Source organism: Lolium perenne, chromosome 7 (assembly GCF_019359855.2).
Source record: "Lolium perenne isolate Kyuss_39 chromosome 7, Kyuss_2.0, whole genome shotgun sequence".
In the NCBI taxonomy this organism is placed as follows: Eukaryota; Viridiplantae; Streptophyta; class Magnoliopsida; order Poales; family Poaceae; genus Lolium; species Lolium perenne.
Window position 1 is genome coordinate 133,486,518 of NC_067250.2, and position 70,705 is coordinate 133,557,222.

The window sequence follows — 70,705 nt, forward strand, 5'->3', positions numbered from 1 at the left end:
TTCCTACCAAAGATCAACTTGCCGATATATTCACGAAGCCTCTTGATGAAGCAAGGTTCACTTATTTGAGGAATGAGCTAAATATCATTGATTCAAGGAGTATAGCTTGACCATCTTGCAAACACACCTTCGTCTCAAAACTTTATTTGGTTTAGATGTGGGCATGGAAATAGGGGGAGTGCGGTTTAAATTATTGAGCTATCCCTCCCCCCATAATGCCAACATTAAAGATTTCATTCTCGTTATATCATATGTTGATATGTGAGCTTAAATGATGAGTAGTGGCTTGGACCCAAGATATATCTTCGCGGTGCCATGCCACAACACTCATATATGGTGGCCTAGGCCACCACACTCTTCCTTGTAAAGAGTTGGAGTTATTTGGATCTTATCGCCTTTTATTTGACATATCTTTTGTTCTTATGGGAAATCACTCATGTTTGGACTTCATTTGCACTTTTTTGCAAATATGAGTGATATCGTACCATCAACAGTGTGCTCCTTCTATCCTAAGCCTCACCTTTCCTAAAAGAAACCTTTTCTATCTCCACACGCTAAAACTTTGCAATCTTTCGAGGGTTTTTGGGCTGAGGAGTGCTTCGGCGGCACTGCCGGTGCCCCCACCCCGGCACTGCCGGTGGCACCGGCACTGCCGGCCTCGGCTGGGCGGCACTGCCGCTGGGGGCGTGGCTTAAGTTGAGGGCCCGCTGGGAAGTTAGGGCAACTGCTCCTTCTTCCCATCGTGCGCCCCTCTCCTCTCGTTCACGACCCTGACCCCAGCCGTCGCCGCTGTCGCCTCCCCCTCCGGCCGCTGTCCCGGGGTCTCCTTCCTCCTCTGGTCGGTTGATCCGGGCAGGGCCCCCTCCCCTCCATGGCTTCCTCCTCCGGTTAGTCTCCCTCCTCTCTCTCCCTCTCTAGATTGGGTAGACCTCTCTAGAAGAAAGATGGGTGGACGATTCTTTCCGTAATTTTTGCCATAGAGGTGGATAACCTTGTGCATGGTATTGTGAAAGTTTGAGGAACAATGTTTGAGTCTAGAGCAGATCTGGAGGTTTTTCCTGTTGACCGGCACTGCCGCCCCCTCCCCACCGGCACGCTGGGCTGGCTGCTGCACCGCCTCTGTCTCACCCGGCTTGCCGGTCGGGCCGCATCTTGCCGCCCGTACCACCCCGGCACTGCCGGTGAAGTTGAGCCCAGATCTTCTTTAGCCTTTTCCTGTTGTATCTTAAACATATCATTCATCATGCTTTGTTTATCAAGATTGCTCTGTTTTAGTGTACCTTATCCTATGCTTCTTCCATCCATTGCTATCACAGGTGCAGGTGGTGACCCTCATCGCTTCAACTCAGGAAAACGGACTTTACCGAGTGACTTTGAAGCTGAAATCCTACCTGTGAAGAAGTCGTCTTGTCGAGAGAAGAACATGGCTCCGGTTGAACCTCGAGCTAATCTCATCAGGAGGTTGAGAGGCATGCCTGTTGGGAAGTGGCCCGATCATGAGTATGCTCGACTGCGTCAGACCAACATCTACACCACTCCCAAGGCCACCAATTGCTCTGAGCTGTTCTGGACTAAGTATCAAGAGAAGATTTTTGATGATCTCTATGCTCATGCCACCTACAAAGTCGCTCCTATGCATCACATCAACTTTTCTCACATGGATAAACATGCCCAATACTTTGCAGAAGCTCGAGAGATTTGTGAGCAGTTTGGTCTCTTTCCTCTTATGAAGTTCCAGCAGCCTTACAGTGTGGATGTGATTGGGCAATTCTTTGCCACAGTTTATGTTGACAATGATGATGCCAAGACTATGACTTGGATGACAGAGGGTCGCTTGCTACATGGCACTTGGGACCAATTTGCAGCTTGCCTTGGTTATCCTGTGCTCCCTGTCAATGCAGATGGATATTTTAGAGCTCACAACACTCCCAAGCCCATTGAGAAGGCTCTCCTTGCTGATCTTTATCTTGAAGGAGAAGTGGTATATGGATCTCAGAAATTTCTTCGCCCGGTGTATGACATCCTCCTCCGCATTTATCGAGAGGTCCTTAATCCCAAGGTTGGTTGCGTTGATCAGATCTATGGATACCTTGGGAACTTGTTATATCTCTCTCATCAGCACCGTGACTCTGGGATTCAGCTTGATGTGATGGACTTTCTGTGGAATGAGTTTTGGGCATGCATTATTGCTCGCAAGGCTCCTGTTTTTGCCCCTTACTTCATGCGCTTCATATGCTCACGTTGGGACAATGCTGGATATGGCATACTCTCTGATGAGGTAGGTGTATTGGTACCTCACAAGGCTAAGGATCTCAAGGTCAAGACTCACGACAACCCTCCTCGTCTTCCCAATGATGAGGATTCTGCTGAAGAAGACTCTGATTTTGAGTTTGCACCTCCTGCTGACAATGGCTGGTTTGCTCGCATAGAGGCCAAGTTGGCCAAGATGTTCTGCCTCAAGTCTGACATCAGGGCGTCGATGTATCAGGCTCATAGGGAGCGGAAAATGGACAGGAGGAACACAAAGCTCATCATGCGCAAGTTGGATATTCCTGTTGAAAGTGGATCTGAGGAGGTCATCACTCCTGAAGAAGAATGGCTCTCCAAGCATGGCAATGTGACTGAGTTTGAACAGCTTGGGCTTCCCGGTCCTTCTCACCGTCGGCGCCCTCCTAGTGATGATGTTGAGCCCGCCGAGTCTGAAGACGATGAAGAGACGGAGGACGATGAAGAGACGGAGGATGAGTGAGCTCTCATGGGACGTTGTAGCATCGCTTCTTTTCTCCTTTTTGGTGTCTTGATGCCAAAGGGGGAGAAGAAGGTCTAGTAGGACTTGCACGGGATTTGCTAGGGTGGTTTGAGGGCACAAGCATTTGCTTTTTATCATTCCGTTAAAGCTTGTGTCCTCCTTTTATCTTCTATGTTATGTTGAACCTTATCTTGTGTTTTATGTGTCCTATGTGTGGTGAACTATTGCTATGGTTTCGGTATTCTCATATTGTCTATGGATCTATCTCAAATTGATACTTGATGTGATTATGGGATTCTTGTTCATGATTTTGAGGCTATTGTCTTGAAATGTTAAGGATGTCAGTATGAAAAGGTATGATCTTAACTTGTCATCTTTTATCTTTTCCCATACATTATATGCCTTATGTCTTATGAGCATTGTGCTTACTATCTTGTTAGTTGAAGTTGCTCTATACCTAATGTGTGCATATATATATTCTTGCACTAAATTTCTCGCATGCACACATCTAGGGGGAGTTTCTCTCTTCTGTCAAACATATAGATATTCTTGCTCTATTCTTTGCAAAATCCCGGTATTGTCATCAAACACCAAAAAGGGGGAGATTGAAAGAACATTTCATGATCTCTGAGTTTTGTGTGTTTGTTAACAACACCGGTGACAATTTAACCGTGTGCTAAGTGGTTTACAGTTTAGGAAAAGATATCACAGGAAAGTCTCGACTCACTCAAAAAGGAAGAAAAGAAGGAGGAACATGGAGTCTGGTCCAGGCCGGCACTGCCGGCAACACCAGGCCGGCACTGCCGGTGTGTGCACCCCGGCACTGCCGGCGTGACCAGGCCGGCACTGCCGGTGTGTGCACCCCGGCACTGCCGGCGTGACCAGGCCGGCACTGCCGGTGTGTGCACCCCGGCACTGCCGGCGTTTCTGGCCCGGCACTGCCGGCCAGCCTGTTAGCTGCTGTTTCGAAATTGTGGCCGGCACTGCCGGCGGCTCATGGCCGGCACTGCCGGCGATTCATCTCCAACGGGCAGAAAAGCTGGGGGGGTATAAATACCCCCCTTCACCTACCTTGGAAGGTTGCTCAAACCCTAAGAACTTCATCCTCCATTGCTGAGCCACCAAGAACACCAAAATCGCCAGATCTCCTCCCTCAACCACCCAAATCACTTGTGCTTTGGAGAATCGAAGGAGAAGACCCCGATCTACATCCTCACCGAAGCGTTCTTCATTTCCCCCTCTCTTGTTTGAGGGATCTCATGCTAGTGTTCCTATTTGGTTCCCTAGTTGATTTGTGTTGATGTATTGTTGTTGATTGTTGTGTTGTAACAGATTTGGGAGCCTCCAATTTGGTTGTGGATGTGTGCCCCAAGAACCTTGTAAAGGCCCGGTTTCCGCCTCGAGGAAATCCCTTAGTGGAAGTGGGCTAGGCCTTCGTGGCGTTGCTCACCGGAGATCTGAGTGAAGCCTTCGTGGCTGTTGGTTTGGCTTTCGTAGCAACCACACTCCTCCAAACGTAGACGTACCTTCTTGCAAAGGAAGGGAACTACGGGAATCATCTCCGTGTCATCGCGTGCTCCACTCTCGGTTACCTCTATCCCACTCTATCTCTTATATATTGCGTAGCTATATCTTGCCTAGTTGATAACATTGTCATATAGGTAAATTCACTTAGTTGCATATCTAGAGAATTTACCTTTTGTGTCAAGCCTAAATTGAAAAAGAACTAAAAATTGGTTAGCACCTATTCACCCCCCCCCCCCTCTAGGTGCGGCATACGATCCTTTCAGCTACCGTCGGGTCAGCAACGTCTACGACACCACTGAACCAGCTGAGGAAGAAGACGATGACACTCGCTGTCTGCTTGCAGCTGAGGAACCAGCCACTGTGGAAGAAGCGCTGGCTGATGATGCATGGCGATAGGCGATGAAGGATGAGTTGCAGTCCATCATCGAAACTCAGACTTGGCAACTCACTGCTCTGCCAGGTGGTCACCATGCCATAGGTTTGAAGTTGGTTTTCAAGGTTAAAAGGGACCCAGATGGAAATGTGATCAAGCACAAGGCCAGGTTGGTAGCAAAAGGATATGCTCAGCGACAGGGGTGGATTTTGATGAGGTGTTCGCCCCTGTCGCAAGGATGGACACGGTGCGCACTCTGCTCGCTCTGGCAGCTCATGAAGGGTGGAAAGTTCATCACATGGATGTGAAGTCAGCATTTCTGAATGGCGACATCACTGAGGAGGTTTATGTGCATCAACCTCCAGGCTTCATCGACAGCCAACACCCACTCCATGTCCTCAAGCTCAGCAAGGCGCTGTATGGCCTACATCAAGCGCCCAGAGCATGGTATGCAAAGCTTGACTCCTCACTGTCTGAACTTGGATTCTCTCGCAGTCCAGTGGAGCATGCAGTGTATCGTCGAGGAGACAGATCAGCTTTTCTGCTGGTAGGAGTGTATGTTGATGATCTGCTGATCACCGGCACTAGCATCAGTGAGATTCAAGAGTTCAAGAAGGAAATGCACAGGCTGTTCAAAATGAGTGACCTTGGCTTACTGTCATACTATCTTGGGATAGAGGTCATTCAGAAAAATGGCGAGATCACCTTGAACCAGAGAAGCTACACCATGAAAATCCTAGAGCGTGTTGGAATGACAGGCTGCAACAGTTGTCAAACACCCATGGAGAATTGGCTCAAGCTGAATAAGCTAGAAGGAGGCAAGCCAGTGGATCCTACTGAATACAGAGGGATCATCGGGTGCCTGCGCTATTTGGTGAACACACGACCCGATCTGGCACACTCTGTTGGCATTGTCAGCCGATTCATGGAAGCACCAAGTACACATCACTGGGCAGCTGTGAAGCAAATAATTCGGTATGTCGGTGGTACACTTGGACATGGATGCAGTTACAAGAGAGGAAACAGCGAGCTGAAACTGACAGGTTTCAGTGACAGCGATCACGCTGGTGATCTTGACGATCGCAAGAGCACCTCTGGGGTGACTTTCTTCCTTGGTGACAGCATCATCACTTGGACCTCACAGAAGCAGAAATCCACTGCAATCTCTTCGTGTGAGGCAGAATATATGGCTGCATCTGATGCAGCGTGTCAGGGACTATGGCTGAGCCGTCTGATCGGTGTCCTACTGGGAAAACCACCTGCCAAGTTCATGCTTTGGGTGGATAACAAATCAGCTATAGCACTCTGCAAGAATCCGGTCCATCATGATCGGAGCAAGCACATAGACACCAGGTTCCATCACATCCGAGAGTGCTACGAGAAGAACATGCTTGACATCGAGCACATCGGAACTAATGGGCAGCTGGCAGATATTCTAACCAAAGCGCTGGGCAAAGTCAGGTTCATTGAATTGAGACAGAAGCTCGGCGTGATGGAGATTCAGAAGGAAACCTCAAGCTTAAGGGGGTGAAATGTTGATGTCTGAAGATGTAAGCTTGTAGTTTCTTCAGTTAACGTTTCAGTTTGAAATAACCTCGTGTGTATCGCCTGTGATCACCGAGAGAACTAGATAGGGCTTAGACCTTTTCTTTCCTGGTTTTTAGGTCAACCAGAATGTTGAGCCGATCGTGGGATGGCAGGTTCAGTAAGTGCTCGACGTTCCAGGTTTGTCGGCTGTCAGTTAGCCGCACCTTTTGTAACTGTTGAATAAGTACAGTAATAACAATAGAAAAGGCTGCAGATTTTGCACGCAGCGCAAACACTTGTCCTTGTGTTGTGTTCATCTCACCATCTAGGGTTAGATCGCATCATCTACAACTACAGGCTGCCTCGTCCAGGCTGCGTCTGGCCGGCTCCATCGGCCCGGCCTCGTCTCGATCCGGTCCGCCCCGGCCTGGTTCGGCCTTCTCCGGCAGCCCTGCACATGCTCCGCCTTGATGTGGTCTCCTGCTCCTGCTACGCGAGGCTGATTGCTGCTCGTACGTGAGCAGTTTCGTACGTGAGCAGTTGTTCCCAGATTTGTTTCCCAGATTCAGATCTAAGTTGAATTTTTTTTTTGAAGAGATGGCTGTCTTCCGCGTCTGGATATGTTAGTATTCCTCGGTGCCTAGTGATCTTTGACGACACCAACTATGGGGAGTTTGCTGCCTTTATGCGTATCCACATGTGTGGTCTTTGGTTGTGGGGTGTTCTTACCGGCGAGGTCTCTTGTCCGCCGCACCCCACTGCTCCTGTCCCTCCTACTCCGCCGTCCTTGCCACAGGCCCTTGCTGAGGATGCTACTCAGGCTGATCGGGATGCAACCAAGTCTGCCGAGGCTACTGGTGATGAAGCATATGAGGAGCAGGTACTTGCTTATTCAGAGGCTCTTGCCTCTTACCGTGACAGTTTGACTACCTTTACTCAGTGGTGTGATGAGGATGCTAGGGTTGCCGCTGTTCTTTCGCAGAGTGTTCAGCCACAGTTTGCTTCTGAGTTTATGGGCCTCGCCACTGTTGCCAAGATGTGATCTCACCTTCGTCAGCGCTATCAGCCTTCTGGGGATTCTCTGTATTTGTCTGTGTTGCGTCAGGAGCATGATCTTCAGCAGAGTGACTCTACTGTTGATGAGTTCTACACCCAGAGTGCGGCGATCTGGCGCCAGCTTGACTCCCTGGGCAGTGTTGTCTGTGGTACTTGCCAGTGTTGTCGGGCGGTACGTTCAGATATGGACTTTCAGAGGATCCATGAGTTCCTGTCTCGACTTCGTCCAGAGTTTGAGCCCCGTCGTGCTCAGCTGTTTGCCCGAGGCCGTGTTCCTATCTCAGAGGTGTTGACTGAGCTTCGTGCTGAGGAGACTCGTCTGCGTGGTGCTGGACTGCTTGGGACACCTACTGTTCTTGCTGCTCGAGTTCCCACTGCACCTGCACCGCCGCTTCTACCCACACCAGCGCCGGCTGCCTCTGGAGGAGCCCGCCCGTCTCGTGTTGGGGGTCGCCCTCGCCCTCCTCGGTTCTGCACTCACTGTCGAAGGTCTGGTCACCTTGAGTCTGACTGCTATCAGAAGCAGCGGGGTGTGCCTCCTCGTGGTCCACCTTCAGCACCTATCACCGCCGGTTTCACTGAGCAGGACATAGCGAGACTTCAGCGCCTCCTTGCCTCCTCCGGCTCTACTTCGACGGGTACTGCTGCCTCTGCAGCTGTTTCCTCTCCACAGTCAGGTACATCTTCGTGGGTTCTGGATTCTGGAGCTTCTTTTCACATGTCTCCTGATTCTTCCTCTCTTTTTCTCTTCGTCCCATTCCTCTTCATGTTCATGTTCTTACTGCCGATGGTACTTCTCTTCCTGTTGCTGGTCGTGGCACTCTTTCTACTCCCTCCTTTTCAGTTCCTGATGTTTCTCATGTTCCCCGTCTTACCATGAACTTGTTTTCCGCTGCTCAACTTACTGATTCTGGTTGTCGGGTCATTCTTGATGTTGATTCTTGTTCTGTTCAGGACACTCACACTCGGGCACTGGTTGGGGCTGGCCCTCGGTGCTGTGACTCCCAGGGACTTTGGGAGCTTGACTGGCTTCATGTTCCTTCCTTCCCCACTTCACCGACTGCACCACATGTGCTTGCTTCTTCCACTACCGCCTCCTTTCAGCAGTGGCATCATCGTCTTGGTCATCTTCGTGGTTCTCGCTTGTCGTCTTTACTTCGCCGAGGTCTTCTGGGACCTGTCTCAGGACATGTCTCGCTTCAGGGGTGTCAGGGTTGTAGGCTTGGTAAACAGAACCAGTTACCTTATCCTACCAGTGAGTCTGTATCTCAGCGTCCGTTTGACTTGGTCCATTCTGATGTATGTGGTCCTGCTCCCTTTGCTTCCAAGGGGGGCCACCGCTACTTGATATGGGCACGGAGGCCTATGTGGAGCCCAATTTCAGGACTCCACCAACCTAGGTGGTACGCCATCGAGGATTCAGGAGTGACACGCTAGGACGACCTACGCCATGTAATAATTAAGTCTAAGGTTGTGTCATTCATTCTATGTTAGGAAATAATGTAGCCAGGTCATGTGGTGGGCCAATTAGAGTTAAATTAGTGTTGTGTTTGGCTTTGGGCTTGTCCAAGCCAAACTCGGTCAGCCCATCAAGTGGGGCGCCCCAGCCTAGCAAGGCTGGCCGGCCACCTCCCTCTCATATAAGGTGGAGGCACGGCTAGGGTTTAGGATAGAACAAGTTTAGTCTAAAAGTTTAGGGTTTCCCTATCACGTGTGTTCACGTGTATCATCCCTCCGGGGGTACGGCGCTGCCGTTATCTATATTATCCGCTGCGAAGGTTCTTGTGTTCATCAAGGATTGTCTAGCTCTTGGTTTGAGGCGTATCGTTCATCGATCCGTTGCTTGCTGGATTCGTTCCCTCTTCTCCAGGCTGCGTTCATCGCGTTGTTGGGAGGAATCTCTACCCCAGGTTCTCGCTGTGAAAGATCGGGCATCAACTAAGGAGGATCCAGTGGGTCGCTCCCTTATCACTACTATATTATTTTTATCGATGACTTCTCTCGCCACACTTGGATTTATTTTATGACCTCTCGCAGCAAGGTTCTCTCGATATATAAGCAGTTTGCTGCCATGGTCCATACTCAGTTTTCCACGCCTGTACGTGTCTTTCGGGCTGATTCTGCCGGTGAGTATATCTCCCAGCTGTTGCGTGGTTTTCTTGCTGAGCAGGGCACTCTTGCCCAATTCTCATGCCCTAGCGCCCATGCCCAAAATGTTGTGGCTGAGCGCAAGCATCGCCACCTACTTGAGACGGCTCGTGCGATAATGATCGCTGCCTCTCTTCCTCCTCACTTCTGGGCTGAGGGCTGTGTCTATTTCCACCTATCTCATCAACCTCCAGCCCTCCGCAGCCTTGCAGGGTGGTATTCCTCTTGAGCGTCTTACTGGCCACACTCCTGATTACTCGCCTCTTCGTCTTTTTGGTTGCGTTTGCTATATTCTTCTTGCTCCACGCGAACGCACCAAGCTGACTGCTCAATCTGTTGAGTGTGTCTTTCTTGGCTACAGCCCTGAGCACAAGGGATATAAGTGTTGGGATCCTATTGGTCGTCGGATGCGCATATCTCGCGATGCCACTTTTGATGAGTCCCGTCCTTTCTACCCGCGTCCCTCCTCCTCTTCCTTCTCGGCGGATGATATCTCCTTTCTCATGTTCCCTGACTCACCTCCTCCTATGCCTCAGGTCCCTACACCGCCGAGTCTCTCACCCCCTTCTCCTCCTTCGCCCACCAGACCCCCCTCTCCTCCCACACCATCTTCCCCACCCTCCACACCTTCCTCTCCCAGGTCACCTTCCTCACCTACAGTGGTTCCTCCCTACCCTTTTCACTACTCACGTCGTCCCCGTGAGGATGATGCTGCTCCTCCTGACATGCCCTCCACTTCTGGTGTGATGCCCTCTCCGTCTAAGCCGCCTCATCATCTTCGTGCTCGTCCTCGTCCTCCTCCTGATCGCTATTCTCCCACTCACTATGGTCTTTCTACTGTCCTTGAGCCGACCTCTTATCGGGATGCTCTTGCTCATCCCGAATGGCAGCTAGCGATGGCTGAGGAGATTGCTGCTCTCGAGCGTACTGGCACCTGGGATGTTGTCACTCCTCCTTCCTCTGTTCGTCCCATCACCTGCAAGTGGGTCTACAAGATTAAGACTCGCTCCGATGGTTCTCTTGAGCACTACAAGGCTCGACTTGTCGCTCGCGGCTTTCAGCAGGAGCATGACCGTGACTATGACGAGACCTTTGCTCCAGTGGCTCGCATGACCACTGTTCGTACTCTTCTTGCCGTTGCTTCTGTTCGTCACTGGTCTGTCTGTCAGCTTGATGTGCAGAATGCTTTTCTTAATGGTGAGTTGACTGAGGAGGTATACATGCAGCCACCTCCTGGGTACTCTGTTCCTGATGGCATGGTCTGTCGTCTCCGGCGCTCTCTCTATGGCCTTAAGCAAGCCCCTCGCGCCTGGTTTCAACGTTTTGCCTCTGTGGTCACCGCTGCTGGTTTCGTCCCTAGCGCACATGACCCGGCGCTCTTTGTCCACACATCCTCTCGTGGTCGGACTCTGCTTCTTCTTTATGTTGATGACATGATCATCACAGGCGACGACCCTGAGTACATTGCCTTTGTCAAGGCCCGTCTTCGCGATCAGTTTCTCATGACTGATCTAGGTCCTCTCCGCTACTTTCTTGGGCTTGAGGTTTCCTCTACCTCCGATGGCTTCTATATCTCCCAGGAGAAGTATATTCAGGACCTTCTCACTCGTACCGTTCTTGGTGATGAGCGCATTGTCGAGACTCCTATGGAGCTCAATGTCCGCCTCCGTTCCACTGATGGTGATCCTCTTCCGGACCCGACTCGCTATCGTCACTTGGTTGGGAGTCTTGTCTACCTTGCTGTCACATGTCCTGACATTACCTACCCAGTCCACATTCTGCGTCAGTTCATGGTTCCTCCCACTAGTGTCCACTATGGTCATCTTCTTCGTGTCATCCGCTACCTTCGGGGCACTATCTCCCGTCGCATTTTCTTTCCTCGCTCCAGCTCCTTACAGCTCCAGACCTACTCAGATGCTACTTGGGCTAGCGATCCGGAGGATCGCAAGTCTCTTTCTGCCTACTGTGTCTTTCTTGGTGGCTCCCTTATTGCTTGGAAGACCAAGAAGCAGGTTGCAGTCTCTCGTTCGAGTGTCGAGGCTGAGTTGCGAGCGATGACTCTCTTGACTGTTGAGGTGACTTGGTTACGCTGGTTACTTGCGGATTTTGGTGTTTCTGCTGATGCTCCGACTCCTCTTTTATCGGACAGCCATCAGCATTGCGCGTGACCCGGTGAAGCACGAGCTCACCAAGCACATAGGTGTTGATGCTTTCTACGTGCGTCATGATGTGCAGGAGGGGTTGTGGCCCCTCATTATGTGCCTTCCGAGCTACAGCTTGCTGAATTCTTCACGAAGGCCCAGACCAGAGCACAGCATGGGTTCTTTCTTTCCAAACTCAGTGTTGTTGATCCACTATGAGTTTAAGGGGGGTGTTAGTGATGTATAGTCCCCTTTTCTGTATATTCTCATAGTGTGAGGAATTTCCCTGCATATTGTACCCCTGTACATGTACTGGCTTTTGGCCCATTGTAAATTTTAGTTGTTATTCCAACACTGCTCACTAGCTAGTTGCTTCTGTGTGCTACACCTGACAGGGATAAATTCTGAAGTACCCCGTCCAAAATAATTGTTGTGCTACACCATTACGAAGTACTCACTAGCTAGTTGATGCGAGTTGGGCGGCGAATGTGCATCAGACAGGGGAGTTTCGAAGCTACTCCCGAGAGTTCGCCCACGACAACTCAGTGTCCGCTGTCGTTGCAGATGGTCGAAGGGCGACCACTCGCACCTAGCTTGTCGGCTTCGGTTCCGTCCGCTGACCACTGAGCTACTGAGGAAGAACGGACTTTCTTTGGACCAACCAACCGGTTCCTTCCAGCCAGCGGACGATGGTCTTGTTCAACCTCCAGGACCTTAGTGTAAAAAGTGTGGACTTTGTTGTAACTTTCTATTTCATGTTAGTCCGTGATGTATTGTGTAACTCCAGCTCTGAGTAATAAAATTTCTAGGTCCCTTGAAGTATGGATTTTTTTTTCGAAATGGGGAAGCCCATCCTCTGCATCAATTGATGCATACAACTTTTATTTAAAATTTATTTAAGAAAGATCTAACAAAAGCATACATCACAAGACCCAAATCCACCACTTCATGTCTATAAACCTCACAATGGCCGGAGAAAAATTCTTGTTAGAGCATCGTGCCTTAAAAACACAAACAAAGTCCCACCATCTAATTATCAGGGCATCACTGAGTCACTCCATGGCGAAATAGGAGCACACATCCGATCTAGCAGACCGTCGGCGAGCGCCTCATGCCCTCGCTTCAGAAGTCGTCAACGCTAAGAACGGTTGGGTCCATCTTCAGTATAAAGATCCACATAGCTCTTGCCGGACCTGCTGCCGATGCTGCCACCGCGCTAGCAAATGCATCCACCATACGCGCATCCATCAACATGTGACCATTGCCGAGACCCTATTGCACCACGCTGCCAAGACTCGTCATCATCGATGCGGAAGAAGAACACCACTCAACCTCGAACGAAATCATCCACTGCCCCTCTAACCAATGCACAACACCAAGAATGATGCCCCCAAGAGGAAAACAATGTAGGATCATCCGATTTACGGATCTAGGGTTTACCCGGAGTTAGCAGGAAGCGTGGAACGTCGCCTTGACGATGCCTTTATGAAGGGGACGGCGCACAGGCGCGCCATCGCCGGATCTGGCCCAGCCAAAAGCAGGGATTTCTCTCGGATCTGCCTTTGCGATTCTCCATTGTTGCATCAGGCCAACCTCGCCATAGGCTCAACGTACGAGCAGATCAGGAGAGATGCAAGCACCCCCCCCCCCCCCTCCCCGCCCATGAACAGTAGTTGGTGTCGCCGCCACCACCCGCTAGGTCGCGACGCTTTCGCACAGGACCCCGAGGAGACGCCCGCGCCACCACCGTCGGCCGCACGGGCGACAGTGCGAGGGAGGGGATTGGGGTGCGGCGCTAGGGTTGGAGGGGGTGGGGAAGGGGCTCTAAAGATCGTGAATTGTACTCAATGATGTCTAATTTAGGTACCAAGGCTTGGTAATAATCTTTAGAGGACTCGGATTATGAAGCATGGTGTCTGATAAAAGAAAGTGAACCGAACTGTTTTTCAGGTTCTTGTCTATTGCATAGGTTGCACTGCACGTAGTAAAAATCTTGCACTCAGAGAGTTCAGCTTTGGTGGTCTAGGGCATCTCCAGTGTGCCGACTCAAACGGTCCGTTTTTTTCCGTTTGGGCGTCTCACGGTCCGGCCGGCTTGGACAGCGCCTCCAGCGGATCGACCCATTCGGTTCGCTAGCAATTTCGAAGATCTGATCAGTTGGCCACTCCATTTCAAATTGGTATCTTCATGATATTAACATAATATTAATATATTTTCTTTATCCAAAAAAAGAAAACTCAAAGAGCTTCTTTTTTTGATAAAGGAAATATAATAATATCAAGAAGATACTACACACACAGCCTCTTCAACTACGCAATATCCTAATGGTAGTACGGATGCATCCAGCCAAAAAATAAAAAATAAAACTAAGAAACAAAAAGTCCCGCTACGGTGTTTCAGTGTTTCAGCCGTAGCAGCAATAATACATCCACCGCCATGACAACCACCTGAACTCCAGACTCTCCAAAAAGCGACGCCTCCAAGAAGGAAACAGTGCAGAAGCGCCATCGTCGCCCAATCAAAAGATCTTAAGTTTCACCCTGAAGATAGTCCCCGTTCTTAAAACAATGCCTTCAACAAGACCATTACCAGGCACAGCCAGTTAAGGTTAGACCTTGGATTTTCATCTTGAAAGGTAAGACTCTGAATTTCACATGTGCTGCCGCCCCCACTTGCATATTGTTGCTGCAGAACTCAGAACATCAAGCAAGCCCCACAACAATACAAAGACTCGAACCTCTATTGTTGGTCCTCCAATCCGGCCTTCATGATATTCCCCGCCTCTGATTTCACCATGTACCAGAATGTTATCTGATGGCAACACAGAACAGAGCTTCGCGTCGTTCCCTCCAAAACCAAATGGTCGGAATAAAATCATGGGTGCGCACGATCGAATACCACCCGATCCAGCAAACTCCGGGCAAAAGATGCACTGTTCCATTCACCGACGGAGCTTTCCAAAACTCATCACTCCAGCCAGATCAAGACGGATAGGCCTCAGGTAGGTCTTCATCTTCGCATAAGAGAGACCCGAGGACCGCCACCATTATTCAGGTCGTGCCTAGCGCCGCTGACCATCCCAAGCAGAGAGACCCAAGGACCGCCACCATTATTCAGGTCGTGCCTAGCGCCGCTGACCATCCCAAGCGGGCCAAGGCAACGCGGCGGCGAGACGCTTTGCAACTAGCCAACCCTCCACCGGTGACAACCAAGATCACGGAGAGGGAAAGGAGAAGACCGACCTAGGGCTTACACCCATCTGGTCCGTCCCACCTCGCACCTCCACTGCTGGCATGGCCCACTACCAGCGGCCACCACCACCATCACCAGGACGCCGTCCAGACCGGTGCCCAGGTCGCCGTCCGTCGAGCCGCTCACGGCGCCGCGCATCGAGCAGCCAGCACGCCGTGGTGCCCGGCGAGCGCACCACACCCAACTGGGGAGGATCCTTCCTGCGCCGATCCACCAAGCCAGGGGACGAGCAGGCTCCACCGCCGTCGGCAACAGCTAGGCAGAGCCCAGCCGCGCCACATGGCGGCGGGAGGAGGAAGGAGGGGTGGGGGGGCTGGCGGCGGCTATCTAGGGTTTCCCCCAGTCGCCACCCGGGGGCGAGAGGAGGAAACAGGTCGGGCCTCAAAGAGCTCCTTTGGCTCCCATGATTTCATTTCATTTGGTACAAATCTCCAGCACATTTTGTTGAATCTAAACACCAACTCCAAATTTCATGTTTGGCTGCCACATGGATTTATTGATGTTGTTATTGTTGTTGTTGTAAATGTTTTGTAAAGTCAAGATACAACAAAAACCATCTCAATTTTTGCGTGCTCTTAGGGATAACAAAGTGCCAACACCAAGGTTTAAAATAGCGTGCCAAATAAAATAGTTGCAGCCTCCTTCAAACGCTATGGACCCTATATCGCGCTAATATCATGGTATATTTCAAATAGCGTTTTTAAAATAATACTAAATATAGTCTAAAAATAAATAAATTTACTAGAACAAATGGATATATAGTCCAAAAGTGACTGAATCATACATACATAACCACATATAAAAGTAGATCTCAAATATTTTAGAAGGCTAACATCAGCATTTCACAAGGCAACATAAATTATTTATTAAAAATCATTAACATTAGCGAATTTTTTTATTTAGAAGTGGAACCAACAGATTGCAATTCATCACCACGAAAGAATGAAAGCAACTTCCCTAAAAAAAATAGTGTTAACGCTATGAACTTTTAGCGCGATATAGCATGCTATTTCGCAAATGCACAGCGAGCAAAATTACTAAAATTTAGCGTAGACGATATGCTATAGAGCGCTATTAGCGGAGAAATAAACGTGCTATTTTAAACCTTGGCCAACACTAATTTGAGCTATATCTACTATCGCAAAACATGCTCAGGTGCAAAAGAGACTAAGACCAACAAGTGGATTTATATGCTACTACAATAGTTGTGCCCTGAACAAAAGCAGCAACCGAGAAAGCTGGTAATACAATGCAATGTAGACAAATTAAGTAACGTCAGAGGCCAGAGAGTGACCTTGTGGAGAAAGAACGGAGAGCGGGAGCGGGCTGGACTGGATGCCAGGGTCAATCCCAAATGTTCATGAGCACTTGCCTCACCGCACCGATACTTCGATCATCACTGCCTTTTTTTTTTTGCAGGTACTTCGATCATCACTGCCTTTCTTACTTCGATCATCACTGTCTTTCTTTCTCTGTTTGCTTCTTTTTCGATTTTACAAATTTACTCAACTGGATACACGTATGCACCAAATACAATTCTGCACAGCACATGGCTTCTCTCGAGATCTTGTCATGCATCAGAATATAAAATTCAGCTGAGATACCAAATGTTTCAGAAACCTACCAGCCCAGCCAGTAATGCTGCACGAACGGAATTAAATTTTTCCGCCAATACTTGAGACACCTGCAGAAAGAAAATGGCATCAACTTGTCTTGTGCCGATTCACAAGATTCTTATTGTCGCAGATTCTTTATTTGTCATAAGTAAAGAGGAACCTGCATGGAAGTTTCTCTGGTTCTCTCACCAGTCACCACATCTTCTCTTCAAACTCCATCCAGAGAAAAGATAGCAGTTGCAAGTACCGACTAGTTTCCATTCCTAAGCATGGCTAGCTTATGGCCGACAAAATCAGGGTCGAAGAACAGACGCAGAGCTAAACATGACTGCCTCTTCACTTTCGGCGACCATCAATGCAATCTAAGATGGCCTGATTACATCTGCATTGATGAGACCATGGGATTGTTCAGCAACTAGGCTAGCCTCCCGCGGTCTCCACATAGGTAGGTGCTACTGCTCTGCATTGTTGCTTTGATCACTGAAGTAGCATGCAAGAGAGCAGTGAGTTGAATGATGAATGGTGAACAGCTGCACTTGGTTCAAACAAACATGCATTATGCAAGAGCATCTGAAGCAAGTTGAGAAGATAGATAATTGATGACAAGGTACAGACTGGCCAAAATACTTACCGGAGTGAGGGAGATAACCGTGTCAATGCTTCAAACAAAACTGTATGCACCTTGTGTCCAAGCAAATTGTGATGACTGGTGTAGGGAACAGGTATCCAATCACCATGAAATTATAGAAGAGAACAGCTGTATCTACAGTACAGTGTAGAAACTGCACACATTGAGAGCATAGGATCTGTTAAGTAGTTCTTCCAGAAAATATGATTTTTTCCAAGTAAACTTAGCCTATAGATTCACATCTCTGGAATTTTAGATTGGAATCCACCTTTAAAAGAAGTCCCTCAGTGTACAGAGAAGTGCAAATGTACAAGGAAAACATGAAAATTGGTACTTCCCGTGATGCTGACTCGATTAATTGTTTATAGGCGAATGCATCATCATAGTTTTCCTAATTACTTTTGACGGAAAGATGTCCTAATTATTCATTTATTATTTCCCCCAATCTGGAGATGATATTGTTCTGCACCTTTTTATCATATAGTTCAGTGGATTAGCAACAGAAGCAATAGCCTGAATTTTTTTAAGCAGCATAGCAGGATTAAATTGAGGATGAGCAGTAGCCAGAATAACACATATGTCAATAGCTAAATGTTGGGTTAGCAATTCATTAAATACTGGAATGAGCGTGCATCCATGCAATTATGCCAAGATCCCCCATCCGACTACACTGCACTGCTGGTTCTTGCTGACAATAGCGGAACATGATAATATGCTGGCTCAACTCGAGGACAGCGGACACACTAAAAAATGTACTAAACATGAGACGACTTTGATGTTGGAATCATCTATGCTTCTGCCAGATCTCAAGAACAGCAGACAGCATCTGGGAGATATAATGACCATATTCTTTCTGTCTACCAATCAAATGCTACCGCTTATACACATCTTCTGTATATACAGACCTCAGCAGAATGGTAGACACATCAAACCAGAAGTCCCTCCTTCTCCACCTCCTCTCTTCAAGTACAATACAGAGAAAACCTTCAAGATCAGAAATGGCTTTCCACCTAAGATCGATAAGTTTGCCTTCAAGGCCTCAGGCCAACGAGGCCGAAGTCAAGCAAGAGCTGCTGAGCCTAGAGGCAAGCATCTCTTCCTCCGCCACCATCGGCACTATGTGTGATGGTCTCAGGAGGCTTGGAGACATCTACAACGGTGTTGAAGAGATTATTGGCCTGCCAAGCAACCAAGTTGGGAAGATGTTGAATGGAGAGATGGATAGCTCTCTTGAGCTGTTGGATCTCTGCAGCATCATGCAAGAGATCTTCGTAGAGATGAAGGCCATCATCCAAGAGCTGCAAGCGGCTCTAAGAAAAGGAGATGATGCAGCTGTTCAAGCCAACATCCAATCTTATACTCGTTTGGCGAAGAAGGCCAAGAAACTTTTCAAGAAGACCACGAAGAAGGCTACTTCTGCGGGTTGCAGGATGCTCATGCTATTTACCAAGGCTAGGGAGATATCAGTATCTCTGCTGGAGTCCTCAGTCCATCTCTTGTCGAAGGAAATCGATACGCCTAAACAGTCTATTGTCTCCAAAGTATTTCACAAGAAGAAGGCAGTTGTTTGCGAGGAGGATCAATTGCAGGAGTTAGAGTGCAGTATTGGAGATCTTGAGAATGCTGCAGGACATTTGTTCAGGAAATTAGTCCACATCAGGGTTTCTCTCCTGAACATTCTTAGCTCATAGATACTTCGACACCACTCTTGACAGCCTGTGATTGGCATCCGCCTTTTTGAGGACTAGCTGATCTTGGTACAGTTTTCCCAATATGTAATTATGTATAGAATACAGATGAGAAATTATAGAGAGAAAAAACAAAGTTTTGATCCATTTGCCCATTTCATGCTTCAAGATGTGATTTCTGATCTAAGTATATGTACTTATTGCAGTATCCTTGGTTCATGGATCATGTTGGGTGTACATTAAACATGACAGGTCGAAGTCAAAAGTGCTAAGCCTGTTCATAGCAGAATAAATCAAATTAATTACCAAGATTCCCCACCACCACCACCGCCTCCAGCACATGGATGTGCAGTCTGGCACTGCAGTTGAATATTTCTAGTTTCAAAATGCATGGCCAACTTGTTTAAATAAAATGAGTTTCTACAATCTTCATAAGTAACATTCAAGCATGTCGAGGCTCAAAAAAGCCTCAACCATGCACCTCTAAAAAAAATCCCTTTCTTTAGAGTATCAGAAAAAAATTATCAAGATGGAGTCGCACAAAATTTCGCTTGTATAAATGTCGTTCTCGATACACTAACGCCAAGGGATGTTTTATTTGCTAAACAAAAAGAAGAGCTGTGCGCGGAACATATAACAGAAGTGGAGAAATGTCTAGTATAGAGATCACAATTGCTAATTGAGGATGGGCAGTAGCCAGAATAACACATATCTCAATAGCTAAATGTAGGGTTAGCAATTCATTAAATACATGAATGAGTGTGCATCCATGCAATTATACCAAGATCCCCCATCCGACTACACTGCACTGCTGGTTCTTGCTGACAATTGCGGAACATGATAATGTGCAGGCTCAACTCGAGGACAGCGGACACACTAAAAATGTACTAAACATGAGACGACTTTGATGTTGGAATTATCTATGCTTCTGCCAGATCTCAAGAACAGCAGACAGCATCTGGGAGATATAATGGCCATATTCTTTCTGTCTACCAATCAAATGCTACCGCTTTACACATCTTCTGTATATATAGACCTCAGCAGAATGGTAGACACATCAAACCAGAAGTCCCTCCTCCTCCACCTCCTCCTCTCTTCAAGTACAATACAGAGAAAACCTTCAAGATCAGAAATGGCTTTCCACCTAAGATCGATAAGTTTGCCTTCAAGGCCTCAGGCCAACGAGGCCGAAGTCGAGCAAGAGCTGCTGAGCCTAGAGGCAAGCATCTCTTCCTCCGCCACCATCGGCACTATGTGTGATGGTCTCAGGAGGCTTGGAGACATCTACAACGGTGTTGAAGAGATTATTGGCCTGCCAAGCAACCAAGTTGGGAAGATGTTGAATGGAGAGATGGATCTCTGCAGAATCATGCAAGAGATCTTCGTAGAGATGAAGGCCATCATCCAAGAGCTGCAAGCGGCTCTAAGAAAAGGAGATGATGCAGCTGTTCAAGCCAACATCCAATCTTATACTCGTTTGGCGAAGAAGGCCAAGAAACTTTTCAAGAAGACCACAAAGAAGGCTACTTATGCGGGTTGCAGGATGCTCATGCTATTTACCAAGGCTAGGGAGATATCAGTATCTCTGCTGGAGTCCTCAGTCCATCTCTTGTCGAAGGAAATCGATACGCCTAAACAGTCTATTGTCTCCAAAGTATTTCACAAGAAGAAGGCAGTTGTTTGCGAGGAGGATCAATTGCAGGAGTTAGAGTGCAGTATTGGAGATCTTGAGAATGCTGCAGGACATTTGTTCAGGAAATTAGTCCACATCAGGGTTTCTCTCCTGAACATTCTTAGCTCATAGATACTTCGACACCACTCTTGACAGCCTGTGATTGGCATCCGCCTTTTTGAGGACTAGCTGATCTTGGTACAGTTTTCCCAATATGTAATTATGTATAGAATACAGATGAGAAATTATAGAGAGAGAAAACAAAGTTTTGATCCATTTGCCCATTTCATGCTTCAAGATGTGATTTCTGATCTAAGTATATGTACTTATTGCAGTATCCTTGGTTCGTGGATCATGTTGGGTGTACATTAAACATGACAGGTCGAAGTCACAAGGGCTAAGCCTGTTCATAGCAGAATAAATCAAATTCATTACCAAGATTCCCCACCACCACCACCGCCTCCAGCACATGGATGTGCGATGCAGCCTTTGCGCAGTTGAATATTTCTAGTTTCAAAATGCATGGGCAACTTGTTTAAATAAAATGAGTTTCTACAATCTTCATACGTAACATTCAAGCATGTCGAGGCTCAAAAAAGCCTCAACCATGCACCTCTTAAAAAAATTCCCTTTCTTTAGAGTATCAGAAAAAAATTATCAAGATGGAGTCGCACAAAATTTCGCTTGTATAAATGTCGTTCTCGATACACTAACGCCAAGGGATGTTTTATTTGCTAAACAAAAAGAAGAGCTGTGCGCGGAACATATAACAGAAGTGGAGAAATGTCTAGTATAGAGATCACAATTGCGAATTGAGGATGGGCAGTAGCCAGAATAACACATATGTCAATAGCTAAATGTAGGGTTAGCAATTCATTAAATACATGAATGAGTGTGCATCCATGCAATTATACCAAGATCCCCCATCCGACTACACTGCACTGCTGGTTCTTGCTGACAATTGCGGAACATGATAATGTGCAGGCTCAACTCGAGGACAGCGGACACACTAAAAATGTACTAAACATGAGACGACTTTGATGTTGGAATCATCTATGCTTCTGCCAGATCTCAAGAACAGCAGACAGCATCTGGGAGATATAATGGCCATATTCTTTCTGTCTACCAATCAAATGCTACCGCTTTACACATCTTCTGTATATATAGACCTCAGCAGAATGGTAGACACATCAAACCAGAAGTCCCTCCTCCTCCACCTCCTCCTCTCTTCAAGTACAATACAGAGAAAACCTTCAAGATCAGAAATGGCTTTCCACCTAAGATCGATAAGTTTGCCTTCAAGGCCTCAGGCCAACGAGGCCGAAGTCGAGCAAGAGCTGCTGAGCCTAGAGGCAAGCATCTCTTCCTCCGCCACCATCGGCACTATGTGTGATGGTCTCAGGAGGCTTGGAGACATCTACAACGGTGTTGAAGAGATTATTGGCCTGCCAAGCAACCAAGTTGGGAAGATGTTGAATGGAGAGATGGATAGCTCTCTTGAGCTGTTGGATCTCTGCAGCATCATGCAAGAGATCTTCGTAGAGATGAAGGCCATCATCCAAGAGCTGCAAGCGGCTCTAAGAAAAGGAGATGATGCAGCTGTTCAAGCCAACATCCAATCTTATACTCGTTTGGCGAAGAAGGCCAAGAAACTTTTCAAGAAGACCGCAAAGAAGGCTACTTCTGCGGGTTGCAGGATGCTCATGCTATTTACCAAGGCTAGGGAGATATCAGTATCTCTGCTGGAGTCCTCAGTCCATCTCTTGTCGAAGGAAATCGATACGCCTAAACAGTCTATTGTCTCCAAAGTATTTCACAAGAAGAAGGCAGTTGTTTGCGAGGAGGATCAATTGCAGGAGTTAGAGTGCAGTATTGGAGATCTTGAGAATGCTGCAGGACATTTGTTCAGGAAATTAGTCCACATCAGGGTTTCTCTCCTGAACATTCTTAGCTCATAGATACTTCGACACCACTCTTGACAGCCTGTGATTGGCATCCGCCTTTTTGAGGACTAGCTGATCTTGGTACAGTTTTCCCAATATGTAATTATGTATAGAATACAGATGAGAAATTATAGAGAGAAAAAACAAAGTTTTGATCCATTTGCCCATTTCATGCTTCAAGATGTGATTTCTGATCTAAGTATATGTACTTATTGCAGTATCCTTGGTTCATGGATCATGTTGGGTGTACATTAAACATGACAGGTCGAAGTCAAAAGTGCTAAGCCTGTTCATAGCAGAATAAATCAAATTAATTACCAAGATTCCCCACCACCACCACCGCCTCCAAAGACATGGATGTGCGATGCAGCATGCAGCTTGAATATTTCAAGTTTCAAAATGCAAGGCCAACTTGTATAAATAAAAACAGTATCTACAATCTTCATAAGTAACATTCAAGCATGTCGAGGCTCAAAAAACCCTCAACCATGCACCTCAAAAAAAAATCCCATTCTTTAGAGTATCGTAAAAATTATCAAGATGGAGTCGCACAAAATTTCGCTTGTATAAATGTCGTTCTCGATACACTAACGCCAAGGGATGTTTTATTTGCTAAACAAAAAGAAGAGCTGTGCGCGGAACATATAACAGAAGTGGAGAAATGTCTAGTATAGAGATCACAATTGCTAATTGAGGATGGGCAGTAGCCAGAATAACACATATCTCAATAGCTAAATGTAGGGTTAGCAATTCATTAAATACATGAATGAGTGTGCATCCATGCAATTATACCAAGATCCCCCATCCGACTACACTGCACTGCTGGTTCTTGCTGACAATTGCGGAACATGATAATGTGCAGGCTCAACTCGAGGACAGCGGACACACTAAAAATGTACTAAACATGAGACGACTTTGATGTTGGAATCATCTATGCTTCGCCGTATCTCAAGAACAGCAGACAGCATCTGGGAGATATAATGGCCATATTCTTTCTGTCTACCAATCAAATGCTACCGCTTTACACATCTTCTGTATATATAGACCTCAGCAGAATGGTAGACACATCAAACCAGAAGTCCCTCCTCCTCCACCTCCTCCTCTCTTCAAGTACAATACAGAGAAAACCTTCAAGATCAGAAATGGCTTTCCACCTAAGATCGATAAGTTTGCCTTCAAGGCCTCAGGCCAACGAGGCCGAAGTCGAGCAAGAGCTGCTGAGCCTAGAGGCAAGCATCTCTTCCTCCGCCACCATCGGCACTATGTGTGATGGTCTCAGGAGGCTTGGAGACATCTACAACGGTGTTGAAGAGATTATTGGCCTGCCAAGCAACCAAGTTGGGAAGATGTTGAATGGAGAGATGGATCTCTGCAGAATCATGCAAGAGATCTTCGTAGAGATGAAGGCCATCATCCAAGAGCTGCAAGCGGCTCTAAGAAAAGGAGATGATGCAAATTGCTCAAGCCAACATCCAATCTTATACTCGTTTGGCGAAGAAGGCCAAGAAACTTTTCAAGAAGACCACAAAGAAGGCTACTTATGCGGGTTGCAGGATGCTCATGCTATTTACCAAGGCTAGGGAGATATCAGTATCTCTGCTGGAGTCCTCAGTCCATCTCTTGTCGAAGGAAATCGATACGCCTAAACAGTCTATTGTCTCCAAAGTATTTCACAAGAAGAAGGCAGTTGTTTGCGAGGAGGATCAATTGCAGGAGTTAGAGTGCAGTATTGGAGATCTTGAGAATGCTGCAGGACATTTGTTCAGGAAATTAGTCCACATCAGGGTTTCTCTCCTGAACATTCTTAGCTCATAGATACTTCGACACCACTCTTGACAGCCTGTGATTGGCATCCGCCTTTTTGAGGACTAGCTGATCTTGGTACAGTTTTCCCAATATGTAATTATGTATAGAATACAGATGAGAAATTATAGAGAGAGAAAACAAAGTTTTGATCCATTTGCCCATTTCATGCTTCAAGATGTGATTTCTGATCTAAGTATATGTACTTATTGCAGTATCCTTGGTTCGTGGATCATGTTGGGTGTACATTAAACATGACAGGTCGAAGTCACAAGGGCTAAGCCTGTTCATAGCAGAATAAATCAAATTCATTACCAAGATTCCCCACCACCACCACCGCCTCCAGCACATGGATGTGCAGTCTGGCACTGCAGTTGAATATTTCTAGTTTCAAAATGCATGGGCAACTTGTTTAAATAAAATGAGTTTCTACAATCTTCATACGTAACATTCAAGCATGTCGAGGCTCAAAAAAGCCTCAACCATGCACCTCTTAAAAAAATTCCCTTTCTTTAGAGTATCAGAAAAAAATTATCAAGATGGAGTCGCACAAAATTTCGCTTGTATAAATGTCGTTCTCGATACACTAACGCCAAGGGATGTTTTATTTGCTAAACAAAAAGAAGAGCTGTGCGCGGAACATATAACAGAAGTGGAGAAATGTCTAGTATAGAGATCACAATTGCGAATTGAGGATGGGCAGTAGCCAGAATAACACATATGTCAATAGCTAAATGTAGGGTTAGCAATTCATTAAATACATGAATGAGTGTGCATCCATGCAATTATACCAAGATCCCCCATCCGACTACACTGCACTGCTGGTTCTTGCTGACAATTGCGGAACATGATAATGTGCAGGCTCAACTCGAGGACAGCGGACACACTAAAAATGTACTAAACATGAGACGACTTTGATGTTGGAATCATCTATGCTTCTGCCAGATCTCAAGAACAGCAGACAGCATCTGGGAGATATAATGGCCATATTCTTTCTGTCTACCAATCAAATGCTACCGCTTTACACATCTTACGTATATATAGACCTCAGCAGAATGGTAGACACATCAAACCGTAAGTCCCTCCTCCTCCACCTCCTCCTCTCTTCAAGTACAATACATGAAAACCTTCAAGATCAGAAATGGCTTTCCACCTAAGATCGATAAGTTTGCCTTCAAGGCCTCGTGCCAACGAGGCCGAAGTCGAGCAAGAGCTGCTGAGCCTAGAGGCAAGCATCTCTTCCTCCGCCACCATCGGCACTATGTGTGATGGTCTCAGGAGGCTTGGAGACATCTACAACGGTGTTGAAGAGATTATTGGCCTGCCAAGCAACCAAGTTGGGAAGATGTTGAATGGAGAGATGGATAGCTCTCTTGAGCTGTTGGATCTCTGCAAGATCATGCAAGAGATCTTCGTAGAGATGAAGGCCATCATCCAAGAGCCGCAAGCGGCTCTAAGAAAAGGAGATGATGCAGCTGTTCAAGCCAACATCCAATCTTATACTCGTTTGGCGAAGAAGGCCAAGAAACTTTTCAAGAAGACCGCAAAGAAGGCTACTGCGGGTTGCGGGATGCTCATGCTATTTACCAAGGCTAGGGAGATATCAGTATCTCTGCTTGAGTACTCAGTCCATCTCTTGTCGAAGGAAATCGATACGCCTAAACAGTCTATTGTCTCCAAAGTATTTCACAAGAAGAAGGCAGTTGTTTGCGAGGAGGATCAATTGCAGGAGTTAGAGTGCAGTATTGGAGATCTTGAGAATGCTGCAGGACATTTGTTCAGGAAATTAGTCCACATCAGGGTTTCTCTCCTGAACATTCTTAGCTCATAGATACTTCGACACCACTCTTGACAGCCTGTGATTGGCATCCGCCTTTTTGAGGACTAGCTGATCTTGGTACAGTTTTCCCAATATGTAATTATGTATAGAATACAGATGAGAAATTATAGAGAGAAAAAACAAAGTTTTGATCCATTTGCCCATTTCATGCTTCAAGATGTGATTTCTGATCTAAGTATATGTACTTATTGCAGTATCCTTGGTTCATGGATCATGTTGGGTGTACATTAAACATGACAGGTCGAAGTCAAAAGTGCTAAGCCTGTTCATAGCAGAATAAATCAAATTAATTACCAAGATTCCCCACCACCACCACCGCCTCCAGCACATGGATGTGCAGTCTGGCACTGCAGTTGAATATTTCTAGTTTCAAAATGCATGGCCAACTTGTTTAAATAAAATGAGTTTCTACAATCTTCATAAGTAACATTCAAGCATGTCGAGGCTCAAAAAAGCCTCAACCATGCACCTCTAAAAAAAATCCCTTTCTTTAGAGTATCAGAAAAAAATTATCAAGATGGAGTCGCACAAAATTTCGCTTGTATAAATGTCGTTCTCGATACACTAACGCCAAGGGATGTTTTATTTGCTAAACAAAAAGAAGAGCTGTGCGCGGAACATATAACAGAAGTGGAGAAATGTCTAGTATAGAGATCACAATTGCGAATTGAGGATGGGCAGTAGCCAGAATAACACATATCTCAATAGCTAAATGTAGAGTTAGCAATTCATTAAATACATGAATGAGCGTGCATCCATGCAATTATACCAAGATCCCCCATCCGACTACACTGCACTGCTGGTTCTTGCTGACAATTGCGGAACATGATAATGTGCAGGCTCAACTCGAGGACAGCGGACACACTAAAAATGTACTAAACATGAGACGACTTTGATGTTGGAATCATCTATGCTTCTGCCAGATCTCAAGAACAGCAGACAGCATCTGGGAGATATAATGGCCATATTCTTTCTGTCTACCAATCAAATGCTACCGCTTTACACATCTTCTGTATATATAGACCTCAGCAGAATGGTAGACACATCAAACCAGAAGTCCCTCCTCCTCCACCTCCTCCTCTCTTCAAGTACAATACAGAGAAAACCTTCAAGATCAGAAATGGCTTTCCACCTAAGATCGATAAGTTTGCCTTCAAGGCCTCAGGCCAACGAGGCCGAAGTCGAGCAAGAGCTGCTGAGCCTAGAGGCAAGCATCTCTTCCTCCGCCACCATCGGCACTATGTGTGATGGTCTCAGGAGGCTTGGAGACATCTACAACGGTGTTGAAGAGATTATTGGCCTGCCAAGCAACCAAGTTGGGAAGATGTTGAATGGAGAGATGGATAGCTCTCTTGAGCTGTTGGATCTCTGCAGCATCATGCAAGAGATCTTCGTAGAGATGAAGGCCATCATCCAAGAGCTGCAAGCGGCTCTAAGAAAAGGAGATGATGCAGCTGCTCAAGCCAACATCCAATCTTATACTCGTTTGGCGAAGAAGGCCAAGAAACTTTTCAAGAAGACCACGAAGAAGGCTACTTCTGCGGGTTGCAGGATGGTCATGATATTTACCAAGGGTAGGGAGATATCAGTATCTCTGCTGGAGTCCTCAGTCCATCTCTTGTTGAAGGAAATCGATATGCCTAAACAGTCCCTTGTCTCCAAAGTATTTCACAAGAAGAAGGCAGTTGTTTGCGAGGAGGATCTATTGCAGGAGTTAGAGTGCAGTATTGGAGATCTTGAGAATGCTGCAGGACATTTGTTCAGGAAACTAGTCCACATCAGGGTTTCTCTCCTGAACATTCTTAGCTCGTAGATACTTCCACACCACTCTTGGCATCCTGTGATTGGCATCCGCCTTTTTGAGGACTAGCTGATCTTGGTACAGTTTTTCTAATATGTAGTTATGTATAGAATACAGATGTACAGGAAATTATAGAGAGAAAAACCAATTTTTGATCCATTTGCCCATTTCATGCTTCAAGATGTGCTTTGTGATCTAAGTATATAGGGTACGTTTGGTTTTGAGCCAATGCAGGCCTTACCAAAAAGTTGGCATGCCCGTGCCCACTGGCTGCTGTTTGGTTAGCCACCAATAATTTGGCTAGCCCAAGCCCAACACGCCCGACGCTATGCAAATTTCCGCCAATTCCTGGCCATCTGCGGGCGGTGGAATCCCTCGCCAAAAAATTGGTCATGCCCATGAATTGGTAGGGCGCGCGTGGGCGTGAACCAAACACACCCATATACTTATTGCAGTATCCTTGGTTCGTGGATCATGTTGGGCGTACATTAAACATGACAGGTCGAAGTCACAAGGGCTAAGCCTGTTCATAGCAGAATAAATCAATTTAATTACCATGATTCCCCCACCACCACCACCACCTCCAGCACATGGATGTGCAGTCTGGCACTGCAGTTGAATATTTTTAGTTTCAAAATGCATGGGCAACTTGTTAAAATAAAATGAGTTTCTACAATCTTCATCTGTAACATTCAAGCATGTCACAATGTACAATATTATGCATACAGAGGCCCAAAAAAGACACAACCATGCACCTCTAAAAAAATTGCCCTTTCTTCAGGTTATCAGAAAAAAATTATCAAGATGGAGTAGCACAAAATTTCTCTTGTTAACATATCGTTCTCGATACACTAACGCCAAGGGATGTTTTATTTGCTAAACAAAAAGAAGAGTTGCGCTGAAAATATCACAGAAGTGGAGAAGTGTCTAGTATAGAGATCACAATTGCGAATTTTCCCAACTTATATGAAGGTCAGGGAGTAGAGAGATACCTTGTGGAGAAGTAGCATACAGCAGAAGGATGCGGGACGCTCCAGCGACCTGGACGGCAAGCTCTGCAGCGCGCTCGCTTTGCGGCCTCTCTTTCTTCATCTTCCCCAACTCCAATTTGTCATCTTTTACATCTTGTGTTTTGGGTGGAGTCTACCCTTCGGGCACATTTTAGCCAGTGAACTACAATCGCATTGACATGTTGGGCTGCCAATTCCGATCAAAGCCCATTCCGGCCTGGCACATGGGCAGCCCTCAGACTGAAAGCATGAACAAGAAAAACCAATTCCATAATCCAATCCACCTATAGATTCATGTATTTCCATCAAACAATTTATTCATCCAAGAAGTTTTAACCGTATCAAACAATATTAATGCATGCAATGGCACATCGACAAGCTCAGTTGAAGAGTCTCTAAGCACATGGCTTCTCTTGGAATCTCAACGCATCACATTATCATATTCAGATCATATACCAGATGTTTGGGAAGCTTAAGCATGCCAGCGATGATGCATGATCAGATCAAATTAATCAAATTTTGTCGATGATACTCTAGACACGTCTGCAGCAGAAAATTTGTAATTAACAGACCACTAGCTTGTCTTGTGCACGATCACAAGATTCTTCTTGTCTGCCAATGCAGATTGAGATTACTGGGCTGTTATAAGAACAGAGCAGCCAAAGGGAGGATGGAATGGTGGATGGCGCTGATACCTTGGGAGTTTCTTTGTTCCTCTAGTTCTCGACGTTTCTGCTCTTCTGGCTCCATACAGAAGAAATGTGATAAGCACACAGGCTCCATACTGGCTTCGATTTTCAATCATGGCTCGCGATCTACAGTCTGTGAGTTTTCCTTCTTGTTCTACTGATCTCACAGACGGTATAGGAGCTGGCGAATAGCTGCAGATCTCGAATGGTGTATTGTTGCTAGAACTCTACAGTCCGACACGAGAAAATAGCGGGTTGAAGATGACTGTTAACTGTTCGTTCGAGCCAGGAAACTGTCTTTCCTGCATCCACTCGGTGAAGAAGGCACAAGAATATATGAAAGAAGTGAGCCAATACTTTTCTGATTAGAATGAGTACTAACTAAGATGACCAGATTACTTACAAGAGGGTGGAAGATGACTGTCTCGCTACTTGAGCCATGCAACTTCTGTCAAAGAAACTTGCGATGATAAGCAATTGTATACAAGCTGAAGCAGCTACGTACTGATTGGAGTAGGATATTATTCATCAGGAGAGCAGCAGGGAGTATGTTAAGAAAATTGATACAGCACGTGTGTTTCTTTTTGTATAGTCTCAGCTGTTTTTTTCTTGTGAAGGATACTCTCAGCTTCTAGATACACTTCTATGAGTCTATGTGATTGGAGTCCACCTTTCAAAGGAATTGCTCGATCATTCAAACAAATTTGTGTACAAAGAAGTTAAAATGCCCAGCGGTGAGAATACTTTGTTTCCTACTTTTATGATAGTTCCATTGCCTATGGATGCATGCGTCATCATAGGTGGAATATTTCTCTTGGTGTTTTCTCGACCGGGAGATATATACTTCTATTCCAAGGTTTTTCAGTCTTTGTATAGTCACCGACTAATCACCAGGTCGTTTCCTCAAAATCAGGGCAACTCGCAACTTATGGCGACTAATCGCCGAGCCGGAGGGCTGGCGATTTGACTAGGCTCGGCGAATCAAAAACCTTGTTCTATGCACCACTTTTCGAGCATACAGTTGATTTGAATGGCCACAGAAGCAAAATAAAGAAAAGAGAGAAATTTAGTGGGATTAAGTTTTGCTTAATTAAAACCTCACCAACAAGAAAGATCATCATGTTTGAGAATCAATTAGTATGACTAACTAGTAACAAGATTGCGTAAAGAAACATAATGAAAAAATGCAGTGACCAGGGAGACAAAAACATTAAGAGATCATTTCCGTAATGGTTGGGCATAAAATAGTGATGCTTTTCACACGGTAGGGGGCTCAATCTGAAAAAATGGGGGATAAAATTTTGAACCAATGGCAAGCGAATGATCCTTGTCTAGTTGACCTTGTCTTCCATCTCCAAAACATGCCAGCTCAAAAGCACGAGCACCCAATTCATTAGAGACCATATCCTATAGTATTGATAACAGGATACTAGTCAGAGTGACACCTCACAGCAAAATGCCAGGTTAGCCATCCTTTAAATAATGGCATGGTCAAACAATTTCACCAAGATACAACTGGTTCTTGCTGCCATTTTCTGACGATAATATGTTGGCTCGTCTCTAGGAGAGCAAACAGACTAAAAAAATGAACTAAACATCAGATGACTTTGTTGTAATCGCTATGCTTCTGCCAGATCTCCATCTATAGCAGACAGCATCTGGGAAATCGTGTCCAACAATCAATACTCCTGAATGTACTGCTTCTTCTGTATAAATAGGCCTGAGCAGAATGGTAGACCGTAGACACATCAAACCAAAAGTCCCTCTTTCCTGCTCTTCTCTTCAAGTACAATACAGAGAAAACCTTCAAGATCAGAATGGCTTTCCACCTAAGATCGATAAGTTTGCCTTCAAGGCCTCAGGCCAACGAGGCCAAAATCGAGCAAGAGCTGCTGAGCCTAGAGGCAAGCATCTCTTCCTCCACCACCATCGGCACGATGTGTGATGGTCTGAGGAGACTTGGAGACATCTACAACGGTGTTGAAGAGATTATTGGCCTGCCAAGCAACCAAGTTGGGAAGATGTTGAATGGAGAGATGGATAGCTCTCTTGAGCTGTTGGATCTCTGCAGCATCATGCAAGAGATCTTCGTAGAGATGAAGGCCATCATCCAAGAGCTGCAAGCGGCTCTAAGAAAAGGAGATGATGCAGCTGTTCAAGCCAACATCCAATCTTATACTCGTTTGGCGAAGAAGGCCAAGAAACTTTTCAAGAAGACCACGGAGAAGGCTACTTCTGCGGGTTGCAGGATGGTCATGCTATTTACCAAGGCTAGGGAGATATCAGTATCTCTGCTGGAGTCCTCAGTCCATCTCTTGTTGAAGGAAATCGATATGCCTAAACAGTCCCATGTCTCCAAAGTATTTCACAAGAAGAAGGCAGTTGTTTGCGAGGAGGATCTATTGCAGGAGTTAGAGTGCAGTATTGGAGATCTTGAGAATGCTGCAGGACATTTGTTCAGGAAATTAGTCCACATCAGGGTTTCTCTCCTGAACATTCTTAGCTCCTAGATACTTCCACACCACTCTTGGCATCCGCCTTTTTGAGGACTAGCTGATCTTGGTACAGTTTTTCTAATATGTAGTTATGTATAGAATACAGATGTACAGGAAATTATAGAGAGAAAAACCAATGTTTGATCCATTTGCCCATTTCACGCTTCAAGATGTGCTTTGTGACCTAAGTATATATACTTATTGCAGTATCCTTGGTTCGTGGATCATGTTGGGCGTACATTAAACATGACAGGTCAAAGTCCAAGGGCTTAGCCTGTTCATAGAAGAATAAATCAATTTAATTACCAAGATTCCCCACCACCACCACCGCCGCCAGCACATGGATGTGCAGTCTGGCACTGCAGTTGAATATTTCTAGTTTCAGAATGCATGTGCAACTTGTTTAAATAAAATGAGTATCTACAATCTTCATTCATAACATTCAAGCATGTCGAGGCTCAAAAAACCCACAACAATAATCCTCTAAAAAAATCCCCTTTAGATTATCAGAAAAAAATTATCAAGATGGAGTCGCACAAAATTTCTCTTGTTTACAACTTTACATATAGTTCTCGATACACTAACGCCAAGGGATGTTTTATTTGCTAAACAAAAAAGAAGAGCTGTGCGCGGAACATATAACAGAAGTGGAGAAGTGTCTAGCATAGAGATCACAACCGCGAACTGAGGATGGGCAGTAGACAGAATAACACATATGCCAATAGCTAAATGTTGGGTTAGCAATTCATTAAATACTGGAATGAGCGTGCATCCATGCAATTATGCCAAGACCCCCCATCCGACTACACTGCACTGCTGGTTCTTGCTGACAATAGCGGAACATGATAATATGCTGTCTCAACTCGAGGACAGCGGACACACTAAAAAATGTACTAAACATGAGACGACTTTGATGTTGGAATCATCTATGCATCTGCCAGATCTCAAGCACAGGAGACAGCATCTGGGAGATATAATGGCCATATTCTTTCTGTCTACCAATCAAATGCTACCGCTTATACACATCTTCTGTATATATAGACCTCAGCAGAATGGTAGACACATCAAACCAGAAGTCTCTCCTCCTCCACCTCCTCCTCTCTTCAAGTACAATACAGAGAAAACCTTCAAGATCAGAAATGGCTTTCCACCTAAGATCGATAAGTTTGCCTTCAAGGCCTCAGGCCAACGAGGCCGAAGTCGAGCAAGAGCTGCTGAGTCTAGAGGCAAGCATTTCTTCCTCCACCACCACCGGCACGATGTGTGATGGTCTGCGGAAGCTTGGAGACATCTACAACGGTGTTGAAGAGATTATTGGCCTGCCAAGCAACCAAGTTGGGAAGATGTTGAATGGAGAGATGGATAGCTCTCTTGAGCTGTTGGATCTCTGCAGCATCATGCAAGAGATCTTCGTAGAGATGAAGGCCATCATCCAAGAGCTGCAAGCGGCTCTAAGAAAAGGAGATGATGCAGCTGTTCAAGCCAACATCCAATCTTATACTCGTTTGGCGAAGAAGGCCAAGAAACTTTTCAAGAAGACCACGAAGAAGGCTACTTATGTGGGTTGCAGGATGGTCATGCTTTTTACCAAGGCTAGGGAGATATCAGCATCTCTGCTGGAGTCCTCAGTCCATCTCTTGTCAAAGGAAATCGATATGCCTAAACAGTCTATTGTCTCCAAAGTATTTCACAAGAAGAAGGCAGTTGTTTGCGAGGAGGATCTATTGCAGGAGTTAGAGTGCAGTATTGGAGATCTTGAGATTGCTACAGGACATTTGTTCAGGAAATTAGTCCACATCAGGGTTTCTCTCCTGAACATTCTTAGCTCATAGATACTTCCACACCACTCTTGACATCCTGTGATTGGCATCCGCCTTTTTGAGGACTAGCTGATCTTGGTACAGTTTTCCCAATATGTAATTATGTATAGAATACAGATGTACAGGAAATTATAGAGAGAAAAAACAAAGTTTTGATCCATTTGCCCATTTCATGCTTCAAGATTTGATTTCTGATCTAAGTATATGTACTTATTGCAGTATCCTTGGTTCGTGGATCATGTTGGGCGTACATTAAACATGACAGGTCGAAGTCACAAGGGCTAAGCCTGTTCATAGCAGAATAAATCAATTTAATTACCATGATTCCCCCACCACCACCACCACCTCCAGCACATGGATGTGCAGTCTGGCACTGCAGTTGAATATTTTTAGTTTCAAAATGCATGGGCAACTTGTTTAAATAAAATGAGTTTCTACAATCTTCATCTGTAATATTCAAGCATGTCACAATGTACAATATTATGCATCCAGAGGCCCAAAAAAGCCACAACCATGCACCTCTAAAAAAATTGCCCTTTCTTTTTAGATTATCAGAAAAAAATTATCAAGATGGAGTTGCACACAATTTCTCTTGTTTACACATCATTCTCCATATACTAACGCCAAGGGATGTTTTATTTGCTAAACAAATAAAAAGCTGTGCGCTGAACATATAACAGAAGCGGAGAAGTGTCTAGTATAGTGATCACACTGCTAATTTGCGCAACTTATATGAAGGTCAGGGAGTAGAGAGCTACCTTGTGGAGAAATAGCAGACAGCAGAAGCATGAGGGGCGCTGGAGCGACCTGGACCGCAAGCTCTGCAGCGGCGCTCGGTTTGCGGCCTGTGTTTTTTCATCTTCCGCAACTCCAATTTGTCATCTTTTACATCTTGTGTTTTGGGCGGAGTCTACCCTTCGGGCACATTTTGGCCAATGAACTGCGATCGCATTGACATGTTGGGCTGCCAATTCTGATCAAAGCCCATTCCAGCCTGGCCCATGGGCAGCCCTCTGACTGAAAGCATGAACAAGAAAAACCAATTCCATAATCCAATCCAACTATAGATTCATGTATTTCCATCAAACATATTATTCATCCTAGAAGTTTTAACCGTATCAAACAATATTAATGCATGCAATGGCACATCGACAAGCTCAGTTAAAGAGTCTCTAAAGCACATGGCTTCTCTTGGAATCTCAACGCATCACATTATCATATTCAGATCATATACCAGATGTTTGAGAAGCTTAAGCATGCCAGCGATGATGCATGATCAGATCAAATTAATCAAATTTTGTCGTTGATACTCCAGACACGACTGCAGAAGAAAATTTGTAATTAACAGACCACTAGCTTGTCTTGTGCACGATCACAAGATTCTTCTTGTCTGCCAACTTAGATTGAGATTACTGGGCTGTTATAAGAACAGAGCAGCCAAAGGGAGGATGGAGTGGTGGATGGTGCTGATACCTTGGGAGTTTCTTTGTTCCTCTACTCCAAGTTTCGGCTCTTCTGGCTCCATTCAGAAGAAATGTGATAAGCACACAGGCTCCATACAATAGCACACTGGCTAAAATTTTCAATCATGGCTCGCTATCTACCGTCTGTGAGATTTCCTTCTTGTTCTACTGATCTCACAGACGGTATAGGAGCTGGCGAATAGGTATATACTTCTATTCCAAGGTTTTTGAGTTGGTGTATAGTCGCTGACTAATCGCCAAGTCGTTTTCTCAAAATCAGGGCAACTCACGAATATTCATCGACTTATGGCAACTGAGCCGGAGGGCTGGCGATTCGACTAGCTTGGTGACTCAAAAACCTTGTTCTATGCGCCACTTTTCGAGCATATAATTGATTTGACTGGCCACGGACGCAAAATAAAGAAAAGAGAGAGCAAATTAGTGGGGTTAAGTTTTGCTTAATTAAAACTTCACCAACAAGAAAGATCATCATGTTTGAGAATCAATTATAATGACTAACTAGTAACAAGATTGCGTAAAGAAACATAATGAAAGCAAAATGTAGTTACCAGGGACACAAAAACATCAAGAAAACATTTCTGTAATGGTTGGGCATAAAATGGTGATCCCTTCCAGTGGATCGTTTCTTCCATCGCCTGACATGCCAGGCTCCAGATCAGGGTTTCTCTCCTGGACATTCTTAGCTCATATATACTCCAGTCAGTCTACACCTATGATTAACATCTGGCTTGTTGAAGATGAGCCAATCTTTGAAGAATTTTCCCATATGTATACAGTACAGATGTACAGAAAATTATAGAGATAAGGTACAATTTTACGGAAATGCACTTCGGCTCATAGGAGCATTTGCTCCCATTGTGTGAATCCACATTTCGAAGTGTAAAAAAATTCTAAACTAAATTTTTACATGTACATCTAGATATTTTATGTTGGTACACAAATTTTCAAAAAAAGAAAAAACATTTTGTGGCTCCTGTAAAAAAGACAATTTTTGATGTTGTAACACGACTAGGTACAGCATATTTTTTTGTCTTTTTTGTACACACCACACAAAATGTTGTTTTTCCATGAAAACTTGTGTACGAACATAGAATGTCACAATGTACACCAAAAAACTTATGTCAATTTTTTTTTGACATTTTTATAATTTTGTATAATGGGAGCATTTGCTCCTATGAGCCAAAACGCCACCTCCCAATTTTGATCTATTTCATGTTTTCTGATCTCTATATACTTTAGTTCGGTGTCCTTGGATAGTGCATCATGTTCCTTTTGTTCCAGATTCCATAAAAATGAAATCTTTGATATGTTTTTATTTGATCTATTCTTTTCTTTTTTATCTAACATAGATACAACACAAGGAAAAAGTCAGGAAAATTACACAATAATTATTTCTCTCTAAACAACAGTTCATCAGCATCAGCTAGCAAGTAGCTTGGAATCAGCTGCAAAGTAGCTCTCTCTCTCTCTCTAATTTGACTTGCACACCATAAATCCAAAACACCGCCACCGCACACACCAGATCTTGCGCCGCCGCCTCCTCTGCCTTGACGAGGAGGAGAGTCGCCTGTCTCAGCAACCCAGGTGCTTCCCCCAACAACCTCCACCTCGGTCTGCTCCCTATATCCCTCCTCTTGGACTGAAGGAGTCTCTGTCACTTCACGTTGGAGAGGTTGTGGCAGAAGAAAGGGACGAGGAAGGAGACGATGGTATCAAGGAGGAAGAGCGATTCCAGGGTGGCATTGCAAATCGAATTACCAGTTCAAATTGTATGACAGCCAAACCCGTTGGACAATGGAATCAATTGAATTCCGCAATTCCTGGATGAAATGATGGCTGCCAAACGAGCTCAAAGAGGAATTTCACCACCACAAAAGGCCCTAAAGAGCATTTCTTTCTTCAGAACTGATTGAATTTCACATGCTTGTACGCATGCATGGAGATAATCTACAGGGGAATACAGATGTTATTGATTCTTCCATTTCTGCTGAGATTCCAGATCGGTTGCCTATTCTCGGCTGCCAGACAAGCTTAAAGAGGAATTCATCGCCACAAAAGGCCATAAAGAGCAATTCTTTCTTCAGAACTGATTAAATTTCACATGCTTGTACGCATGCATGAAGCTGCATGGAGATAATCTACAGACGAATACATATGTTACTGATTCTTCCATTTCTGTGAGATTCCAGATCTAGTTGCTGATCCATCAGGATATGAATTGGTATCTGAATTTATGATGCATGGACCATGTGGAGAACTAAATGATAAGTGTATGTGCATGAAAAAGGATGACTACTCCAAGCATTTTGCAAAAAAAGAATCAATGAAAGATAACCATCAATGAATACTACAGTCATAGTGACCAGATGTGCAACAATTAACCAGAACATATGAGTGCTTAAAACCTAGTAAGTATCTCTATTCTCTGTGCAGTCAGAGAAACTGAAATAACCATCTAACAGAGTTACAGAACTGCAGAAGGCACCGGTTGCCTATTCTCGGCTCACATGAGTGAGTTCACGGGTGTCCTTCTAAGCTACTCAATCATTGGGTTAATTGGATCTATGCCACTACAACTTTAGCAGGTTGGAGAAATGCCATTACAAAATGGCACAGGTAGAGGTATGAGAATTGTAGTGGCATATGTGATCAGCTAAATAGAATGTTCATATAAAGGTATAATGGGTGTATAAGGGCAGTGTACAACTTGGTATTGGACAAAATGGCATAGGTAGAGGTATGAGAGAGTTGTAGTGGCATATTTCCAACATGTGTTTTTGTAATGGCATTTCTCCAACTCGCGAAAGTTGTAGTGGCATAGATCCAATTAACCCATCATTAAACTGCTACTCCTTGAGGTTGTTCATGAAGAAAATAGTTAACCCTATAAGCTTAAAAAGCAAAAGGCTAGGCAAACATAAATAGGAAGGAGACATTACAGAAGCGAAGTTATTTACCATGAGCGGCTGAGGTTTAACCATCTTACAAAACAAATGCCAGGTCTTGAGCATGATAAATTTATGGGCACACATGTCCGTGACCTTGTTCCATTATTCCTCTTCCTCTTTTGGTTCATGCCAAGGAAGTATCAAAATTAGTACCATGCCAACGATCAAAAGAAAATTAGTCAGATATGCTCCACGACTAAGATATATAACAATGAATTATTGCTAAAATAATACAGCATTTCTTCCCAAGGCAAAAGCACCACTACATGTTTGAAAGATAGGGATTACATGTGATAACTAAATAAGCTTTTTTCTATAGGAACAATTTATTCAATATGTAGACAATAAATTGGAGTGGTGCGACTACCTACAAGACTCATGTTAGTTCTCCATGGGGGTCAGATAATTAATCACTGACATCAAAACAACTTATGCAATATTCCCATGTAAGGAACACACAAATGACTTAACTCGTGCACAAGTTCTTCTCGCTTAACTGCTCTAACCTGAAGACAACACACAAACAGAATTGCAGCAGCTGGAAACCCCCCATCATGCCAGGAAACAAGGGATTAAATAGTACTGCAGGTTTCACGGGTGGGGAAGAAAGTAACAGAGCGTCATCAATATAAAAATCCTTGTCATTTCCCTGGTGAAATAAACCTTTTCAATGAAATGAAATGCAAAGGCTTTTTGCGTTTTCTCAACAACAAAAAAAAGAACATAGGAGGCATCATTAATATAAAATAAACCAATGTTTCTATTTACGCTACTCATTCTTTGATCTTCGGCAACATCTAAGTATGTTCAGCCAAGATTCATTAATACATTGTCATGTATTAATGACAGCAAAGGTAGTCCTGGCTTACACTCCCTACACATACTAGTCTTGCTAATATATTGTTGAATGGTCAATTAAATGGGTGAAATGGCAAATGTATCAATAAGTCACAATGGAGTAGAAGTTCATAGCCTCATTTACTAAACAACACATCAAACTTGTAAAAAAAAGGAATTGTATCTCACCATGGATAATGAGTAACAAAGAATAATCACCATGGAAAAATTCTCTTCAAAGTTGTAACAGGCAATAAGTCTTTGTGCTCTTAAAAGCAGGGATTCTATACCAGATTACCAGGTATTTTTACTTCCCAATTGAGATAAAAGAACTGTAGAGCTCTACCCAAGCCTTTGTGTGGAGTCCTGAACCATGAGTATCCAGTCCTTCCACCAGGTAGCAAGGGCGAAGCAACACTACACAATTTGTAGCTTCAAGCTGAACACAATTAAGACAATACAGGGAACTGACTACAACAACCAATATTTATGAGGACAGCCCAATGATAGTATTTTTTTAGAAGACGCAAAGGAGCTTTGCTTGAAAAGGTAGAATATTGGTTACAAGTCTCGTGGCAGCTGTTTAGAAACTAATGAGACAACAATGATCAATTTTTTCTGCAAGTACAAAAGATGAAGTTTTTGAAAAAATAAAATATAAAACTAGCATTTGTGAAGAAACGTATTTCTACCTCACTGACATGCAAACACAAGAAGTTTTCCAGTGAAGCAAGACCATATATAATTAACTTGTGCATTTGCTTTTAGTTCTTGGATTCTTGCAGCATGGAGCATGCGAATTAACAAATTGAAATGATTATATTTTCTGACAACGAAATGAATCGGGGCATATAAATGCTTCCTTCACTTCCATAAACACATGGATCAGAACAGATAACATTAGTTGGATTACAAATCCAAAAGGGGGGAAGGAGTAAGAACAAGACAACGACATGGAGGGGGGAGGCGGGTTCCACAAACCGGAGAAGAGAGGCCAGAGGGAAACGTACACCAGCATAGGGAAATGTACACCAGCATGGCCATTCATAACCATTTGACTAATATTCATCGCAAACGCTAACAAAATCAATTTATCAAAAAGAATCAGAGCTGTTGTGAGATTCCATGAACTGATTTTTTGGGGTGTTCACCAAACAAGATTCCACTAACAATTCTCGAAAGGGGTTAAAAAAAGAAACAGAATGAACTGAGCATACATGGACATTTCAACATATTGGACTTCTGGAACAGCTGAGCTTGCAAAAAAATCTGAATTGATAACTCATTCAAAGCAGTGCCATAAACCTGAGTTTAGGAAATTCGATACCATTAGTCTATGCAACCTGGATCACCTTGGCATCAGTGTCTGGCGAGAGACTATTTACTGTAATCTATAAAGCACGAATCACATCTTATAACATCATAATGTCTGCGAAGAGCATATTTACTGTGATGGTAGGTTGCTGCCACCACTACCCAATCCTGCTTTCTGTCCCAATTCCGCGAGTTGCTGAATAAATTCCACCCCGTTGAGAATCTCTGTTGCTCCATATATGACATGCTTGGAAGGCTGTGAGCGCTGCCCTAGCTCGATTAAGCTCCTGTACTCAATGTAATTTCCACCACCAATCATGAAAACAATTGCTTCTCTGAAGGGTCCTCTAAACTGCCCACCAGTTCCAGATCTAGGGGCCCGTGGATCGAACAATATGTAGTTGTCGACCTCTGGGTTTGGTTTCCCTTCCATAAGGGCTTCAACTGTCCTAGTCAGAGCCAGCTGCCTCCCATCTGATAAGTAATTCGTCACAGCACTAATGGACTGCCCGTAAAGCTTCTCCGCCCAATCAACAATGTTGCTCCTGCTTGCTGTGCTTGATGCAGCAGCAAACTGTGTGTTCAACGACTTTATCCTCTTCACATACAGGAATGCAGACATATCTACGTCCGACTCCCGCAGCGCGGCCTCAACCTGCTCAAGTTCAGATGACGGTGGCGCCTCAAATGACAGCAGGTAGGTAACAGCCAGCCGGAGCTTATCCTCCTTGGTGCCCTTGCCACTGAGGAGGCTGAGCAGCATGGTCCGATCCACAGTTCCATTCTCAAGCATATCATTCTCGCACCGATAGTATCCATCCAGAGACCTCTCCTTGATCCGCGCAAGCAATGCAGTTGCGATGTTTGTGTGTTTATCGATCATCTTCTTGCGATCTGTTAGCTCTGGGAGCGAGTTGACCGCATTCATGAGGTGCTTGGTGTTGCCAATAAGATCTGTTCCATCAAACTCAACCCCATCCCTACCACCACCCGTGCGCTGGTTCACCTCATCTACATCCTGCTTGTACTTGGCGAGCTGCGCTTCAATTTCCTTGGCCACTTCGGGAAATTCCAACCAGCTGTTTGCCACCCAAAATGGGTCAGAGTCATCCAAATCATACTTCTCCGTTGGCAGCTTCAACTTGTTCAGCTTCAAGCTGAGCACGTCATGGACCAACGGGCGGTAGCTCCAATCGTGTTGTATCCCCACCGACAACTCAAAATTCCTGTCAAACAGGCACAGGACCGGGCGCTGGAACGATGAGGCAGCGCTGGATGCAGCCTCCGTGAAAAGATTTGGCTTGGCTAGGAGGTGATCCCGGAGACGGGCATCCAGAGCAGCAGCAACCATCTCAGCGGGCCCGCCCCGGGCGCACCTGATAATGGGCACGGTGCCCAGCGTGGAGACGACACAGAACAGGCCGAGCGCAATGGCGTCGACGGCTGCGGTGATGTCCGCATCGGCGGCGGCAGGGTCGTTGAGGGAGACATAGGCGCGCGGCTGGGCGAGCGAGAAGAGGCCGTCCTCGAGGCAGATGAAGTCAAGGTACTGGTCCGCGACACGCGCCACGCGGTGCGCCGAGCGCGACGCGGCGGTGGCGGATGCGAGGCGCTCGAGGACGGGCCGGGGAACGGACGTGGAGAAGTTGATGTGAAACGAGGCGTAGAGCCCCGCGGCAGCGTCGGCGGCGATGCGGTCGGCGTTGGCGGGCGTGGGGCGGACGAGGTAGACCGCGGGCGCGTCGGGGACCTGCTGCCGCGCCTTGTCGATGTTGAGGTGGAGGGTAACGCCGTGCTTGCGGAGGTCGCCAACGCGGAGCACCGGCGAGAGGAGCGAGATGCAGGGGCCGTCCATCACCAGGATCTTGTAGGCCTCCTCCTCCCCCTCGCCGCCGCCGTCCGGCGACGACTGCTGCTGGTTCAGGTGAAGCATCCGCGTGATCAAATCTGGATCAGAAACTAGAGTTGTTACAGAAACCCATAGAGATCGACAGGAAGAAGAAAGACGGGATGGATTCGAGCTTACCGAGCTGCTTCTTGCGGAGGCTGAGCGCCATGGCGGTGGTCCGGCGACCGTCGGGGCGAAGGATCTGGGAGGGGAGAGGGGGGGAACGAAGGGAAGAGTCGGGAACAGAGAAGTACCAGCAGAGGAGTTAGCAAATGAGGCTGTTTTGTCAGAAAGCCATCCAATCGTGGCCGTTGATTTATATTAGGCCGCGTGGTACGTTGTGGCATTTGCTAGCAGGCTGGCGAATTTAAGGAACTTCAACCATAAGCAAAGCAAATATGTACATCCTACAAAAAAAAAAAACGCCACCGGATTAGGAGCCAAGGAATCAGATCTCGTGGCAAGCAACTCTAGTAGTAGGTGTGAGTTTTTCTTATCTGAAATTTGTCAAATTACATTAGAAGTCTATTAACTTGTTTTCCACATACTTTCTTGTTGCACTTGTAAAAAAAATCACTTCCTTGTAAAAGCAGAGGCATTGCGTTTTCCTACCCTCTCGTTAGGGTTTAGTGCTCCGGCGGCGCCTACGTCGCCCCCGTGAGGTTGATCCGTGCCCGGCTGTGTTTCTGTCAGGTCTTGGTGCCTTTCTCGTTCGGGATCGGGTTCTCCTGCTTCTGTTCGTGCTCCTCTGTGTGTTTTCCCTTGTCCCTGCTCTGGTCGCTTTGGCTCTTGGGTTGGATGGCGGATTTGAGTCAGGATATGGAGGGCAGATCGGGAGGTAAAGAGGGGGAGATCGACGACATGCTGAGCCACCTAGAGCTGAACGATGATGAATTGGATGATGTTGTGGTCGATGTGGAGGCGGCGAAGGAGTACAGTAGAGCGGCGAGGTGGCATGCAATCGGTAAAGTTCAAACTGCCAGATCTTTTAGTTCGGATGCTCTGTTTGAGAAGATGAAGAGAATTTGGAGTTTGGCAAAGGATCCAGTCTGTCGGGAGGTGGGCGATAATCTGTTTTTATTCCACATGCATTGTCTTGCAGATTGGAAGAAGGTTGTCCATCAAAGTCCATGGACTTTTAGGGGATGGGGTTTGCTCGTGGAGGATTATGATGGGCTCGGTGATCCAGCGGAGTTCGTGTTCAGTGGGATGTTTGTCTGCGCTCAAATTCATGGAATTCCGGAGCTCTATCGGAAGGAGGAGGTGGTGGATGACCTGGCACGAAGGATTGGTAAGGTGAAAGAAGTTCAGATGATACCTAAGTTTTTTTTTTAAGGAAATTATGTGAGACTAAGGGTCAGAATTGAGGTTGCTAAACCTTTAACGAGGTTTGTCTCCCTTACTATTCCGGAGGGGAAGAAGAGGCTAGCTGTTAAATATGAAAAGATACCCTTTTTCTGTAAGAGGTGTGGCCTTATCGGTCATGATCATGAGGAATGTGGTGATGGGGTGTGGGAGGAAAAACAGTTGCAGTATGGTACGTGGATGTTGGCGACACGCAGGGCTAATCAACCTATGCCTGCTCCGCGTCAGTCTATGGATAGATCTCGGTTTCGTGGGGGTTTTGCTGGTAGAGGGATGGCCAATAGCGCTAATGGAAGGAAAAGGAATTCTGAAGAAGCAGCTCTGACTGAGGAAGATGATGAAAAGGATACTGCATCTAGTCCTGAAAAACCACCTCCTAATGAAGGTCTTGTACAGGACAAATCTGAGAGCGATGCAAGGAAAATGTTGGATTTGGGTGGAGTTGGGTCGCTGGATGGAATGGAGAAGATGGACACTAATGGGGGGACGGGGGTGCTCCTGTGCCTCCACCTCCACCTGCTTATGTTAAGAATAAAGATAAGAAACAGCGAAAGGAGAATTCTTCTGAAAACAACCTGGCACCATCGGCGGCCTCCCCCGAGGAGGACCGTCGGGCCTAATGTGTACCTTAGGCTGGAACTGTCCTGGATCAGGGCAAGTCGCGACGGTTCAAGAGCTTGACTGCCTTGTGCAGTCTTATAAACCCTGCATTATATTCTTGTGTGAGCCTAGACAGAGTGAGGAAAGAATGAGAAATCTTCGTTTCCGTCTTGGAATGGAGGGATGTTACCAGGTTAAAGGTGTTGGGAAAGGAGGGGGTCTGGCTTTGTATTGGCAGGAAGGCATTACGGTGGACCTTCTGTCCTTCAGTAATCGACATATAGATGTCCATATCAGTGGGGGTCCCTATGTAAGTAAATGGAGAGCTTCTTTTGTTTATGGTGAGCCAAAGCCTTGCGATCGTCATCTCATGTGGACAAAAATGAGGCAAATGAAGAATAGATCCAATGAACCTTGGCTAATGATGGGTGACTTTAATGAAGCCATGTGGCACGAGGAACACTTTTCTAAAACCAAACATTCGGAGAGACAGATGGCGGAGATTCGGGCGGTTTTATCGGACTGCGATCTACATGATATTGGATTTTCTGGTACCCCTTGGACGTTTGATAATAAGCAGAAAGGAGATAGTGTAGGGATTCGTTGCATAGAAAACAAAAAATTTCCTACCGCGAGAACGCAATCCAAGCCAAGATGCAATCTAGAAGATGGGAGCAACGAGGAGATGAACGAGACTCACCCTTGAAGATTTACAAAGTCTACAAGATGAGGCTCTTGTTGCTGCGGTAGACGATCACTTGCCGCTTTCAAAAACGCGTAAAAGATCTTGACGGTGCCACAATCGGGCAGCACCTCCGTACTCGGTCACACGTTCGGTGTTGATGAAGACGATGTCCTTCTCCTCGTTCCAGCAGGCAGCGGAAGTAGTAGCTCCTCCTTGAATCCGGCAGCACGACGGCGTGGTGGCGGTGGCGATGGAGATCTCCGGCGGAGCTTCGCTAAGCGTTGCGGGAGAGGTGGAGGAGTGGGGCGGCTAGGGTTTGGGGAGAGGGGGTGGCCGGCTTCCAAGGGGTGCGGCCAAGGTGGTGGCTTGGTGTGGCCGGCCCCCTCCCCCTTGCCCCTCATTATATAGGTGGAACCCCCAAGTGTTGGACTACAAGTCTTCGAATAAGACCCCAACCCAAAACCTTCCATGTGTAGGGAAACCTACCCAAGGTGGGATTCCCACCTCAAGTGGGACTCCCACCCTTCCATGAGGGGGGGTGGCCGGCCCCCTTGGTGGAGTCCACCTTGGACTCCACCCCTCTAGGGTTAGCCGGCCATGGGAGGTGGAGTCCCTCCGGGACTCCTCCTTCCAAAGTGATTTCTTCCGGACTTTTCTAGAACCTTCTAGAACCTTCCATAAATGCACCGGATCATTTTCAAACTTATAAAATGACTTCCTATATATGAATCTTATTCTCCGGACCATTTCGGAACTCCTCGTGATGTCCGGGATCCCATCCGAGACTCCGAACAAAACTTCGAACTCTATTCCATATTCAAGTTCTACTAATACGACATCAAACCTTAAGTGTGTCACCCTACGGTTCGCGAACTATGTGGACATGGTTGAGACTTCTCTCCGACCAATAACCAATAGCGGGATCTGGAGATCCATAATGGCTCCCACATATTCAACGATGACTTAGTGATCGAATGAACCATTCACATACGATACCGATTCCCTTTGTCACGCGATATTTTACTTGTCCGAGGTTTGATCATCGGTATCTCTCTATACCTTGTTCAACCTCGTCTCCTGACAAGTACTCTTTACTCGTACCGTGGTATGTGGTCTCTTATGAACCATTCATATGCTTGCAAGCTAGTATAGACGACATTCCACCGAGAGGGCCCAGAGTATATCTATCCGTCATCGGGATGGACAAATCCCACTGTTGATCCATATGCCTCAACTCATACTTTCCGGATACTTAATCCCACCTTTATAACCACCCATTTACGCAGTGGCGTTTGATGTAATCAAAGTACCTTTCCGGTATAAGTGATTTACATGATCTCATGGTCGAAAGGACTAGGTAACTATGTATCGAAAGCTTATAGCAAATAACTTAATGACGTGATCTTATGCTACGCTTAATTGGGTGTGTCCATTACATCATTCATATGATGATATAACCTTGTTATTAATAACATCCAATGTTCATGATTAAGAAACTATAATCATCTATTAATCAACAAGCTAGTTAAGAGGCTTACTAGGGACTCATTGTTGTTTACATAACACACATGTATCAATGTTTCGGTTAATACAATTATAGCATGGTATATAAACATTTATCATAAACACAAAGATATATAATAACCACTTTTATTATTGCCTCTTGGGCATATCTCCAACAGTCTCCCACTTGCACTAGAGTCAATAATCTAGATTACATTGTAAGGTACCTAACACCCATGGCATTCTGGTGTTGGTCATGCTTTGCCCCAGGGAGCTTTAGTCAACGGATCTGCTACATTCAGATCAGTGTGTACTTTGCAAATCTTTACTTCTCCATCTTCGATGTACTCGCGAATCGAATGATAACGCAGCTTGATATGCTTCAGCCTCTTGTGTGACCTTGGTTCTTGTGCATTGGCGATGGCACCCATGTTGTCACAGTAGATGACTAGTGGGTCCAATGCATTAGGAACCACACCGAGCTCTACAATGAACCTCTTCATCCATACCGCTTCTGATGAAGCCTCTGAAGCCGCTATGTACTCTGATTCTGTTGAAGACTTCGCCACCGTGCACTGCTTCGAGCTTGCCCACCATCGCAGCACCATTCAATATAAACACATACCCAGACTGAGACTTAGAGTCATCAGGATCAGTGTTCCAACTTGCATCGGTGTAACTTGTTACAACGAGCTCTTGGTCACCTCCATAACAAAGAAACATATCCTTAGTTCTTTTCAAGTACTTCAGGATAGTCTTGACCGCTGTCCAGTGTTCCATTCCTGGATCACTTTGATATCTGCTAGTCAAACTAACAACATGTGCTATATCCGGTCTAGTACATAGCATGGCATACATGATAGAGCCTACTGCCGAGGCATAGGGGATCTGACTCATCCTTTCTCTTTCTTCTGTCGTAGCCGGACCTTGAGTCTTACTCAAGACCTTGCCTGGTAACATAGGCAAGAATCCTTTCTTACTTTTGTCCATTCTAAACTTCTTTAGAATCTTGTCCAGGTATGTACTCTGTGATAGCCCTATTAGACGTCTTGATCTATCTCTATAAATCTTGATGCCTAATATATACGATGCTTCACCAATGTCTTTCATTGAAAAACTATTATTCAAATAACCTTTTACACTGCTTAATAGTTCTATATCATTCCCAATCAATAATATGTCATCTACATATAATATCAGGAACGCTACAGAGCTCCCACTCACTTTCTTGTAAATACAGGCCTCTCCATGACACTCTATAAACCCGAAGTCTTTGATCACCTTATCAAATCGTCGGTTCCAACTTCTGGATGCTTGCTTCAGTCCATAGATTGAACGCTGAAGTTTGCACACCTTGTCAGCATTTTTAGGATCGACAAAACCTTTGGGTTGTACCATATACAACTCTTCCTCAATATCTCCATTAAGGAACACTATTTTGACATCCATCTGCCAAATCTCATAATCGAAAAATGCAGCTATTGCTAACAAAATCCTTACAGATTTTAGCTTCGCTACAGGTGAGAAAGTCTCATCGTAGTCAACACCTTGAATTTGTCGAAAACCCTTTGCGACAAGTCGAGCTTTATAGATAGTAATATTACCATCAGCATCTGTTTTTCTTTTGAAGATCCATTTATTCGACAGCCTTGCGGCTATCAGGTAAGTCTACCAAAGTCCACACTTTGTTATCATACATGGATCCCATTTCGGATTTCATGGCTTCTTGCCATTTGTTGGAATCTGGGCTCATCATCGCTTCTTCATACGTCGCAGGGTCTTCATCATTGTTGTCTACAATCATGACATTTAGACAAGGATCATAGCAATCAGGAGTGGCACGTTCCCTTGTCGATCTGCGAGGTTCAGTAGCTATCTCGTTCGAAGTTTCATGATCATGATCATTAGCTTCCTCTGTTGTCGGTGTAGGCGGCACAGAAACAACTTCTGGTACTGCGCTACTCTGATCAACGAGTGAAGATTCAGTAATCTCGTCGAGTTCTACTTTTCTTCCAGTCACTTCTTTAGTGAGAAATTCTTTCTCAAGAAAGGTTCCGTTCTTAGAAGCAAAGATTTTGCCTTCGGATCTGTGATAGAAAGTGTACCCTATAGTTTCCTTAGGGTATCCTATGAAGACGCATTACTCCGCTTTGGGTTCTAGCTTGTCCGGTTGTAACTTTTTTACATAGGCTTCGCAACCCCAAACTTTAAGGAACGACAGCTTAGGTTTCTTATTAAACCATAATTCATACGGTGTCGTTTCAATGGATTTAGATGGTGTCCTATTTAAAGTGAATGCAGCTGTCTCTAATGCATAACTCCAAAATGATAATGGCAAATCAGTAAGAGACATCATAGAACGAACCATATCTAAGAGAGTTCGATTACGACGTTCGGACACACCGTTTCGTTGTGGTGTTCCCGGCGGTGTCAATTGTGAAAGTATTCCGCATTTGTTTAAATGCATGCCAAACTCATAACTCAGATATTCACCTCCGCGATCAGATCGTAGAAATTTAATCTTCTTGTTACGTTGATTTTCTACTTCACTTTGGAATTCCTTAAACTTCTCGAAAGTTTCGGATTTATGTTTCATGAAATAGATATACCCATATCTACTCAGATCATCTGTGAAGGTTAGAACATAACAATAACCACCGCGCGATGCTACACTCATTGTGACATAGGCATCCCAAATGGGCCTGCCGAAGATAGTACCCGGGGTTTACTGAAGGCCCACTACCCGAAGAATAAGAAGATTCGGAAGCCCAAGATATTATTAAGGAAAGCTAGAGTTGTAATAGGAAGCGTTATTTGTAATCTTGCGGGATGAGTTAGAAACCATCCCGGACTCTGTAACTTGTACAACACGAATCCCTCGGCTCCGCCTCCTATATAAAGGGGGAGTCGAGGGACGAGGAAGGCATCGAATCATTGTTTACAAACCCTAGTTTTCATAATCGTCGAGTACTTTTCGGCTGAAACCTTCGAGATCTACTTGCCCTCTACTTCCAACTAAACCCTAGCCTACAATCCATAGGCATTGACAAGTTGATACCTTGTCAATTGGCGCCGTCTGTGGGAACTAGAGGCGTAAGGATCTGATCTCGATGGCACGTTCAAGATCTTCGACATCATCAACCGCAAGCAACGCAATGGATCGAGGTAAACAGATCGCTGCTGGTCCTGTCGATTTTGTTCCTCACCCACCCTCCCGTTTGGATGCATATGCGTATCTGGCGGAGCCTATGGAGATGACGTTCGGAAGGTTTCGCTTTCGCGTCGAGAAGGAAGGATCGTATCGTGTCGAAATTCCGATTTCGTCGGGATCGTCGGCGGTCGATTCCGATTTTTCAAGCTATACATTGTCAACCGAATCAGGCGAAGAAGAAACTTCGTCGACACGCTACGTCAGCACTAGGGCAAGAGAGAAACTCGCCAAGATCTTCAGCGACATGTCGTTTGAGTCATCTGCGGATTCATATATAAGCGATGGCTCAAGCAGTGTCGACAGTTACGACTTCATCGACAAATCTATTACAGTGGGCAAGGTCTTCATCAATCTCAACGATGGTGTCACCAAACCCAACATAGATCTGAATACAAAATATCATCAGATTTATGCCATTGAAGAGCCAAATAATGATCAAGAGGAAACATCTGATGCTTTCGACGATCTGGGAAATCCATACGTCGATCCCTCCGATCTGCGACGAGGCCTAGGCAATAAGTACATCGGGCCACAGCCGCGACACAGAATTCAACTCCCGCAAGCAGCATGGGATAGAGCCGCGAGAGCTATGGACGGCTCAGAACCAATGGCCACCACAGCCACGCCAGAGGAATTGCAAGCATATCAATATAGGCTCGCACGAGCTGCAAGAGAATTGGAAAAACAGACAGCTGAGTTAAACAGAAGAAAGGAGGCAGCTTCTGCATCCAGCAGGAGAAGGGCAGATTTGAGTCGACAATCTAGAACTTCGGGCGATAGCCACAGGGGGGCTCGGAACAGAGCAAGATCGAGGTTACAACACATACCCGAAGCAGAAAGAGAGCACTTGGTCCAAAACCTCGACATGTCCTTTATGTCGATAGATACAAGAGGAAACATCATCCCTAAGACACCAGAGGCTGGGTATATGGCGACACATGCTTTTATCCTCGCATCTAAACCACCTCCAGGAGATCCAAGGGAAACACTATACAATATGGCGATAGCAGGAGTTGGAGCTATGGGGACAGCGTTTGTATCAACGCCTCCCGAAGGAGCAGCAAGGCAAAATAGTCCACGACCTGCAGCAGCAGCAGCGGCAGCCCCTGAAGGACCAAGTGGAGCAAGAGACACGGCAGCACAAGCAAGGGTCGACAGAGCGCGGCAAAGCAGAAGGGAACATCGGCAATCCCTAGAGCTTAACGACGAGGATATGTGTGGCTTGCCGTGCTTCACGAGGAGAGTCCGAAAAACTCGAGTCCCTTCAGGATTCAAGTTACCTGACAACTTCAAGAAATTCGACGGCCTTCAGGATCCAGAGGACTGGCTAGTTGATTATCTCGAGACGGTGAAGCTCACAGGAGGAACCAGAGCAACAGCTATGCAAAGCATCCAGGTGCATTTGAGTGGAGCCGCACGATCTTGGATAAAGAAACTTCCTCCAGGATCTATCGACAGCTGGGAAAGCTTCGAGGATGTGTTCGTCAAGAACTTCCGGTCCACATGCAAAAAACCTGCGTCGTTAGAGGAGTTGAGAGCATGTCGACAAAAGCCAGATGAGTCAATGAGAAAATATATCCAAAGGTGGAACATCATCAAAAACTCGGCAGAAAATATATCTGACGAGAGAGCGATAGATGCGTTTGTCGCAGGAATCAGGCGTGGAGATTTCGTCGAGGACTTGGGAAGGACCAACCCAAAGACAGTATCCGCATTAATGGAAATAGCAAACAGATGGGCAGATGGAGAAGATGCTGTCCATAACAAACGACACAGGTCGCCAGAGGAGGACCGTGGTCGAAATTATCAACCGAGGCGACGATTTCCTCGGCAGTACCCGAACTATGACGCTCCAGGACAAATTTCGGCAGGTTTTCGGGCAAACACAGGAGGAAACAACAGAGATGATTATCAGAGAAGCAATGATCAGCGAGGCGATAATAGGGACGATTCTCGAAACAACAGGCAAAATAGCGGGCCTAGGTTCCCGAGGCCTTTCGTGTCTCCCGAAGAGATGATGAATGGGCCGTGTCAGATGCACTTTTTCCTCGACAGCAACGGAAAAAGACAGTCAGGACATCTGCATAAAGATTGTCGCAATTTCCAGGCAATGTTAAGGTGGGCAGAGCACGCTAACGCTCGGGCAGCACAGAGAAATCCTCGAGAACCCAGGAGCGAGATTCACTTGCCACCTCCCCCAGCGATTACAGAAGACAATCGACATCAGCTCAGAATAGCGGCAGCACCTCCACCACCACCTTATGTTGATCCTAACTCCAACGGAGCGGTGTCGATGATTCAGAAGGGAAGGCCATCCAATAGAGCGCAAAAAGTTATCTCACGACAGGTGTTTATGGCAGAAAAAATGTCTCCACCAACAGTCGAGTATCTTAATTGGTCAGGGCAAGATATTGGCTTCACCATAGCAGATCATCCGCAGCAAGTTCCTCGACCAGGGCAGTCAGCACTTATTTTACCAGCAGTTATTGCGGGATTTGATGTCTCTCGAGTGTTCATAGACGGCGGCAGTAGCTTAAACCTTATGTATGCAGATACATTGAGGAAGATGAACATATCCCTAGCGAACTTGAAGCCAACAGACACAAGGTTCCACGGTATCACACCGGAGAAACCAAGTTATCCATTGGGGAAGATCAATCTCGACGTTCAGTTTGGAACCCGAGAGAATTATAGAATCGAGAGGCTGGAATTTGAAGTCGTGGATTTTCCGTCCGCACACATCGGTATGTATGATTTCCAATAAGTCAGTAGCTCGCTCCATAATACCAGAGAATGGAGTCTTAGTCATTTTTCCCATTAGACATGCTTCGCATTTATCAAGTGACTCAAAGTCAAGTGATTCAAGTAATCCATCGGTATGGAGTTTCTTCATGTGTTTCACTCCAATATGACCAAGACGACAGTGCCACATATAAGTAGAATTATCATTCAATCTAATTCGCTTAGCATCAATGTTATGAATATGTGTATCACTACTATCGAGATCTAACAGAAATAAACCATTCTTTTCAGGTGCTTGACCATAAAAGATATTATTCATAAAAATAGAACAACCATTATTCTCAGACTTGAATGAATAACCATCTTGCATTAAACAAGATCCAGATATAATGTTCATGCTCAACGCGGGTACAAAATAACAGTTATTGAGGTTTAAAACTAATCCCGAAGGTAGATGTAGAGGAAGTGTGCCGACAGCGATCACATCGACTTTGGATCCATTTCCAACGTGCATCGTCACTTCATCCTTCAATAGTCTTCGTTTATTCTTTAGTTCCTGTTTCGAGTTATAAATATGAGCAACCGAACCAGTATCAAATACCCAGGTACTAGTACGAGAACCAGTAAGATAAACATCTATAACATGTATATCAGATATACCTTCTTTCTTCTTCTTGACAAGGCCGCTCTTCAGATCAGCCAAATACTTGGAGAAATTACGCTTACAGTGTCCCTTCTCCTTGTAGTAATAGCACTCAGCATCAGGCTTAGGGCCATTCTTAGGTTTCATAGGAGGCGTGGCAGCTTTCTTGCCACCCTTCTTGAATTTACCTTTAGACTTGCCCTGTTTCTTGAAACTGGTGGTCTTGTTGACCATCAACACTTGGTGCTCTTTCTTGATCTCAATCTCAGCAGATTTTAGCATGGCGAAGAGTTCAGGTAACTCTTTGTTCATGTTCTGCATATTGTAGTTCATCACAAAGTTCTTGTAACTAGGTGGCAGTGATTGAAGGACACGATTAATCCCCAGTCTGTTAGGAATCACTATTCCCAAGTCACTGAGTTTCTTTGCATGCCCGGTCATGGCGAGCATGTGCTCACTAACGGAGCTGCCTTCTTCCATCATGCAGCTGAAGAAGTGTTTCGATGCTTCATAGCATTCCACGGCCGCATGAGTTTCAAAGATAGCTTTCAGCTCATTGACCAACTCATGAGGATCGTGGTGCTCAAAACGTTTTTGAAGATCGGCTTCCAAACTGCATAGGATGGCACACTGAACTTGAGAGTACCGAGTTTTCCGAGTCGCGTAAACATTCTTTACTTCATCGGTTTCAGTTTCTGCAGGAGGGTCACCTAGCGGTGCATCAAGCACATATTGCAGGTTTCCACCAGCGAGAAAAATCCTCACATGACGGAACCAGTCGGTGAAGTTGCTACCGTTGCTCTTAAGCTTTTCTTTCTCTAGGAACTGGTTAAAATTGATTGGGGACGCCATATCTACAACATATATTTGCAATAGTTTAGACTAATGTTTATGACAAATTGAGTTCAAATTTTAATTCAACAAAATTAAAAACTAGGTGAACTCCCACTCAAAACAATATCCCTCGAATTGTCTTAGTGATCACACGAACCAAATCCACCACACCAAGTCCGATCATCACGAGACAAGATGTAACTTCAATGGCGAACATTCAAAGTGTTCATCATATCAATCATATGATTCATGCTCTACCTTTCGGTATCACGTGTTCCGAGACCATGTCTGTACATGCTAGGCTCGTCAAGGCAACCTTAGTATCCGCATGTGCAAAACTGGCTTGCACCCGTTGTATGCACTTGTTGAATCTATCACACCCGATCATCACGAGATGCTTCGAAACGACAAGTCTTGGCAACGTGATACTAAGGATGACACTTTATTATCTTGATATTTTAGTGAGAGGGATCATCTTATAATGCTACCGTCGCGATCTAAGCAAAATAAGATGCATAAAAAGGATTAACATCACATGCAGTTCATATGTGATATGATATGGCCCTTTTGTCTTTGCGCCTTTGATCTTCATCTCCAAAGCACGGACATGATCTCCATCATCAACGGGCATGATCTCCATCATCGTCGGCGTAGCGTCAAGGTCAATGGCGCCGTCTTCATGATTGTTCTCCATGTAGCAACTATTACAACTACTTTGAAATACTACTCAACATGAAATTTAAAGACAACCATAAGGCTCCTGCCGGTTGCCACAATACAATAATGATCATCTCATACATATTCATCATCACATTATGGCCATATCACATCACCAAACCCTGCAAAAACAAGTTAGACGTCTCTAATTTGGTTTGCATATTTTACGTGGTTTAGGGTTTTCGAGTGAGATCTAATCTACCTACGAACATGAACCACAACGGTGATACTAGTGTTGTCAATAGAAGAGTAAATTGAATCTTCACTATAGTAGGAGAGACAGACACCCGCAAAGCCACTTATGCAATACAAGTTGCATGTCGAACGTGGAGCAAGTCTCATGAACGCGGTCATGTAAACATAGCCCGCGCCGCTTCATCCCACTATGCCACAAATATGCAAAGTACTCAAACTAAAGACAACATAAGCATCAACACCCACAAAACCATTGTGTTCTGCTCGTGCAACCATCTATGCATAGATACGGCTCTGATACCACTGTAGGGATTCGTTGCATAGAAAACAAAAAAAAATCCTACCGCGAGAACGCAATCCAAGCCAAGATGCAATCTAGAAGATGGGAGCAACGAGGAGATGAACGAGACTCGCCCTTGAAGATTTCCAAAGCCTACAAGATGAGGCTCTTGTTGCTGCGGTAGACGATCACTTGCCGCTTTCAAAAACGCGTAGAAGATCTTGACGGTGCCACAATCGAGCAGCACCTCCGTACTCGGTCACACGTTCGGTGTTGATGAAGACGACGTCCTTCTCCCCGTTCCAGCGGGCAGCGGAAGTAGTAGCTCCTCCTTGAATCCGGCAGCATGACGGCGTGGTGGCGGTGGCGATGGAGATCTCCGGCGGAGCTTCAATAAGCGTTGCGGGAGAGGTGGAGGAGTGGGGCGGCTAGGGTTTGGGGAGAGGGGGTGGCCGGCCTCCAAGGGGTGCGGCCAAGGTGGTGGCTTGGTGTGGCCGGCCCCCTCCCCTTTGCCCCTCATTATATAGGTGGAACCCCCAAGTGTTGGACTACAAGTCTTCGAATAAGACCCCAACCCAAAACCTTCCATGTGTAGGGAAACCTACCCAAGGTGGGATTCCCACCTCAAGTGGGACTCCCACCCTTCCATGAGGGGGGGTGGCCGGCCCCCTTGGTGGAGTCCACCTTGGACTCCACCCCTCTAGGGTTGGCCGGCCATGGGAGGTGGAGTCCCTCTGGGACTCCTCCTTCCAAAGTGATTTCTTTCGGACTTTTCTAGAACCTTCTAGAACCTTCCATAAATGCACCGGATCATTTTCAAACTTATAAAATGACTTCCTATATATGAATCTTATTCTCCGGACCATTCCGGAACTCCTCGTGATGTTCGGGGTCCCATACGAGACTCCGAACAAAACTTCGAACTCAATTCCATATTCAAGTTCTACTAATACGACATCAAACCTTAAGTGTGTCACCCTACGGTTCGCGAACTATGTGGACATGGTTGAGACTTCTCTCCGACCAATAACCAATAGCGGGATCTGGAGATCCATAATGGCTCCCACATATTCAACGATGACTTAGTGATCGAATGAACCATTCACATACGATACCGATTCCCTTTGTCACGCGATATTTTACTTGTCCGAGGTTTGATCATCGGTATCTCTCTATACCTTGTTCAACCTCGTCTCTTGACAAGTACTCTTTACTCGTACCGTGGTATGTGGTCTCTTATGAACCATTCATATGCTTGCAAGCTAGTATAGACGACATTCCACCGAGAGGGCCCAGAGTATATCTATCCGTCATCGGGATGGACAAATCCCACTGTTGATCCATATGCCTCAACTCATACTTTCTGGATACTTAATCCCACCTTTATAACCATCCATTTACGCAGTGGCGTTTGATGTAATCAAAGTACCTTTTCGGTATAAGTGATTTACATGATCTCATGGTCGAAAGGACTAGGTAACTATGTATCGAAAGCTTATAGCAAATAACTTAATGACGTGATCTTATGCTACGCTTAATTGGGTGTGTCCATTACATCATTCATATAATGATATAACCTTGTTATTAATAACATCCAATGTTCATGATTATGAAACTATAATCATCTATTAATCAACAAGCTAGTTAAGAGGCTTACTAGGGACTCATTGTTGTTTACATAACACACATGTATCAATGTTTCAGTTAATACAATTATAGCATGGTATATAAACATTTATCATAAACACAAAGATATATAATAACCACTTTTATTATTGCCTCTTGGGCATATCTCCAATAGATAGGAATGTTAAAGTCCGACTAGATCGGGTGGTGGCTTCGTCGGTGTGGTCTGATCGGTTCCCTGATCTTCGGTTGCGCCATCTGTAATCGTATCGCTCTGATCACTCCCCTTTGTAGCTGTCAGAGGATCAACCTGTCAATGGTAGGCCGGAGAGACCAATGCGCAGGTATGAGATTTGCTGGGAAAGAGAACCCTCCCTTGCGTCGGCGGTGGAGGAAGCTTGGTCTAGGCGGGTTCCAAGCGAGGATCTTGGAGATATTAACTCTGCGTTCAAAGATGTGATGTCAAATCCTTATAGATGAAAATCTGATAAGTTTAAACACTTTCCAAAGGAGATGGAGAAAAGACCGTATTCTTATGAAGGAATTAAATATACGTTCTTAAAACTCTAGTGAAGTGGAGAAGACAAGATTAGCAAGAGAGATGGATGAGTTACTGTATAGAGAAGAAATGGCATGGCTGCAACGATCCGGGGTTTCATGGCTTAGGGAAGGAGACAGGAACACTAAATATTTTCACCGGCAACCTCGAGGAGACATCGAAAGAACAGGATTCGTTTGCTTAAGCGCTCTGATGGGTCGGTTATAGTTGATAAGGCGAAGATGGAGGCGATGGCCAGAGAATATTTTCAGTCACTTTACTCCCGTCATGAGGAGTTAGACAACTCATAATCACTAATCTGGTCCAGGGCTGTGTGGATGATCAAATGAATACTAAGCTTTGTGGTGTTTCTCATAAAAAGAAATTAGTGACATTCTTTTTCAGATCGGCCCTTTGAAGACTCCTGGCCCAGATGGCTTCCCGGCGCACTTTATTCAACGTAATTGGGGCCTTTTTAGGGATGATGTGGTTAGGGCTATGCAACACTTTTTTGCATCTAGTGTTATGCCTGACGAAGTGAATGACACAGCTATTGTTATGATCCCAAAGAAGAAGGACCCGGAGGACTTGAAGAGCTTTAGACCTATAAGCTTATGTAATGTTATTTATAAAGTTGTCTCCAAATGTCCGGCGAATCGCCTACGCCCCATTCTGCAAGATATTGTTACTCCTGAGCAGAGTGCTTTTGTCCCTGGGAGGTTGATTACAGACAATGCACTAGTTGCCTTTGAGTGTATACATGCTATTCAGACGGGGTCTCCTGCTAGAGCAAAGTTCTGCGCGTACAAGTTAGATATGGCTAAAGCTTACGATCGTGTCGATTGGAGGTTTCTGGAAGGGGTTTTAGCAAAGATAGGCTTTCATAGTCAATGGATTCAGTAGGTAATGGCTTGTGTTACCACTGTCAGCTATTCAATTCGCTTTAACGGACATATGTTGGACTCCTTTACCCCCAACTCGCGGTCTTCGCCAAGGTGATCCACTTTCGCCGTATTTGTTCTTATTCGTGGCTGATGGTCTTTTGTTGTTGATTAAAAGACAGATTGAGATGGGTGTTCTTCGTGATCTGTGTATATGTCGGCGTGCTCCGGGCATCTCGCACCTTCTCTTCGCGGATGATAGTCTCCTCTTTTTTGAGGGTTCGGTTGAGCAAACCCAGATTGTTAAGAGTATACTGGACAACTACGAGAAAAGCACAGGCCAGTTGGTTAGCATGGGGAAATGTTCGGTTCTCTTTGGGAAGCACTACCCACTTGAGGTGCAACTTGAGATTAAAGACATCTTAAAATTTGAGACAGAAGCCTTTGAGGAGAAATATTTAGGGCTCCCAGTGCCTGAAGGTGGTATGAAAGGAGACAAATTCAATCCCATTAAAGGAAGATTTTCGAGGCAAGCAATTTATTGGTGTGAGAAATATATGTCCAGCGGTGCTAAGGAAGTCCTTATAAAATTAGTGTTACAAGCCCTTACCACTTATGTTATGGGTGTATTCAGATTTTCGGTGGGTCTGATAGAGGATCTCTCCAAAATTATTCGGGATTTTTGGTGCGGAGACGAAGATAATAAGAGGAAAATGCACTGGATGTCGCGGGAGAAAATGACACGGCCGAAATCTCAGGGCGGTATTAGCTTCGGGGATCTTAGAGTGTTTAATCAGGCCTTGTTGGCTAGGCAAGCATGGCGGCTAATCCAATATCCGGATAGTTTGTGTGCACGTCTGTTGAAGGCTAAGTACTACCCGTATACACACCTGATGGATACTTCCTTTATCCAAAATACTTCTCCGGCCTGACAGGGCATTGTTCATGGCCTGGAGCTGCTGAAGAGAGGGGCGATATGGCATATTGGTTGTGGCTCTAGTGTTCGGATTTTTCGCGACAACTGGCTTCCTCATCTGAACGCACCAAAGCTACTTGGTAGACGTGACAACTCGAGACGGCGGTGGGTTTCGGAGCTAATTGATCCAATCTCGAGAACTTGGAATGAAGCGATGGTTAGAGAGTGTTGTCTACCTAATGATGTGGTGTCTATTCTTGCTCTAAAACTCCCGGCCAAGCCCTATGACGATTTCATCTCTTGGCTCCCGGAAATGAATGGGATTTTTCGGTTTGATCGGCCTACAAACTTGGTTTGCAGCCGTTGATTGTGTCTCTAAGTGGAGGTCAGAGTAGTTCATCCCCAACTAAAGATCGTAGCATATGGGATCTTGTGTGGAAAGAAAAGGTTCCTCAAAAGTTAAGGGTTTTTGCTTGGAGAGCGGCAACGTCTACCCTAGCAGTTCGGTCGGGCCTTAATCGTCGGATGCCAAAGGTTGACAACATGTGTACTATCTGTGGCATGGCAGCTAAAGATGAACATCACGCTCTTGTTACTTGTACATTGGCTAGAGCTCTCCGAGGGGGGATGAGACAATTCAGGGAGCTGCCTATGTTTAAAGGGACCGAATGGCTGTTTGTTCTGCTTAGTAATTCATCTCAAAATGCAAGGCCTATGATAATTTTTCTCCTCTGGCGAGTTTGGCACCATCGGAATAATGTTGTTCATGGTGATGGTCGGGCCTCCGTTTTAGCTTCTATTCCTTTTCTAAGGAACTACCTGGACAGTTTCATCTCCGCATGCGGTACGGTCTCGGATCCGAAGGGGAAGCTGCCGGTTAGCATTGCGTCTGCTGATAGTTCTGAGGGTTTATCGGTGGTGAACCGATGGACAGCTCCAGCCATTGGCTCCCTCAAAGCCAATGTTGATGTTGGGTGGGATGCAGCGAGTTGTAGGGCGGGGATCGGCATTGTCATTCGGGATCACGCTGGTCACACGGTTTTATCGGAATGGAAGCACTTACCCTGGTGCCCGAGCGCTGAAGAAGCAGAAGTCTTGGCTTGTATCGCGGGGTTGCATCATCTTATCGGTATTTCATGTGAGTCCACTATTTTGGGGTCAGATTGTCTAAGGACTATTGAAGTTATGAACAACAATCTGTTTGATAGATCATCGAGCTGGAGCCTTTACAGAGAAGGGCAGGAGCTGCTGAAGGTCTTTCGATCCATTACTGTTTTGAAGGTGGACCGGGGGAGCAATAGGGTGGCACATGGATTGGCGCAGCTAGGCAAGAGGGGTGACTCCGGTACTATGTTTGATTCTGTTTCTGCTGCTTTGGCGGGCTTAGTTATGAATGATTGTATCCGGGTCGATGAACCCTTAGGTGCTTAGGTTTTTTGCTTCACCTGATGTAACCATTCTATAACTCTTGAGCAGCAAGTTTCTTACGCACTCTTTTCCTTGCCAGGGTACTTAAGGGGATTGGAAGGTTTTTAATGAGTCAGCTTTCTTGCGTATATATATTATGGTTCATCTTTTAAAAAAATCACTTCCTTCCTTGTCGTCTTTTTAGAAACTTATTGAATTATTCAGTGAATGGAAACTTGTATCTTTTAAAAAAATTATTTTATTCTACGAAGTTGGAAGATGCTCGTATTTGTTACCCTTAATCGATTTTGCTGTTATGCACAATTGTACAGGATCAATGAATAACTTGTCCTTTTAACAAAGACAAGCGATTCATTGCATAATAGCACAACTGGTTGATGACACCCATATTTTCGCAGCGGTACTTTTGCATAGAGAGAATGGTAACTATATTATGTCGTGGTGATAACTATACCATGAAATAGTTGGGTAACTTTAGAAGTACAGAGTTGGTAACTATTACCTAGTGGTCGAGGTAATTTGATATCAAATAATTTATATAGGTTCTCTTAATAATCTCGTCAAATATTTCTAGGTGTAAAGGGGGTATGCCACTATCAATCTTACAATTTATTACATGAATATACCTGAAATCATATCGTTGTGGTGGATGGTGGGCACAATGCAGTCTCCTCTCGCCTCTCCCAAGGATCAACGATGGGTCGTCTCCAACAAGTGTGTATGGAACAATGCATTATGCAATACATGGATAGTTAGACTTGTATCTACCCACGTCTTTCCATTCTTTGGCTCGGAAAATTGTGTCCGGGAACCAAACGCCTCCTTAATCACACGAATAAATAACGGTGATACCATCAAATGGCCTCCCCGACTCTCCCGGCTTCCAATCTACCTTGGTCTCCCCAAATAGACGAGAGAAGAAAAAATATGGCGAGCCTCGCATGCATAGCTCCTTGGCCCATTTAGCAAGTTCCACAAATACCAGCCCAGTTAAGTTAATGCCAAGTCTCCCACGTCAGCATGCGATTTAGCAGTCCGATCAAAGCTGGGTTGGCCCATTTACTGCGACGAGAGGAAATAAAAAAAAATTGCGGTGGTTTGTGAATATTTTGTTGATATGGAGCGATGGATGAGCAGATCCAGCAGTTCAATGTGTTAAATCATTGTGAGAGGTTATATCTAGGTGAGTTTTACTATTTCTTAATTAATATTAAAACAACTGTGTCCAACACTGGAATTAGAGGAGTTGTAGCCAATAGCGAATTTAGAGGATGAGCAGGATGGTCTATGGACCACCTAAGATTTCTACATAATTAACTTATATATGTATAGTTGAAATTGAACAACAAATGATTAGGAGGTGTCGTGGGTAACACAGTTAAGTTCCGTGTGTAAAGTAGTTATTAGGGGGTGTCCACCGACCTTATAGCAAAGGTCGCCAAACCCTATGCTAGTGTTTATCAATTGACATAGCAATATTTTTTGAATAGGTTGGGGAGGTGATACGTGCATTTTACATCATCAGTACAGTAACTCATATGATTAGTTTTGAATGATATTTGCCATGATCCATCAATATTTATGCATTTTTAGTTGATTTACGGGACTTTCCTACAAAGTCCCTTTCGATGGTATTTAATTTCTGGGAGGCAGAAAACCTCCTTTTTCGTATTTTGTTGTTTCAGGGACCTTCTGGACACCTAAAAATCGAATAAAAATACCAAATCAGTTTTTCACCAGGAGAAGGACCGTGGGCCAAAAAAGCACGCGAGGGGATCCAAGAGGGCCAAACGAGCCCAGGTGGCGTGCCCTACTTGGCCGGGCGCGCCACCCATGCCCGTTTGGGCCTCGAGCATTGCCTCGGCTCCTCCTTTTTACAGACATATTCGCCTCGCCAAAAAACCTAAGCCATATTTTTTCCGAGATTTATTGAGGCGGCGGCGGAGGCGAAAGTCCTCTCCTACTCCGGGAGAGGGTAGTGATACCCATAAGTATAGGGGATTGTTAAAATCTTCGATGGGAAGTATTACCCAAATTTATAGTTCGACTCAAGGGAAACAGAACGATACCAATAAGACTTTAGCAATTGAGACGTCATTCTCAACCACACATGTATATATATATATATCAATAAACTCACAAAGAAAGTGGTGATTTTATAGCAGTTGATTAAAAGAAGTAAAAGCAAACATTAAATAAAAGCAACAGAATTCCAGTTTTCACCTGAAGTAGTAGTATGTAACTTTGAGTGGCTAAAAGCATAGACATGAGACATCAATGGGGTAATATATAGATGATAATTGATCATATAACGTAATTCAACTAACATAGCATTCATCTCTAAATCAGTTGTGTGTAGGTGTGAGATGCAAATATTGTTATGCGTACTAACTAAGAGAATTTGCATAACATCTTTTGTCCCTCTTGCCCATTTTACCAGGACTAACTTGGAACTACAAGCAATTAAGGTCTAACCTTTCGAATAGACCGAAACAAAAATCAAGATTCATGAACACACATAATCCTCGAACTATCATAGATTCCTTTCTTTTTCCCTATCTATCACCTTAGGGATTCGCATGGTCGACATAATAACAAGTAATACACCTTGCAAATAGATACCAACCTCATATATATGATAAAGAAATATCGGTTCAGTACCGAAATCATGTCACTCGGTGACATCGGCATGCCTACCAGGCATGTCGAATAAGTACCCTAGATCCACAGGGAAGCAGGAAGCCCATGGACTCGAAGCTTTGGAGGCCCAGAAGGCTGGAAGCTTTCGGATTAGGAAAATAGAGTTATTATAGGAAAGTTGTATCAATATAGGGAAAGGCCCAGACGGCCCGACAGTTTGTAACTTGTACGACACGACTAAGCCTCGGCTTCACCTCTTATACAAAGGGGAAGTCGAGGGTGAAAGAAAGGACCGAACTCATTGTAACCTAGTCACTGTAATATTGAGTTGAGCACCTTTGTCCGTGTAAGGGTATTTTACCCTTAACCATTATTTTGGTTAACAATGACACCGTAGCTATCGTGTGGACTAATAGTTTTTATAAGTGTATACACAGGTTTTAGTCCACATACGAGGTTGCAAGGTGGTGAGAAAGGTTTTCAGTCGGCATACGGGGATGCGAGGTGATGAGAGACCCCCCAATTGTCGTTCTCAACTAGTGACAGTGTTTTGACTCTTTTCTCTAAAGAGGATGTTGCCAAAGCCACATATACACATCCTACCACATAATCTTCACACCAAAAAATGGTGAGAGGAAGAAGTGTTCCGAGAAGAGAAGAACTAAAGCTCCAGGAGAACTCAGCACACAGCCTAGCGGGCCGAGTGCTGCTACCGGAAAAGTAGGCACATGGCCCGGCCAACCGGGTGCTGCTGCCGGACTGCCAGAAGAACTGAAGCTCAGGAGAAGTCGGCACACAGCCCGATAGGCCGAGTGCTGCTGCCGGGTAGCCCGGTATGTGGCCCGGTACTGCCGGGTCAGCTGCCGGGTGCTTCGACTCTGATGTCTCAAACGGCTCTTTTCTCGGGAAGACTATATAAGCCCCTTCTTCCTTGAAGGGGTAAGGAGACCAGTGCAAAAAGCTCAAGACATTTCTTTCTCTCTCATACTCCATTGTTGAGCTCCAAAACCTTCAGATCTCCCTCCTCCTCCAGCCAAACTCAAATCCCTCTAGGGAAAAGCCAATGTTCAAGAAATCGTTAATCTTAACTTATCGGTCGGCCTTAAAATGAAGATTAATCGCTTATTGGCCGATTAATCGATTTTATCGGTCAGCCATTTATCGGCTTATTTTTTTTGTAAATCCTAATTTTCGAAACTAAATTTTCTATAGTATGCTATGCAAAAAAATAATATTTAAGCATTGCACATAAGTATTACCTTCATTCCTTGCATTTGAATCAATAATAATGGAAAATTTGAGATAGTGCACAATTCTTATAACCATAGGATGAAAATATCGACTGCCATACCAAATGTCATTGAAATTTCTCTGACAATCAGCCGAAATATCGGCCATGGGAGTGAAAATCGGGCGAAATATTGGCTCTCATACAGAAAATCAGCCGACATATCGGTAGAGCGATAAACTGGCCGATATGCCAAAATCTTATCGGTTACCACCCGATTCACGATAAATCGGCATCTCGGACGATTTTTAGAACAGTGGGAAAAGCTAGAGGAGGCCTTGATCTATAGTTCCACCAAGCCAAATCTTGTTCCCCCTTGTATTCATCAAGATACTTGCTCTCTAGGGTTTCTTGGAAACCCTAGGTGGGCAAAAGAGGTCCGGAAGCATCCGGGCCATAGATTTTCTCCTGACAAGATTGTGAAGGTTTGGAGGCTACCTCAAAGTTTACCACAAGTGAGTGAGCTATTCCTTCGTGGGATAGGCTCCGGAGAAGAAGGTCAGCCTTCGTGGCGCTGGGGAGTCCTTCGTGGGACCCCCCTGTAACGGCCCCGGATATACCCCTATTAGAATTGTTTGTTCTTTTTCCTTTCTGCATCATCATGGCATATGCATCATCTCATCCATGATTTTAACAAAATAAAAGTATTTTATAAACCCTAGTTATTTTATTTTACCTCTCATATGGTTTAATAGAACCCCCTCTTCTCCTTCAGTTAACAAACCCTAAAATAAAAAAAATACAAATCTTATTTTTATTTGCTTTGTTCTCTATATCCCCATCTCTATTTCAAATTTAAACTTTATTTGAATTGAATTCAAACTCAATTTGCAAACAATTTTAAAAAAAAAGAGAAAAAGGTTTAAAAACAGAAAACCTAACCAGCTAACCCCCCTAGACCCTATCTACCCGGCGGCCCAACTCCTCTCCCTCCTGGCCCATCTTCTTTCTCCCCTCCGCAGGCCCGAACAAGCCCAACACCAGTGCCCATTTCCTCTTACCGTTTCTGCCGCCCCTTTTCCTTTCTCCTCGTCCTCGACAGCGTGGCAGCATCGCACGCACATGGCGTGGGTGCTGTGGTCCTCCACTGTCGCCACCATCCCACCCTGCGTGACCTCCTCCTCCTTATCCTCCCACCTAACCTGCCTCCTCCACCACGCCACTCCCTCTCTCTTTTCTTTCCCTCCACGAAAGGAATCGAACGGAGAAAAACCACCGCGCCCCGCCGCAGTTCACCACCATGGCGCCGTCGCATCTGGCCGCCCCTCGCCTCAACGACGCCACGTTGAGCTCCGCCTTGACGCCCTCTTCATCCTCTTGCAAGGAATCGCAACGGGGACGCCCCAATCGACCGCACCGTCGCCAATTCCTCACCATGGCTGCCATGCTCCGACGACGTTTCCGGCTTCCTCTGTTCTCCCCCGGCCAAACCGACGTCACCATCGCGTTCCTGGTGAGATTTCGCTCCTCATAGACCACCCCTCCATCTGGTTCCCTTTATGTATCGCTCCGCCGACGTCAGTCGTGTTTTCCCGCCGCAGGACCTCGCCGCCAGCGGCTCTCCGGCGACCCCCTGTGCGCGCCACCACCTCCATCTTGTCTGTGCTACCAAGGCGTACCTCCGACGGTCATCGTCGCTTCCTGGAACCCTCGCAGACGCCCGCACGCGTGACGCCGGCCGCCGGTGGTCACCGCCTGCGCACCGCGTCGAGCACGTTACGTGCATGCAGGCATGGTTCGCCACGCTGGCGCCACATCACCGCGTGGGCCCTCTCCATCAGCCTCTGAGGCTAGCCAGCTCTCGGTGAGAAAATCCCCCACCCCTCCAGATGTGAGCATCTTTCAAAAAGGCCCCTGCACCTTTATTTCTATCAACCCGCAGTCCACACCATGTGGGTTTTCTGAAACCCCCTGCATCTTTAGAATAATCAACCCGGGGTCCTTCCCCCCTACAAAAATTAAAACCGAGTCCTTTTCTTATTTAAATAAACCTGTTTTCTATTTAAAATGATAAAAACTAAACTGCTAATAACTTTTAATTGGCAACTCCAAATGCAAAGTATTATATATGAATTTTGATCAGAAAAATGTGCTGAACATTAATATGTCATCCATGCTTTCTGTTGCATCACGCATCATATAACTTCGTGCTAGTTTGAATTACCACCTAATATGTAATATATGGAATAAGTGGGATATTATATAAATGTTGTCCCGGTTCCATTTAACTTTGATGTAGCTCACCCCTGCCATGTTTGCTATGAATAATCAACACTTAATTTCGTCGGTAGAAAATGCAACTCCAACTCTAATTTGCTTGTTCGGGGTTCCGACTCCGCTTAAATTGGATAAGTTGCACCGCATCATCGTTGCCATGTCATGCATGCCTGCATCTGCTCATGCTGGATCTTCTTTATCCGTACTAGTAAGACTTGCACACGTTATGTGTTCCAGCATTTGCTTCTTCCCGGATAGGATCACGAAGTGTTGATGTGAGATACGACGAGTTCTTCGACAAGTTCCTCTGCATCTTTTCACAGGCGAGCCCTCTCTCGTCACCTATTTAACATTTTGCTCTCCCTCGCACTGATATACATAGGTTGCGCTTATTTATAGAGTCACGTGTCCTATTCCACTTGTTTACCATAATAATCCTATATGTATCATTCCTTACCCATAGCCGTTGATTGATGTTTGAGCCTTGCGAGTCGTAGGCGTGTTTATGCTCTGTTGTTTATCTCGATCTGTTATCGGGATATGTTGGGTTGTTGGGAGGTTATCACATGCTATATCCGTTGTTGGAGATACTCATGCTTTACTTTAATGTTAACAACTAAAATTGTAAGCAGAGGCATCTGTGAGCCCCTTTGCGAAAGCATCGGAACTTTGACTCGCTAATGTCCCCTAGGACCCGAGTTCTTGTTATCTGTTCCGAGATTGAGCGCTCTACCCATGCGTGGGGACGATTATCGGGACCCCTCCTCACCCATTACCTTTTCTCAAGTCAGTTGAAAAGGGGGCCACAACCTTGGTTTTATTTGCCTATGCCATGTATGCCATGCTTTATTTACTGTTGCCTTCGGGTGTTTACTTCATGTTGCCTTCGGGTGTTTATATTCTGTACTGTACCTTGCGGGACATTTAGCGAAGCGTGTGGTTTGCACGCCTAGCCGCCGGCGCAAACCTCTGAGTCCGTCTCGGAGTACAGACGAACTTCGTCACGGGTAGCTTAGTTGGGTGGCCTCCCTAGACTTTCTTGTTGAACTGGAAACAGTCTTGTTGTGAGACATCCACCTGTCGTAAGTGGGTCGAGCATGCATATGGTTACATTTGGGCAACCCCTGCAGGGTGTACATCTTATCGATAAGCCGTGTCCGCGGTTATGGACGACTTGAAATTGTATAGCTTGATCATAGAAGAACTTACACCTTTATGTTGATGCTAATAATCTGATAATAACTTGCGTAGTAATATAGCATTACTACAACCGATACCTAATAAAACTTGTCCACCGTTGAGTGCCTTTTATATTGCCTCTTCGCTTTGTTGAAGGGGATATGTGTAATCGGTTGGGTTATGTTTGTGTAGTATTTTACCTGTTACCTTGTGCGCTCTCTTATCCTCTTTGAGTAGACGGATGTTGTAACGTGTCTCTATTGGTTATAGTTTTGCTACCGCTAAACCTACCATATAGCCCCCGGTGATATATTCGCCTGGCGAGCATAGCCATTTCTAGTCTCGCTAAGTACGTGTCGGAGTTCGTTCCTTGGTACTTACCCTCGCCTTTTCTCTTTCTCTTTTGTTTCCTCTCTTTTGTCGGCAACCGATGGCCCGACTTCAACAGGTACAAGATGACGACGTTAGCAAGGTTACCCTTCCGGCTTGGCCTGGGCAGGGTTATGGACGCCACTGGTTATCTTCATGACTCTTAGTCCAATTTGTATCTTGTCCGTACTCGGACGTATTCAATCTTCAGTATGATTTGGATCTTTGTATTGTATATTTGTATCTTGACTCGTGGGAGTTGTTGTAATATATGCTTCTTGTGGGCTCTATTGTAATCCTGGTGTAATGTTACCGCTCGTGTTAATTCCTCTGGCATCACGTGTGTGATTCGTCGCGCACGTCGTGTCGGAGGGCGTCTCTGAATCGATATCGTGCGGATTTCGGCGGGATCGTTGGAATCCTCATGGTACCGGTTCCGGGGCGTCAAAAGTTGGTATCAGAGCTCAGGTTGACGGTACCCCACTAGTCCAGCCTTTAGGATAACCTTGCCAACTGTCGTTGAGTTTAGAGTGTCAACCCTATTTTCTAAAATTTGTTGAGTAGATCTGATTAGTTCTGATTTTTCTCCTTACCTATATTCTTTCTCCTCTTACCTTTCCGCGTTTGGAGTCTTCTCTCTTATCCGAGTTTCTCTGAGTCTTAGCTTTCGACGTGGGTTGGACGATCTCTGCCTTAACCTAATAGGACCGATCTTTGAAGATTTCTGATAGAAGAACATCACCGGCGGCTAACCTTTGCCTTCTCTGTTGATGCCATCTCGGTTTATGTGATCCTTCCTCTATCCCTTGTGTTTTTGACCTCCTGAACATTCGATGTCGATGTTTACCAAGATTGTCAGTCTGTATTCATGGAGTTGGTTGCACTATTCTCTTATTCATGTACAGAGTAATACTTTGAGTGCAGGATGGAGTCGCGACCATACCGACTACTCTTATTATTCGCTCTTGTTACTTGAATGGGTGGATCAATGTGATTATTACTCCTTCCATCTTAGTGTACGGCGCCTGATCATCTGCGACCGAGGCTCCCGACAGAAGCGCATCATCGACAGCGGGACAACGACTTCTTGTTGGTGGTGTCGACCGTTCTACATGGAGTAACAATTCTTGTTAGTGGTGTCGAGGAGATCGACACGTCGCCTGAAGACCCGATAGTTCACCTCTCTCCCCCTGAGGTTGACGTGGGATCTCAGGGCGCGATCCCTTGTTAGTCGTGTCGTTTGTAATGGCCCCAGATATACCCCTATTAGAATTGTTTGTTCTTTTTCCTTTCTACATCATCATGGCATATGCATCATCTCATCCATGATTTTAACAAAATAAAAGTATTTTATAAACCCTAGTTATTTTATTTTACCTCTCATATGGTTTAATAGAACCCCCTCTTCTCCTTCAGTTAACAAACCCTAAAATCAAAAAAATACAAATCTTATTTTTATTTGCTTTGTTCTCTATCTCCCCATCTCTATTTCAAATTCAAACTTTATTTGAATTGAATTCAAACTCAATTTGCAAACAATTTTAAAAGAAAAGAGAAAAAGGTTTAAAAATAGAAAACCTAACCAGCTAACCCCCCTGGACCCTATCTACCCGGCGGCCCAGCTCCTCTCCCTCCTGGCCCATCTTCTTTCTCCCCACCGCAGGCCCGAACAAGGCCAACACCGGTGGCCAGTTTCCTCTTACCATTTCGGCCGCCCCTTTTCCTTTCTCCTCGTCCTTGACAGTGCGACAGCACCGCACGCACATGGCGTGGGTGTTGTGGTCCTCCACCGTCGCCACCATCCCACCCTGCGTGACCTCCTTCTCCTTATCCTCCCACCTAACCTGCCTCCTCCACCACGCCACTCCCTCTGTCTTTTCTTTCCCTCCACGAAAGGAATCGAACGGAGAAAAACCACCGCGCCCTGCCGCAGTTCACCACCATTGCGCCGTCGCATCTGGCCGCCCCTCGCCTCAATGACGCCACGTTGAGCTCCGCCTTGACGCCCTCTTCATCCTCTTGCAAGGAATCGCACCGGGGACGCCCCAATCGACCGAACCGTCGTCAATTCCTCACCATGGCTACCACGCTCCGGCGACGTTTCCGGCTGCCTCTGTTCTCCCCCGGCCAAACCGACGTCACCATCGCGTTCCTGGTGAGATTTCGCTCCTCATAGACCACCCCTCCATCTGGTTCCCTTTCTGTATCGCTCCGCCGACGTCAGTCGTGTTTTTCCACCGCAGGACCTCGCCGCCGCCGGCGGCTCTCCAGCGCCCCCCTGTGCGCGCCACCACCTCCATCTTGTCCGCACCGCCAAGGCGTACCTCTGACGGTCATCGTCGCTTCCTGAAACCCTCGCAGACGCCCGCACGCGCGACGCCGGCCACCGGTGGTCACCGCCCGCGCACCGCATCGAGCACGTTACGTGCATGCAGGCATGGTTCGCCACGCTGGTGCCACATCACCGCGTGGGCCCTCTCCGTCAGCCTCTGAGGCTAGCCAGCTCTCGGTGAGAAAATCCCCACCCCTCCAGATCGGAGCATCTTTCAAAAAGGCCCCTGCACCTTTATTTCTATCAACCCGTAGTCCACACCGTGTG

The 70,705-nt window shown here is 45.5% G+C and overlaps 8 protein-coding genes, 1 long non-coding RNA gene and 1 pseudogene across 9 annotated transcripts; 8 read left to right on the forward strand and 2 right to left on the reverse strand.

The window, feature by feature from the left end:
• Positions 1–17,983: 17,983 nt before the first annotated feature.
• On the forward strand, positions 17,984–18,820 carry LOC127301665 (uncharacterized). Its single transcript, XM_051331941.2, has one exon. It carries the CDS (start codon positions 18,016–18,018, stop codon positions 18,706–18,708), a length of 693 nt encoding a protein of 230 aa, XP_051187901.1. The 5' UTR covers positions 17,984–18,015; the 3' UTR covers positions 18,709–18,820.
• A 959-nt stretch (positions 18,821–19,779) lies between these two features.
• LOC127301671 (uncharacterized) lies at positions 19,780–20,642 on the forward strand. The gene has a single exon (XM_051331945.2). It carries the CDS (start codon positions 19,838–19,840, stop codon positions 20,507–20,509), a length of 672 nt encoding a protein of 223 aa, XP_051187905.1. The 5' UTR covers positions 19,780–19,837; the 3' UTR covers positions 20,510–20,642.
• Positions 20,643–21,584: 942 nt separating this feature from the next.
• On the forward strand, positions 21,585–22,447 carry LOC127301664 (uncharacterized). The gene has a single exon (XM_051331940.1). It carries the CDS (start codon positions 21,643–21,645, stop codon positions 22,333–22,335), a length of 693 nt encoding a protein of 230 aa, XP_051187900.1. The 5' UTR covers positions 21,585–21,642; the 3' UTR covers positions 22,336–22,447.
• A 957-nt stretch (positions 22,448–23,404) lies between these two features.
• On the forward strand, positions 23,405–24,268 carry LOC127304024 (uncharacterized; annotated as a pseudogene).
• A 996-nt stretch (positions 24,269–25,264) lies between these two features.
• Positions 25,265–26,066, forward strand: LOC127301666 (uncharacterized). Its single transcript, XM_071823685.1, has one exon. The coding sequence runs from the start codon at positions 25,265–25,267 to the stop codon at positions 25,952–25,954; it is 690 nt and encodes a 229-aa protein (XP_071679786.1). The 3' UTR covers positions 25,955–26,066.
• A 959-nt stretch (positions 26,067–27,025) lies between these two features.
• Positions 27,026–27,782, forward strand: LOC127301667 (uncharacterized). Its single transcript, XM_051331942.2, has one exon. It carries the CDS (start codon positions 27,084–27,086, stop codon positions 27,774–27,776), a length of 693 nt encoding a protein of 230 aa, XP_051187902.1. The 5' UTR covers positions 27,026–27,083; the 3' UTR covers positions 27,777–27,782.
• A 987-nt stretch (positions 27,783–28,769) lies between these two features.
• LOC127301672 (uncharacterized) lies at positions 28,770–30,343 on the reverse strand. The gene is made up of 3 exons (XR_007852319.2): positions 29,867–30,343; positions 29,470–29,765; positions 28,770–29,014 (listed from the first exon to the last, which is right to left on the reverse strand). It is a non-coding gene; the product is annotated as an uncharacterized lncRNA (long non-coding RNA).
• Positions 30,344–31,280: 937 nt separating this feature from the next.
• Positions 31,281–32,088, forward strand: LOC127301670 (uncharacterized). Its single transcript, XM_051331944.2, has one exon. It carries the CDS (start codon positions 31,281–31,283, stop codon positions 31,971–31,973), a length of 693 nt encoding a protein of 230 aa, XP_051187904.1. The 3' UTR covers positions 31,974–32,088.
• A 950-nt stretch (positions 32,089–33,038) lies between these two features.
• LOC127301669 (uncharacterized) lies at positions 33,039–33,790 on the forward strand. The gene has a single exon (XM_051331943.2). The coding sequence runs from the start codon at positions 33,098–33,100 to the stop codon at positions 33,788–33,790; it is 693 nt and encodes a 230-aa protein (XP_051187903.1). The 5' UTR covers positions 33,039–33,097.
• A 6,347-nt stretch (positions 33,791–40,137) lies between these two features.
• LOC127301663 (SEC1 family transport protein SLY1) lies at positions 40,138–42,545 on the reverse strand. Its single transcript, XM_051331939.2, has 2 exons — positions 42,388–42,545; positions 40,138–42,308 (listed from the first exon to the last, which is right to left on the reverse strand). The coding sequence occupies exons 1-2, from the start codon at positions 42,416–42,418 to the stop codon at positions 40,492–40,494; spliced, it is 1,848 nt and encodes a 615-aa protein (XP_051187899.1). The 5' UTR covers positions 42,419–42,545; the 3' UTR covers positions 40,138–40,491.
• Positions 42,546–70,705: the final 28,160 nt, after the last annotated feature.

What these genes read in the sequence shown, in the direction of transcription:
- LOC127301669 (XM_051331943.2), top strand. Translation starts at nt 33,098, where the DNA reads ATGGCTTTCCACCTAAGATCGATAAGTTTGCCTTCAAGGCCTCAGGCC.
- LOC127301664 (XM_051331940.1), top strand. Translation starts at nt 21,643, where the DNA reads ATGGCTTTCCACCTAAGATCGATAAGTTTGCCTTCAAGGCCTCAGGCC.
- LOC127301667 (XM_051331942.2), top strand. Translation starts at nt 27,084, where the DNA reads ATGGCTTTCCACCTAAGATCGATAAGTTTGCCTTCAAGGCCTCAGGCC.
- LOC127301671 (XM_051331945.2), top strand. Translation starts at nt 19,838, where the DNA reads ATGGCTTTCCACCTAAGATCGATAAGTTTGCCTTCAAGGCCTCAGGCC.
- LOC127301666 (XM_071823685.1), top strand. Translation starts at nt 25,265, where the DNA reads ATGGCTTTCCACCTAAGATCGATAAGTTTGCCTTCAAGGCCTCGTGCC.
- LOC127301670 (XM_051331944.2), top strand. Translation starts at nt 31,281, where the DNA reads ATGGCTTTCCACCTAAGATCGATAAGTTTGCCTTCAAGGCCTCAGGCC.
- LOC127301663 (XM_051331939.2), bottom strand. Translation starts at nt 42,418, where the DNA reads ATGGCGCTCAGCCTCCGCAAGAAGCAGCTCG. An exon ending in CCTCCGCAAGAAGCAGCTCG is followed by an intron (nt 42,309 to 42,387) that starts GTAAGCTCGAAT and finishes TTTCTGATCCAG; the next exon opens with ATTTGATCACGCGGATGCTT.
- LOC127301665 (XM_051331941.2), top strand. Translation starts at nt 18,016, where the DNA reads ATGGCTTTCCACCTAAGATCGATAAGTTTGCCTTCAAGGCCTCAGGCC.